The sequence below is a fragment of the Styela clava genome, chromosome 11 (genome assembly GCF_964204865.1).
Source record: "Styela clava chromosome 11, kaStyClav1.hap1.2, whole genome shotgun sequence".
Classification (NCBI taxonomy): Eukaryota; Metazoa; Chordata; class Ascidiacea; order Stolidobranchia; family Styelidae; genus Styela; species Styela clava.
The window spans coordinates 5,910,906-5,975,676 of record NC_135260.1 but is presented as its reverse complement, the minus strand read 5'-3'; the positions used below and the strand labels follow the sequence as shown (position 1 = coordinate 5,975,676).

Here is a 64,771-nt window from a genome sequence, read left to right as displayed (position 1 = left end):
GTACGTGCGAGCTACTTTGCATCGCAAAGCCTATACAAGTACGCCGGCACCACTGTCATATTAGCAAAACTAGCTAGCAAAAACATTTTTTGTACCTGAAACTACTATAAATTATATCTTGAACAAATGTGCGGCCCGCGGCTTCACCCAAATTACTTGTAATAAAGGTTGCACACCCCTGCTTCAAAGTATTCGATTCGGATTGCGTCTGATTTTTTTTTATTCTTGAGGATTGTCGCCATTTAACTTTGGATATGTAAAAGGATGCGAAATATTTTGCGGTTACTCAGTTTTCCACAACTCGCGTTTCCTATACTTTTCAACCGAAAAGATAGAGTCACTAAAATATAGTTAGGCGCAGTATGAAATACATTTTCTGGCCAGACCGGACCCCAGGAATTTTCAAGTTTTGTATACGGACCTTTAGCAAAGATAGTAGCCCTGCCCTGTATAATACGAAAATCCAGCATACGGAAAATTACTGTCAATTCTGAAAAATACGACGATAATCAAGAATAATTCCCTTAATTATCTCAGTTGTGGCAAAAGAGATATTAAATGTAATGAGCAAGTCGCGACCTCATTATTGTGAGGTTAATTGTCCGTAAATACCACCTAAGCCCTAAGGCAGGTCTAAGGTGTTTTGTTATGGCCATCGCCGTATTTAAATTCTACTTTCGTTTTCAGGTTGTGAGAAAGTGTTATATATTATGTTTCAGTAGCGTTTTAGAGTTTGTTGTAATTTTCATCCATAGTACGAGTGGTAACCTGATTTAGTGTACCGTAAAATTGATAATACAGTTACGTCCTAGGGTCCTCCCGTAGTGTATGTAGTCAGGGTTAGGCCATGATTTCATTCCGATTTTCCTTATTTTAGTTCTATTACGACTTCGGGCACTGTCTGTGTTAGGCACCCCTGCTCATAGGTTTCATTCCCTTTACAGTTTACACAACTTGATGTAAAGTAGGCGAACAAAATTAGTTACCACCATATTGGCAAACACACTTCTAGAGCGCCGAAAAAGGAATAGATTTGTGAACCGAATCGTCATTTGAAAAACCTAATTCAAAGGGGGCTATTGGGCTGCTATATAGACAAGAGGTCTAAGTTTTATGGCAATTACTACAACGATTATGTCAGTCGTAATCTTAATTGCATTCGATACACTCCTTCGGTGTTCAATGCGCGCAGTGACCTATTAGCAAAGGTATGATCACTCTCAACTATGCATTTGAGTTAATTTTATTACTCGAAGAGAAAGCAAATTGCTACAATCAAACATAACGATAGTGAATCTGTAATATTTTACTTATGGAATTTTTCAAATATATATCATAACGCAATGGATGAGCCTCCACTTGCTTGAGTATGGAACTTTTGTTGAATCAATTGCAACGAAAATTTTATTCTTAGTTCGTGCGAAATCGAGAAATTTGTTCAGAAGTACTATACATATATATATATTACCAAAAGGCATCGATTAGTTAATGAGGCTTAGCGAAGCGAATGAGTATACATGTCCCAATCGTAGTTTGAAAGGCGCTTTTATGTTAATAAGGGTTGACTTTTATGGTTTACTACAACGACGATGTTCAACTGCAATACCCATTCAAATCTGATGTTCTGGCGACATATTAGCAAAAGAGAATACGGTCACTCTTAATAAGTATGCATTTGAGTTACTTTTATTCCTCAAAGAGACAGCAAATTGCCACAAGCGAACATAACGATAATGGATCTATAATATTTTATTTATGAATCCTTTTAAAAATATTTCGACCATTGACCAATATATGACACAGTCTCATAATTATTTCGATGAGTCTCCACTTAAGTATGTAATATATATTGAATAAATTGCAACGATCTTCTTATGATCGCAATTAAAATTACCGTAATCAGCGCCAATTTCTTGAATATTAGGTAATTATATCAAATGGAAATGACTATTAAAAGCATGTGGTAAAACTTACAAGCATTTTATTGTAATTTATTCAGTCACTTCGAATAGTCGAATATGAATTCGCCGTATTTTGGAAAGTCTGACTAAGCTTATTTTGCCGGCTGGGACGTTCGGACGCTGGATGCTATAAAATGCGAGTGAATTTACCTTTTTTTTGTGATTATGCAATTAGGATCTTGATCGTCAATCAGTTGTTAAATTATGTAAATTGTTGTTCCTCAAAATTGCTCGCATGCGAGTAGTTCAATACGAAGTTATATTTGGCCTTTCGAAAGTTATTAATTAGATTTTTATGTAAAGCGTGTTCTGTTCATGTGGCTCACGTAAGGACGTGTATTAGTAAATATGACGTATGAGTATAGGGCTATACTTTGAGCGTTGTTTTCCGAAGGGAACTACTTGTTAGTGAGTTCGATACAAAAGTTAAATGTGGCACGTTCCAGCGGTGGTTACTATAAAATGCGATTAAATTTACCTTTTTTGTGATTATGCAATTAGGATCTTGAACGTCAATCAATTATTAAATAACGTAAATTGCTGTTCTTCAAAATCAATCTTGCTCGGGTGCTCCAGGTTCAATACGGATTTTTTTTAAATTTCGTTTCGCTTTTTGTGCTGGGCCAAATTGGGAATATGCTACTTTCCCCGAGTATCTATCTATGTTGGACGAATTAAAGCAGTAGATTCAGTGACCGAACGAACCATTTTAGTAAACGTGTGGTTATTGAAGCGACATTAATATTTTTGAAGACTAGCATTTCAGATATAGCATGGGTGCGCAGTCTGTGGTCCGCGGGCCAAATTGGCCCACAAGAAAAAGTTTGCGTCCCGCGAAGAAGTGCCAATTTTGAATGGTGTGCGGTCAGCGAGAACCAGTTTTCAATTTAGTTTAATGTCATAAGATCAATATCCAAATTTTTTGTTCCTGCAGCTATAAGCCTATTTTAAATAGAGGAGCGACCCGCGGTTTCACTCAGTTATTTGTGTCTGGCCCTCCTGTGTATTAAAGGTTGCACACGCCTGTTATACAGTATAGGTGGAATTGAAATTGAGTGATAGTCTATTTTGTCCCATGCTTTTCATATAATATTTACGTTGAACTATTGTGTTATAACCAGTATGGTATGGAACAAGTAACTAAACATGCTACCGCGTTTGATGTGTCGGCAGTACGTATATTGTGTAGCTAGTCTAATATTTAATCTAAGCTATAGTAATTGCTAGAAAGTATTATATTGAAATTGAAATACGCCCTAGTCATTTCAGTACACAAACGTTTTGCAAAATATGAAATTTTCAAATATGATGTAATGAATGAATATTCCATTTCTTAACGATACCGAATGGCCAAACGCACCACCTATCACGTTTAAGAGTCCGACTTTGCGATGTCTGTAATTGCAGTTAGTGGCTATACTAGATCCAAAATTATGTGTCGTTTGAGATTTCAAAACACTGATACTTTTTTTAAGTGAAATATGTTAGAACAAAACGGTCTCAGAAACAATAGCGCGCGGTTGACGAGTGAGAGTTCGACCTACAATATTGAGAGTCTGTTCATAGACCTGATGCCGACCTTTCGTTAGGTTTTCAACAGCTATAATTACACTAACTGTTCTTATCTCCATCCCGTCGTCCACCCCAAAAAAAGACACATAGGTAGGTCTGATTTCTATAGATAAAAGTTGATTTCAATAAATGAGGCGGTTAAATGCGTAATGCCTCCCACTCGTGTTAAAACGTTTTAACATTGTTTATTTCTAACAGCGTTATTTCTATTGATTCCAATTTATTTTGAGAAGCATCTCATGACATCACACACGAAAATAGAAATTCGTGTGTGACGTTTAATATAGAAAATTACCCTAGAAAATGTTGTAGCTTAAACACATTGCATTTGCAGAGTTTAGCTTCGTGTTTACTAGTCGGTAACCAACATTGCAATCACGGATCTATAAGTGAGCAAAACCAAGTTGGCAACCTGCAAATTATATATTTATCAATGGTATGATATAGAAATATTTGGCCGAAGATAAATCAATTGAATTATGAAGCTTTGAGTCGATCTTGTTATTGTTTTTATTGTAGATTTAGCTGTGGTTGCGGCTAACGCATTTTTGTTTTGCATCTATTTTCTAAGGCTCTAGCGAGCAAGTATGAATCAGTTCAAGTCGTAAAATGTCATATAACATTACAATTTTTAATAGTTTTTCTGAAGATTATATGTCATTTTATGATTATAGTTTCCAGTAACTATTAATTATAAAGATACACTATTTTTTTTTTAGTTTTCATTAATCCATTTGAGCAAATATATATATAAACATGCAATGATTGCTCTTCGGGGCTTAAGTCACTTCAAATATATTTTTTGTTTCAATTATTTTGTTTCAGATAAAACAAACTTAGGTATATTATATTTCGCGGCAATATGAGTTATGTAATTGTTATTTATATGATGACGTCAATATTATCTATGACGTCAACATCGTTAAACACTGTCAAAACAGCATGGACGAGTAAGCTTAAGTTTTTATTTTGAAAAGCGTGGTCAAAAATATTTAAAAAAGAAGAGAGCGTGAAGCACTTTTGGTCCATATCGTTTTTATTGTACTACTATATGCAGAAATGCGGCCGAGTTCAGAACAATGACCTTAAATCTTATCTTAACTTCAAAATCGCAATTGAAAAAAAATGCAAAAAAAGATTTCTATTTTTTTTCGAAATTTGGCCTTTTTATCGGAGGTTTTAAAATCAACTGTTCCGATTTAAAATATATACAAGATAGTAACCCGACTAATAAAATGGACAACTACTCTAATTTTATCGTTTCTATAAATAATGATAGTTTTATAAAATGCGTACAAATCTACCAAACTTGAAACTGGTATGAGTTCAATAGTTGAGAACTAACATTTCGAGTAAAAAATGCTTCATCAGTTCAGTATTATATTCTGAATTTATGTTTAACTTCTCAGGTGTGACGTCGCTGAATGAAACAACTGGATTCCAATGTTCTGATGGAAGGCGGATAAATATCGAAAAAGTTTGCAATGGAGTTGATGATTGTGTTGATGGCTTTATGACGGATGAATGCGACTGTGACGACATAGCAGATATTGTCAGGTACGTGCAGGGCTATTTTAACCATCGAGCAAAATATGCACCTGCTCAGGACATTAGGAGAAAACGGTGGCACCACAGAAATTTTCATAACTGAATTTTCTATGGTGCTTCAGTCATGTCTAATGAAATTATTCGACCCATACTTCATTATTAGACCGGTTTATAATTTGTTTCGTAGTTTATTGGGTTCATATTTTAAATAAATAACACATAGTTTGAGTAACCATGAAGAAATTGTAAAAGACGAGAACGTTGCGACAGGACGACATTGGCATGAATGCAAATTTATTTCTCACTCCAGATGCCACGAGTCAGTCCATCGCGTTTTGGGTATACTCGTTGTCGTATTTCGTCCTGATTTTATTATTTTTTATTACTGTTCCATGTCGACATGATACAATTGAAATCACGAGATGTTAGATCTTCCTATATTTGAAAAGTCAGCTTTTTTTTTACAAATTTCTTCAAAAGTAGAGCCACACTATTTTTAGTCCATTAAATGAGTTGATTGAAATTGTCATGAGTATCAATACTTTTTGCTGTACGCGACTGTAGTGTCAGTACGAAGTTTTAAACATTTCGGCGAACGTTAGCTAATCAATACTGGTGAAATTTAACAAGTTACTACTTGCCTGCGACAGGCGCGCAAACTTTCATATTACATGTTGAATTTTATCTTAGACCGTTCTGTGCAAAACTCCGAATTTTTCATCACGTCTTTCCTGGACGATTCACGGACACAATATCGGGTAGCGGTGACGACGATGACGTACTCGACTGTATCTTATTCGGGCAGCTGGTGAACTGCACAGAGAACCCTAGTTCGTTACGATGCACCAGCGGGGAGCTTTGCGTCACCCGTCCCTCGTTTTGTGACGATGATGGGTGTTGTCCGGGCGAATCTGACGAGCTTCATGCGGGGTTCGGACTCAAATGCCCTATCGAAGGTGCAGGGCATTCAAATCTTTGTGTTTTGCCTTCTTTCTATATTTACGATGAAGAGGACCAATGCGTAAATGGACGAGACAATTGTTACGAAAGACACGAAAACGGAAGTTTGACTGAGAATCTCAAGAAGAGCTGCTTCGAATGTTTAAACCGAGAACACGTAAGGAATTTAGATGAAATCAAGATATATCGGTAAATCGAAATTGATTAGTCAAATTGACAAAACCATATCATACGTTTGGACAAAATTATTTAATAAAATGTCATAATCTCTTGATAATAAAATGAGACCATTTGTTACGGCGTTCTTATAATATTGTCTCTGCTGTAAACAAGCAGCCACGCTACTATTAGCACTAAACTTGGTCCATCCATATATATGGAGACATAAAGGTGCGAAACCAAGATATATATTACGCAAAAAAAATAGATGCCTAAATACGGGCGTGAAAAATATATGAAAGAACTTTTATATTTCAGTTCTACTTTTTTATATACAGTATTGAATATTTTAACAATATTTGCAATAGCGTAACTCACTGCGGAAATTCTTATTTTCATAAATTGAATTTTTCAATCGTTTTGTCAACCACTATCTGCAGACATAATCGCCGTAGAAATACATACAGCTCTTACTATATGCACAGCTCTTGTAAAGTCAGTGGCTACTTGCTACTATCTATCGGTATTCAGTACTCTATTCATTTTTTGTTATGGTTTGGACCTTTAAATGACCAAACTTGCACAAAAATATCTGAATATTTTAAATGATAGCAAAACAATATTTCATTCAAACAGTTAATCTGGCAACCATGAAGTGCCGTGAGCTTAATCGGGATAATCACACTGATTTCTGTTATGATATAATTTCACTTTGCAGGTTATTTTATCGGATCAAGTATGTGATGGAGTGATAGATTGTTCTGATTTCTCAGACGAATGTTTATGTGAAAATATACAAGTTGGCGATTTATGTACGTTGATATATAATGCAACTGTTGATCGAGATAAAATATGCGAATATTCTTCAGGTAACTGACATTTTTACTGGCTTTTTTTGTAATATTTGCTTGATTCATATATATATATATTTAAGCTCTCACTATGACCTATGTACTGACCTGTTACAGGACTAGCTCCCATCATTGTTCCTTAAATTCCTTCCTTCCATATTTTGAAACTCTTCATTCCTCCTCCACTGTGCATAAAAACTACTTTATTTTTTCAATCTTTAATAGATCATTTGGCAGTGTTATGCCTCCTCCAGTTTTGTACAGTTTAAGCATTCATAGTCTGTACATGACTATGTATTATAGTGATAATAAACTGAAGAATATCAGCAAATAACGGTACAAAGCCAAATTCCTTTTCAAAAGAGACAAAAATTCTCCCTGCCCCATGTTTTTGTTTATCTTTTCCAGAAATCTCCATTTTTAATTTGTGTATAGACTACTATGGAGTATTCAAATAAACTATCTATCTATCTTAATGCCAATCTTCGTGTGGGTCAATGACTTAATCTATGCCAACCTGAATTTTTGTCAGTTGGTGGATCATTAACGGCGTAGAACCAATTACTCTATCTCAAGCCGGGAGTTTGAGACCATCAGGCATCGCCCTAGCCTAAAAATGAACATAATACTGCCTACAAACATTAACCCTTTCCGTGCGGTGGGCACGTATACGTACCCACGACAAAACTCGCTAGATTGCGGCGGGTACGTTGATGTACTCCACTGTTTTATTTAGCAATCGGTCGCAAACTGTTGGTCTAGTTTTTCCGGGTTTCAGTTTATTGATAAGAAGTCTTCTTCGAGATTAACATAAGCGACGATAAATCTGGCTTTCGTTTACCGTGGGAATTTTATTTGCGGTGGAATGAGGGAGTGTTTTTCAAATTTATGCAAATTTCGGTGTTTTTTGGGTGGTAATAGAAGACATATTATCCCTTCCATCTACCAAAGTATTTTGAGTTAGATAGCGAAATTGCTACAGCAATATTATGCTATTGTTTGCCAACCAAGAAGCGGTAACAGTAAAGGATTTAGCGAATATTTCTATTTTTTATTACGGTTTGAAGTTTCAACACCCAAGAAAAATAATGCCTTTTTTCTATCCGGTTTGTGACTCAGACCACCCCTTTTAAAAAAAATATTTTTTTTTAATTGCCAATTGCAAGCTCTTTAAATAGGCTTTTCAACGAGCCGTCAGTGGGCAGCAGAGGATCATTACTTTTTCGTTAGTCGATCGATTAGTTGTGGGGGTACAAATGCATAAAGTCGGCGTAGCAAATACGATTATTTAATAAAAAATAAAAATCGCATGGAAAGGGTTAAGCCTTAAGTCGGAGACTACACCCACTCACTTAAAATTGCTCACGGACAAAATGAAGTCGAACGACCGCTGTTGTATGTACCAGAAGATCATAAACGTGTCGAAATATTTTGTTGCCAGAAAATACCATGTTACGTATGACAACGTATAAAATAATACATGAATGCTCAAATATATGGACCCGTGGGTCCGATGACTAACCGTGGTACCAGTAGCCTATCTATGTGACTTACCCTGAAATTTTTTATTTGATCATCAGAAATCTTTAAATCTAAATTGTGAAACAAATTTCGCCACGGTAGCGTAGATGAGCAGTGAGCACCGCTTTGTCGATGGCGGACTGACCTATTTTCCTGTGGTGGTGCAATATTTGTAGGGACAGAAAAAATTTGAGTCAAATATCAGATCCGATGGGATCAAGAAAGAATTTTAAAAAAGAAGGAATAAAAGTAATAGCATCCCAGTTGCGTTGACCAACTTTGGGTGCTAAAACTGGATATAGGTTCGTCCAATAGGTGTGGAGAAAAGAGATTTGAGAACAAATACAACTAGAATTCATTGAAATATAGCAAAAATAGCTTATTGCCCAAAAAAGGGAGGTGCTTCTGTTGCCGCCGTGTATTGATGGCTTGGTATGAAATAAAATATTTCAGTCCCTTCGGCTTAAGTAACTTTCCTCTGAGCAGTCTGATACTGACCTCTTTATATAATACCCATTTCGTTCCCAGGAGATGTATCGTGTGGTGATGGAACTTGCATCAGTAGATCGAAAGTGTGTGATGGAGAAACGGACTGTGCGAACAGATTGGACGAGAATCATTGCTATACAATGAAGGTAAAGGCTAAAACAAATTTTATGGGAATATAGGGCACCACAGCGATCATACGAACGTGTCCAAATGTATGACACAGATCATCCTGGACGACTGTTGTATTTGCTAAATCCCATTTTCGTTAGTTGAGGAGGTACGGACATAAAAGCTAGAACTATTTCTCAAATTTTTCTAGGTCCAACGAGGATCTTTGTTTTAGTCAAATTTTGTCAATTTTTAAAAGGTACCGATTTTCGATCAATGTTTGTGTTTTTAAGCTTAGTAGCCCCTTACTGTTTGTATGATACGTTCCGCATGTTTAGTCGGGATTTTCTTCGTCAAGTATTTTGGCTTTGCAGCGTACAAGATATGAGGAATAATTTCCAATATCAGACACTTATCTTGGAATGAAAGTATTTTATATAAGATATTTGTATGCTTTGCATCTGAATCCCGACAGAGTCGAAATAAGAAAGCTATTTTTCACCCACGCCACAATGAATAACTTCTTCTTTATTTCCATCCAGTATCGAAAAAAGTTTAATGAAAAACTAGAAGAAAAAGATGAAATTGACTGTATCGTAACTGAACTAGAAGAAAACGAAGTAGAATTAGAGGAAGCAGTTGTATGTGATGGAATACCAGAATGCGATGATCTTCAAGACGAATGTCATTTCAGTTGTGGGAGCAAAGGTCAACCATTTCCGGCGTATTGCTCCGCAAATCTTGATTGTATACCCGGAAGTTTGGTCTGCAACGGCAAAAAGGAAAGTCAACTTCTGGAAACCTGTAACTTCACTTACATTCCTGCCGAGGAAGAGAATTGTCCCGGAAGATTTTATTGCGAATATGGAAACAGGATAAGCATTGATATTGCCTTGGTGAGTAGCCTATTGATTTTATATAAAATTCAGCTCAAATGTGGATTTCTCAAAAGGGAGGGATAGAATAGTTGAGAGGGCCATTTTTACGTTACGAAAAGTTATATTATACGAGTAGGTCCCAGGATAAGCCCTATCACTAGATATCGATTGGTACGTTAACTATCGGGACTGAGTGTCAAACTGGAGTTTTGCAGCATGTCATTTCGAGTTCAGAATATATTAGGTTCTGAATGTGTATTAACGTGGCAAATTTGTATTGTGCGAATTTGATTCGTTTTCCCGTCTCATTTTCGACAGTCGGGTTTATGGCTATTGTTCTCAGCGATAAAGTTCTTACTGTTTGCGTAAACTAGGAGTAAAACAAAGATTTTTTCATATGTTCCAAACAAATATTTGTTTTCTAGGTGTGCGACGGGGTTATTAATTGCGAAGATGGAACCGACGAAGCAAAAGAACGAAATTGCAATGATGGCAGGTTTTATTGTGAAACAAACGAAACAGCTTCGTTTTTCGGTAAAAACCGGCAACGACATAACCACGTCTTCGTCCGAAAAGATCAAGTTGGTAACGGACGTTACGATTGCGACGATGGGTCCGACGAATGTCCGACAACAAAAGACGAATCAAACGCTTTTAGTTCACGGACAGAAATGATATCTTGGTCTCCATTACGATGGATATTATGGATCAACGCAATACTTGCCCTTGCTGGAAATACAATTGTGATATTGTTCACCATCAACTTATTGCGTAAGAAATATCACAAATTAACAACAGTTGCCAGATGCCACCATATTATGGTTTTAAATCTTTCACTCGCTGATTTGCTTATGGGAATTTACCTTTTAGTTTTGGCGATCAAAAGTATTCAATTTTCTGGAAGATATTGTCCCGAAGACAAACCATGGAGAATGAGCAAAGCATGTACAACATTAGGCGCAATGTCTCTAATTTCAAGTGAAATGTCCGTTATGACGATGCTAATCATGGCGGTTTTCCGTTTTTTCACGATCATTGACCCTTTGAACACCATCAAATCAAGTAAGACGGAGAAGATAGTACGATTCTCAATAGCTTTGGGTTGGATCATTTCGATACTATTTGCAGTGCTTCCAGCCATAGAATTACTCGAACTTAATTTTATTACGCATGCCTGGACCGATAACCCTCTGTTTGGCAATGACGTCACAACATCTGACGTCATAATTCACACTACAGAACGGGTATTGACATCTTTATCAAGAGGTTACGGACCTTACACAACCACTTTGCTACCTAAAAACGTTCGCACAACTGGAGACATTCAAGAGATACTACGAAAAGGTTTTCCTCAGAAAAAAATCTTAGGTTGGTTCGGGTTTTACGGACAAAACAGCGTTTGTCTTCCTCGACTATTTGCGAACACCTCCGAGCAAGGATGGCAGTATTCTATTATTATATTAAGCTTTAATTTATCAGCTTTTTTCATCATGGTTCTTCTATATGGATTTATGGTGAAAACAAGTCGATCTGGAATAAGAAAACTAAAAGAAACAAACGCAGGAGAACTTCCTAAATGTCATCTCATGGAAAGAGTGACTAGACTACTGGTAACAGATTTCCTGTGCTGGTTTCCGATATGTGTTATAGCTTTTATCTACTTAGCCGGAGTAAAGTTGGATGTAGTGGTTTATGCAATAAGTGGAATCGTACTTTTACCCATCAATAGCGCCTTGAATCCAATTTTATACTCAGGAATTTTCGAACTACTCGGCAAAAAAGCTAATGTCGCTCTTAGCAGAATGCCTAACAGTAGAAAAACAGATACAACTCGCTTGAAAAGCACGCAACAGACCAAACAAGGGGAAACATCGAGGAATACCTTTAAAACGACGCCTTTAGACTCAAACTATAATTCGGTAAAGTAATTTACACCTGAAAACTCACGTCGTGATATCGTTTCTGAGGCATGACTGCTGGACATTTTGGCGGATAATCGTAAACTTTTGAATTGCTTCTTTTGCACGTTCGAAATGGGTTGACTCTTCATTATTACAAACATTTTATAGCACCAGAGCAAATATCTTCTTTTGTGGTTATGTTTCCAGTTCTTGCACTAACCTCAACAATCATCAAAAAAACATCAAGTCTCTGGAACGTGAACGCCTTCAGAACTTATAGTTCAGTCAGAATTTACAAGCTTTGATTCCATTATTCAACTTCGACGTATATACCTCAAAATAATGGTGTTATTTAGTGGATGGCACTTTGAGCTGTTTTCTCTCCATCACGCCTTAAAGTGATAATTTTATAATATTATTACGATTTTCGTATTATTGATTACTGTGTTTTATTTTATGTCGTCAAATTATCTCATTTTTTTTTAATTTTACTTCAACGATTTCGAAGCTTATATTCGTGTTTATATCTGACTTGTTCTACCGATTGACCTGAGCTGTGTCTTTCCATCTAATCAGCTCTCAATTCATATTCTGGGATTATTTTTTTGTTCAAAGCTTTTGCATCTTTTACTGTTACCAACTCTATAGACGTACTACTATAGGTAGTCTTTCTACAAGTCTTTCTTATTAAGTACTTTTTTGGAAATGATCTATCACATGACATACTTTTACAAATGAATGTAAACGTTATTTTCTAATTATTTTGTCCTCAAAAATAAATGTTCTTTTATAATTATTTTTTTTTTATTATTGGCACGAACTGGATCGTTTTATCGTCATGTTGTTCTTGTTGATATTTTTCTTCTTGCTGTTATGGGAAAAATCGCTTCCCTCTTTGATTACTGGACCAATTGCTTTAAAATTTACAATGTAAAGATTGTTGTTGTCGCTTGATGGCTATTACTTTGGTACTCCCGAAATATGTGAACAAAGATGGCGGACACCGGAACGTAGTATGTGTACCAGGTTAGGGTTAGGCAATAATTTTATTTCAATTTTTCTTATTTTAGTTCTATTACGAGTTCGGGGACTAGCCGAGTGACTCCCGTGTATTTGTACCTGAAATTATGGCCTAACCCTAACCTGGTACACATACTACGTTCTGGTGTCCGCCATCGTGTTAACATACTTTTATTACAAAAATTTCTGTGGGCTCTATGGGAATAAATTTTGGTGTGCGATGACGTCATCAAAAATAAAAAATTTCGCAATTTGTGGCGGTTCCGCTTTCGTTGCCACCATATGTACAGGCGAAGTCGGGGGACTGCGGTACCGGTAGTCTACTGTTATAGATTGGATACCAGTACAGTACTACTTCGCTTTGCCTTTCGTGACATATATTTGAGTATAGATCTCTTGCAGTAAATATTTGTTGTTTGTATGTTGCATCATACCGTAGTTACTCCACTCATTGTGAGGTAACTATGGTTGCATTGTCTCACTATCACGCATTGTGGGTATAAGAATTCGACTACTCAATAAGTTTGGGGAAAATATAGGCGAATTTTGAAGAAGATTTTTTTTTGTATAAATCCACTTTTATTTGACTTTTAAGTGACTTGAAACCAGATTGTGGCTGGGCGAACGCCGCGTGTGGTATCTGGCATTTTCGGTAATTCAATTTAAGCTTTAATTTTAAAAGAATCAGATCAACGGGGTAAATTTATGGCATTTTGGAGAGTATGCCTTCGCCCTTCTACTTAGCATTTCGCCGAATTTCTTTATACATAGCAAGAGTAATAGCAGAATTAACTAACTATGACAAGACATCGTTAAATGAATTGTTTGAACTTCGCTGGTTCCGATACCAACGATCAGATGTGTAGATATCACTGCAAGCCGAAAAACCTATAATTTCATGCATTTAAATGGGTAAAAGCAAAAAGGTAAACTTTAGAACGGCATTTTCATAGAGTTATTGTTTTTCCGAGACAACCTCGAAAGCGTTTTACTGGAAAAAGAACTTATACTGGTAAAATATTAACAGTGCATTAGTAGATATGCGTTGTAGAGCTGTCACAAACAAATATTGTTTTCAATAGCGTTCTGCCTTGTGTTGGGGTGAGGGGTATACGTTCATTTGGACTCCGTCCCACTGCGAACAATAAAAAAAATCGAGGTAAAACACTTGGAACGACAGGACAAACATAACAATATTGCTTTTAATAGCGTTCTGCTTTATGCTGCGAGTTGGGGTGGGCGGTATACGTTTATTTCCGTCCCACTGCAGCCTGTCACATTCATCGAGGAATAGTTCTCAATTTCCTATAACCATCTCGACGATTACGCCGGTGTTTAGCCTAAGTCAGTCTCATTCGATTCAATCCCAGAAGTAATGAAGTACAGTACCTTCATATTACATATTTCGACAAATCCGATAGGTTTTCTAGTCTATTCTCATTGGTCTAGTTTAAAGTCACAATAGCGACAAATTACAATGCTTAATTGCAGCCTTCCTTAACTCGTTGATTGGCCAGTTATTTACTCATGTTTCTTACTATTGAATAACATGCTCTTCTCCGTGCACTGGTGTATTTTCAGTTGTACAAAACTTGTAAACTGTTTTGCAACCGAACCACGACGCCATGTCACCGTTAAATTTACCAACGACTTTGTGAAAATCAAGTGTTTTCTATAATCAGACCTACGCTTCCCAGAACCGACCTACGACATGGCTATAAGTAGGAAAATAATTGAGCTAAGACCTTGTTTTAACATTGTTTCAAATCAAGATTTTCAATCCCATATCAAAATAAACCTATGAAATCAAATTTTCCTGACAAACAAGCGTTCAAACAAATGAGACAGTTTTTAAGGATAATTATGGAGGATTCGTACTGGTTTTCTCTATTGCCATGGTAAAAACTCCGTATATGATATACATTTGTGAACAATTCATGGAGATTATGGCCAGCCTGAATGGCATACAGGTCTTCTGGTGGGACTCCAGAAATATGTGTACCAATATGGAGGTAACTAATTTTGCTCGCCTACTTTACATCAAGTTGTGTGAAGGGACAGAAACCTATGGGCAGGGGGTATATTCACTTGGCTAACACAGACGGTCCGTGAACTCGTAATAGAACTAAAATAAGGAAAATCGGAATAAAATTATGGCCTAACCCCAACCTGGTGCACACACACTACGGGAGTTCGACTTCTGGCAAATCCATGCTAATTACCTATTTCAGAGAGTAACGACACAGTCTGATCGCTTAATTGTGTGTGATTGTTTCACACACGCATCGCTAATTCTCGCATCACCAATGAATAGGCGTTATAAAGACGTTATTGTAGCTCAGTGTTTATCAACCTTTTTTTCGTAGCTCATTTTTGTTCAACCAATATTCTGTGGCCTATAAACTTTTATTTACAATGAAAGAGAATATCAAAAATAATAAAAACGTAAATCACCTTTGTGATACTTTCATTAATTAGAATGAAAAATACAACTGGACACTGAGTAGCAGAAAACAGCATCGCCATTCTATGTTCCTACAATCAACATGAACTGTAGTGATACAAATAAATCTAGCAATTGTCAATCGGACGTGACTCACCCCCAAATGTTTCCTTGGCACAACACTGAATATTGCTAACGTTTTTATCGCATCCACCGGTATTTGTTTTTTCGATTTATTTGTAATGTTGGAGCTTACAGCGTCAAATTTCTCGTACTCTTCATGTTATTCCTTCTTTTTTGAAAATCCGCTCAACATCGAAATCTTAATTTTAGAGCACTCGAAAAATGGCTGAACTTATAATAAATTCCCAAGATAATAGAAATTTCATTATATTCGGGAATGATTCTGATGTTTCGGTCCGTTTTATTTTTGGAATTTCACTCAAAATTACAGAATATATTTTGGACCAAAATTTCTTTTACATCAAAATGTTGTGGAAACGAACAATAAGACAAAACACCATTAAGTAAACGCGCGATCTTATCACACCGTCGATTTTTCCTGAAAGCTTTTGTGCGATGTCGAACAAAAATTTTATCAAGATAATACGAATCTGAATATGCATTTTTTCATAATAAAAATTGCTCAACGCAAGTTCAAGCGCACTCACTTAGAAATTGATCTCCAAGCGAAGTTACGGACGGTCACTGAAGTGCCAAGAATTACTGAAACCAAGCCCGCGAAAAAAATTTTGTGGCTCTCGAAGGACCTCACTTTCAATGCATAAGCACAAAATTTGCTTTTAAATTCATTATTGAAGTTTAATGTGGTAATTGTTTATAGGCGAAATTTAATGTGGCCCGCACACGACCGTTAATGTGCATATTTGTCCTATAAGTATAGATAAAGTTTGTCGACTACTGTTATATATATATCATCCTAACGTAGAATTGCGCGTTAATAAATACCGATTTACGCTAAATATATATATTTTTATTGGCATATATACTACAAGGTTGTCGCTAGAAAAACAGAATATCGGTTGAAAAGCTACTTGTTTTGCAAAGTTTTTTGAAGGATTATGTTAATTTACACAGAATATTACAGATATCAAATAGAACTTGAAAGATATCAATCTAAAACAACCTAGAACCTGGGCGAGCACGCATGTTATTCGTGATCTCGTCTGACCTTCATATTTTCTGCTTTGTTAGCGACCACCCTGGTATTTTCAATTCGTAACCGATGGCCCAGATATTCTAACTTGGAAGAGTAATTATAACCATTTATGAGACAACATAGTTGATGTGCATTTCATTAAAAATGTAAATGAGCCCAGTTGGTAAAGACGCGATGTCGATTTCAAAATATAAAACGCGCATGTTCCTGTATATTCCTTCAATAAATGAAGCGCTAATTTCTCGAACAAATTATTTGTGAAGTGATGATAATTAGTCGTGTAAAATCCATTTCATATTAAACCCTAGTTGGTTATATTTTAATAATTGAACGTATCAAAACGCTTGTATTCCGTTGCGATCATTCGCGAATTTCATATCGACATTTAAGATTTCCAACTTAATTATTATTTTGCATTGAGCGATGAATACATCGTACAGGTCCTTCTTTTCCTTTATATTTCTTGCGATATTGATCTATTCCGTTTACGTAAAAATTGAAGTGGAACAACTTGAACAGAGACAACCAACAAATTGTCTACAAGCCAATATGACCACATAACTGATGGTGAGCTATACGGATAGTCGAGATGAGATGCGCCGCAACAATTAAAAGTTCCACAATTAAAAGTCGCGTTACTCATCAATTGAGTAATTGCACCACATTGGTATTTTCAAATGTCAATGCGAAATTTCATCAATTTATCTACGATTACTAAGAGTATTAAGAATATATTAAATTGTCGCGTTACTCATCAATTGAGTAATTACACCACATTGGTATTTCCAAATGTCAATAGGGAATTTAACAAAGCTAAAAGTATTAAGAATATGCGTGATATGAATAATAATCCGTCTAATATTTTGATTTAATAAAATTCAAAAGATTCATGAAATATTAAAAAGGTTCGCGCCATTTCGATTTTATATCTTTTCCTTAACTATGCAGTTCACTTTCGTTAAACAAACGCTTGTAACGGCCTTTACCATGGACTTTCATGAGTCGCAGAAACATGATCAGACTCGTCCTATGACAGTAATATACTTGGTAAGGCGTGTCCAAATTATATGTGATTTCATCCAGTACTGCATGGGGTATAATGTTAAATCAATCTCATAAAATATTGAAGACAGCCTCATATCTTGCCTTATGCATATTTTACACTATCTTGAAGGAAGTTATTTTTGTTATTCTCTACAAAGGTCTGGGCTTTGATGAATCCAAAATTAAATATACCCACACCATAGACAGATATAGAACACAGATTACACTTCCTGTTAAAATTGACTCCGCCAACAATTACATTTTGAACTTATGTCATAAAACCACGGAAATTTTATTTTCAAGGAAACATTGCTCCATACTTAATTTTCATCATGCTTTTCTTGAATGAGGTTTGAACTCTGCTTAACCACAGAAACCGTATAATTTTATTTTCTGCGCTTGTTGTAGATCAGTGCCTCCCAATCAGTGGTTCGCAACCGACTCGGAAAGTTGGAGTGAGGAAATATGACCTCGATTACGTCAATTGTGGTTTTATTGAGGCAGGAAATAACTTGAGTCAAAAGCACAATGTGGTGAGTGTCAATGCTACGTTGCGCATGAGCTTGTCCCTTATCAATCCTCAACTTGATTTGATAATATCCAATATGCAAGTTCAAGTTTTGCAATAATAGTAAATTGCATGAGGATACATTGTCTATATTCTCATATATATATAAACACATCATTGTGAAAACAAAAAAAGCAATCAAAGTGGTTCGCGAACTGAAAAAACTTGGGAAGCACTGATATATTTAACCGGTAAATTTTATCCATATGAAAACTGAAGCCGGTCCTTACTGAGAAATTACAATCCCAAACCCTAAAAAGTAGTTATTTGACGTATAGACATAGTGCGGAATATTCCGTTCGAATTAATACAAATCACGTTCTCTGGGAGCAGTGGCGTATCTAAGTGTATGGCTCGTACCATGGGCGCTCTTTGGATAGGGGCGCAAAATAAGATGAAAATTTTTATTTGTAAATCGTTTCATTAAAATAATTTTAAATCATAAATAATTGAAACCTGTATTTTTATTTAAATTATAACGTAGAAGTATCTCATTTTAACAATGCTGTTAATAAAAGTGTAAACAACGATCAAGGGGGCGCATTTTCAAACTTTGCCATGTGCGCCATTTTACGTAGATACGCTATTGTCTGGAGATGTTAGATATGTTCCGATTATCAGTAAACTACAAATTTCTCTTGTTATATTAATTATTATATTGTTTATATAACATATTTAATTTCAAACTCAATCCCGGTTCAAAAATCATTCATCGGAGTAGCCTATCTCGACTTAACGACTCCAAGCTAAACTTTGCTACATATTTAAGAGATGAAGATCTAATTGTCTTCGGCAGTGGCGTATCTACGTACTGCGTAAATGGTACCCGTGGCGAAGTATATGTGCCTACTTGATCGTTGAGGCACAATTTATAACAACTGTTGTTGATTTGAGATACTTGTGCGTTATTATTACGTTGTTATTCAAGTAAAAATACGAGTTTAAATTATTTCCAATTAGAGTTTATTTTATTTAAGCATTTTACGATTAAAACTTTTCGCCTCTTTTCCCAAACGGCGCATATGGTACGAGTCATGGCCGCCATATAAATATTCGAGCGATATTCATTTTTCATGCATTTTTTTAAGAAAGATCGTTGCATATTCAACTACTGCGATTTTAAGCAATTTTTAATAAATGGAGGGCAAAACAAAAATATAATGGCATAATATAATGAATAATAGCAAAATCTAAAAATGTCGGTCTAAGATTCTCGACTTGACCTCATTGAAAACTGAAGGTACTCTTTGATCACTATATATACCAGTGAAAATATGGATCTTTTCCATACGTAATTTTCCAAAGAATGATATCCAGGGGTGGACAACACGTCGATCGCCACGTTTCGCGCAGTCGATCGCGTCTGATGTTGAGTGAATTTAATAAAACACCCAAAAAAATTAGCTTGAACCAGTTGTGTGTTTTAAAACAGGAAGAATACAGTACTGTACATGCGCAAAATACTGATGAGCAGTATCTGATTCTGAGCAAACCCGAAAGAGCATATTACACATTAGTACGTAACAAATGCCAGTTTTGCCGCTACCAAGGTTTAAAAATGAACTCGCCGAATATCGCGTGTCTTGACTGACAAACGATTCTACAATAACTTCTGCAGTATACGAAAGTTATTGTTTCACTCCAAGAGTAGTGTGATAAATTTCAGTCGCAATGGTAGCAGTTACATCAAAATGCGCATTTTTGTAAATTAGATACTGAAGTTTGAGCAGTCATGTAACATTCATGGTTTTAGAAAATTTATTTTTTGCTGTTTAGATAATACATGAATACTTGGCAAGAGTTTTGAAAACTTTTCAACACTTACGACCTAAAATTAGGCACGCCCTTATCTGAATTGTATGATTCGAAAAGTTCTTAAATAAATGATAGAACATTTACTCTGAGCTTAATCAAATATTCAAATCAACAACCTAAATGAAACATAAAATATACAAGTTTTGTGTCGATTTTGTTGAGAATACGCCCACAAAGCCTTCTTATTGGCAGCGGTAGAATTTTTTGCATGCGTCTGTGCAGTTATTTGCATATTCAGTAGAGATGGGCGGGGATTCGGACTTGGATTCGAGTCGAACCCAGGCATTTTTGGACTCGGATTCGTTTCGAGTCCACGTCATTTTTACCGAGTCCATAATCAATTCTGTTTTTACTAATTTACGCATATGTTTGTACTTTTACCTCCTTAAATCCCACTACATACCTTAACTAGTTAAAATTCAAAGTCATATCTGTAACAATATCCCTCGTGTGTACTATAAACACTCCTAATAAACTGACGACAGATATCCAGATAAAATAACGCAAGTTAAAAACTATTGATCGCTTATAACAATGATGTTGCGCCAGTCGCCTTCAAAGTATCTATCCATTTCGGTATACATGGCGCAATATTTCTGAGTTTTTGATTCGCACAAAAATGAAACATGCCCGGGATCAACCCAAGGAGGAATCTCATGAATTCCTCTTTTAAATCGAGTTTATTACGTGCAATCCTTTCGCTAAAAAGGCAATGGAAAGCATGGAGAGTTTTAGAACGTTTACATGAACTACTAAATTGCAAGCAGATGTACCACAATGCATTGACGACGAGTGTCACTTCTCTCCCATATGCGCACGTGACAGGGTGAATATACGGCTAGAAATATCTGGACTTATGGGAAAGCATTGTAGTCAAAAGCTTTTTATTTTTCATATTAACATGTAAGAATATCTGAATAGCCGACCAGAATTGGCCTTACTAAAAATCGATTGAGCACTGCTACTAGAAGAGTGGCAAGCGGTCATTTACTCGCGGTCCTACATGTGCTTATTCGGTAATAATTTATTACTTTGACAGACACGCCACAAATATTGTTAATGAAATGTTCCTACCATTAAATGTATTCGATATGATTTATTTATTCAGTGAGTGCATCTCCCACGAGTCTTGTAAATCTTGAAATTAGCGAAAACCGAATATATATTATACTTGAAGAAGAGTGGTACTTGACCAATGGCTCGTTTTCCTTATGTGCCATAAAATAATTTATTTCAGAAACAAACACGCCAATAATGTTGCTAATGCAATGTCGCTACCATTAAATGTATCCAATATGATTTAATTATTCATTACATTTCTCACAAGGCTATACAAATCTTGAAATTAGCAAAAACCGAATATATATTATATATATTTATTTGTACGAGAGTTGCAGGAGACCAATGGCTTGCTGTCTCTAGGTGCCATATAATAATTTATTTCTGTGAAAAAACGCCTATAATGCTGCTAATACAATGTCGTTATCATCAAAGGTATTGAATAGTATTCAATTATTTGTTACACCATAGGCTATGAAATCCTTGAAATTGAAAATATCGAATAATGTATGAATAATACTGGTAGGGGAGTTGCATGAGGACAAAGACTTGCTGTCCTGGGTGTTATATAGAATAATTAATTTCTGTGAAAAAACGCCAATTATTTTGCTAAAGCAATGTTGCTATCATTGTGTTGCTACATCATAAACCATAGGCTATGAAAATCTCAAAATTAGAAAAAATCAAATACTGTATAATAAACAATACTGCTCAGGGTGCTATATAACAATTTATTTTGTGACAAAAACGCCAAGAATGTCCTAAAGGTGTCATTTCACAATTTCTTTCTGTGACAAACACGCCGATAATGTTAATGCAATGTCGCTAATATTACTCAAATATTCAATACATCTTTTACACATAGTAAACAGGCAAAGCCTGAAATTAACAAAAATTAACAATATATGGCAAAGATGTAACTAAATCAACGTGTAATAATAGGATTGGGAAATAAATAAATACTCGGACACGAAACTTAGGACCGGTTGGCACTACACCAAGATTATATATATAATTGCTTGGGGTATGTTTTGCTTCAATTTTGGTGTAAATTTGCGCGATGTTATTTTGGTTTAACTCATAATGGATTGAGCTCTGGTAAAAGAATCGAACTCGCTGTCCTATAGGTGCCATATAACAATAAAATTGAATATATATAAATAAGACTGGTAGAAGAATCACAAGCGACCAAAGTCGTACCATATATAATAATTTATTTCTGTGACAAAAACACCAATAATGCTCGCTGTCCTAAAGGTGCCATTTCATAGGATTACCATATTTTTTTGACTCAAAATACACGACCCCTTAGCTGTGATCCTGTAACTTTACAGTTTCCGATATTACCTACATTTAAAGTCATCCCGACTGTCTTCATTGACCATATTGTAATCGAGAGTTCATGCGCATATTCTCTGTCTAAATATCGGGTTCATTTCGAAAAATAGAACGGAATAGACGCTAACGATACAAATGATCCGAATTTAGATTTTTTTATGTACAGCAAAGGGAATAAAGAATCATGAAATAGTCAGCCGTTTTCAAGCATTGGGAATTTACTTATTCGCTCAAGCATGCTTTTCTGTAGATAACACCTTCAAAAAGACGTTGTTCAATATTAGATTCACGTGAACGTCCAAACAGGACCAATTAGAATTGATTTTACATGTGATACGTTCGCTAACAATGTTAGCGGGAAACAACGAAACAAACAGTATAACGCATTCACCTTCAGTAAGTAGGCTAGCGTTGCGCTACACAGCAACAACAGTAACGAAAATATGTTCGTGTATTATGCTGGATGGCTGAACGCAGAGGCGGGACTTTTGGATGATTTGTCGGGACGGCGGGACAAGACGCTAAAAAGCGGGACGCCAAGAATGTCCTAAATGTGTCATTTCACAATTTATTTCTGTGACAGACACGCCAATGATGTTAATGCAGTGTCGCTCAAATTTTAAGCATCAAATATTACCTAAATATTCAATACATCTTATACACGAGCTATGTAAAACTAGAAATTAACAAGCAAAAATTGAACACAGTATAGCATATTTATAATTTTGAATCGATCTACCGATATTTCAAAATAATACTATCACACAACCAACCATCAGGAATAATGAGAAAAATCGAAAAGGGGAAAAATTACATCGGTGTCGGTCAGGAGTAATATTTATATATATATATATACTCCGTATATAGGTCGCTATATATAAATTTTGTAATTTTCTAATCTGCATTATCATAAGTAATTAGATGTGTGTATACGAATATAGTACAACGCCTGATTTTTTTGAATACTAATAAAGGTATTCCACCACTTCAAGAAAGGAGCCTCATATCATCTTCAGCAAACAATATTTTAAAACATGCAATTACACTTGGAATATTAGAATTTATCGACTTTGAAAGACAATCGCGTTTTATCGTGGGGATGAACGTTTTCCGCTATTGGCTATACTTCATTGTTTGACTAAATGGTTTATTGCTGTGAGCGAAGGTTTATTTTCCAGTCCTGGCTACATTCAGTTTAAATAAAAGCATCCATTCAATTATATATATATATACTTTCGGCGGCTCTTGGCATTTCGATGTTCGTCCGTAACTTTGCTCACAGACGAATTTCACTTACCTCTGAAATATCTTGCGTAATGTTGATTTGAGCAACGTATTGTGTTAAAAATGTAAGCCTACTGAAAATTCTGATTTCAAACCACAATTCTGTAGAATTTTTGTTAATGTTCACATTAGCATTGAGTTCCTTTCTTACAGAAAGAGAGAAATGTCAACAATGGCTACATTTTTCTATTCTCGTCAGTGAGAAATTAATTAAATTACGGAATTCATTCAATATCGAATCTTACAGTCGGCCGAACGTTTGTTGAGTCTGCAGGGTTTAATAAATTGGAATCGATATAAATCTGATTATCGTCAACGGGAATTACATTATAGCATTAGGCAAAGTTTAATTCAAGGGAGAGGTTTTACGTGGGTAGAGGTCAAATCGCATGGGTTGACTATTGTTCACCGACGAACATGGGGTTCAAGCCACTCGGTGATCAAAGCATACTTTAGGACAGTGCTTTTCAAACTTTGTATCGCCGAAACACCAGTGTGATTTTCTGACGTACCGTAAACCTTTCTGGATCAACAAAAACCAATTGTATTTAGTATGATAAAATATAGCAATAATTATCGATATATATTGCGTAAATTTTCATTTTTTGTCCCTTGATATTCTGCATTTCTCAAGTTGACTTCAGTTTGATAAATATTGAATGAAGCCGCAAAAATGTTGAGGTAATGCTCACACAAACGCAATTTTTACCACCGAAAATTGTCTTGAAAGTCTTGTCAATTCATTTTCTTTTAATAAATGTAGCCAACCCACTAGCAAACGCCATCTGCAAACACCCAATGTGCGAAATTAAAGAAACTGTATAGTGAAGTGACTCAATTATTTTAACTCAATTTTTGGAGAGAGAGATTGTTAATTAAACCGTTTTTTATCTTTCTTTTCTACCGGGATTTTATGAAATTTTTATCCGAAATGTTTTGATATTCGGTATGGAAAGCTTTAAAATGAAAAAGTTTTTGCCATTTGCTCACATAACCTATTTCCTGAACAGTTATCTAGCCAACAAATGCGAATTATTGGATTTAAAAATGAATGATTTGTAGTGTACCGCGACTATTATTTCATGTTCACCCCTATATTTGTCACTGACTGGGGATGGTCGTCGCTCATAATTCCATCCTGCGGTCCAGACAGCACACTCAAGCCAAGCCATATCAAGCATGCGTTGTTTATGTACTCATAACTCAAGTTCAGGGCACAAAACGGGCATTTATGGCGAGAATCAGTACATCTTTTATTAATAATATAATCACAATTTAGTATCTGTGTATTATTTGTTTGTCAGAATATCACACGTGAACAATCTCAATTCGACTCGCCGAGATTAGTATAGTCTCACGTCTACCAAGTATCTGATAAATAAGGTATAAGCAATGCCAAACCAGAAAGCTTCTGATCCGCCCAGATAACTGTGGTGCTTGTAAGAGAGCCATTTCGAAGCGAATAAGCGTAGTATAAACAATGTATACTGTTAGCTATTTTCCGCTGAAAATATTGACATTGTGAACAACTATGTTTCAACTGATCGCAGATGACAATGTTTTGCAACAATGCGGCCATGATTGGGATCTGTATGATATGCAAGTGTTATATTTAGACATAAACATAGGACCAATTCCAACTTATTTTAATTGTCACTCTCTTTTCGATTTCAACGTGGAATTTTACAATATTAGACATCCACGCTATCAAAGGAAAACTATTTTCTTCCCCTTTCGAATAACATTTACATTACCTGACACAACGAAGGTTAAGAAAATCAATTTTCGTTACAAAATTGAGTGGGAATAACGTTAAATTCAGTTCGCTAAAATAGGTTGAAAGCTAGCTTTGTTGAAAACAGCTTCACACTTTTAATGGAAAGACCTTTTTACATTGTGCCCCTTCTTGGATAAAGTAGCTTTAAAATGGCATTTTTTCGTCAAAATCGACATAAAACGGTGCTCCCGAAGTATTCGTACCAAGATGGCGCACAACCTATATAGTATGTGTATCAGGTTAGGGTTGTTCGTCGTCTTGGTACATATACTTCCGGAGCGCCCATAAAACTCCCTTGCGAGCTGATTTCAACCCGGGTGATTTATTTTTGCGACATTGACCTCCCATGATAGCGCGCCTGGGATTTGAAGGTAACAATGGGGGGCTGGAAAAAATGATTCCCATCGACTTCATGGGATGGTCCCATCTTCATTGCAAGCAATGGCTAATTTCTAGGGAAATGTCATCAAATACATCGTGGTAGCACCTTCCGTGCGTCAAACATCAAAATATAGGGTGTCCATAAGGTCGTAATTTTTTTTTTAAATTGAAGAAGGAATTTATCGACACCCATACATTGTCTTGGCCCTCACAGATGTATCAAATGAGGTAAAAATACTTCAAACATATTACTGATTGAAAACAACAAACCTGGTTAAGATATATTCAGAACTGACAACATAACAAAGTTGATATTGTGAAGGAACTTTATGGACACCCTATATGTTGCAAACATGTTGTCTATCAGCGGTTTCGCTAAGGGCTGTTCCAGACTAATGGGCAAACAGACCAGGGTTCGCGGAAACACTGTTTAAATAACACATTTCCCAAGCGATGTAATCCGCCCTTTGTAAGCATAAGACTGTGTATTGAATAAATCTCTCAGTTGTGTATTTATTGGAAATTGTAAGCACTGAACATGAAATAAAGTAAAGAAATACTATATAATGAAAAGCTCTTTGTAGTGCCAAGCAAATGAAAGCTGAAGTAAATACATGTTTGCAAAGACTTCTGCAAAGCTGAATTAAACATACAGTATAGTCATCAATCAGCGAGATAGAACGTTCTATACATCTGGTTTGGACCATGAAAAATATATGTGCACTTTCCACATTTAAATAATTCATAATATTTAAAATTACTATTTAGTAGCAAAAAACAGCATTATCATCATTTCCAATATGATAAAATTTAACAAATTTATCAACAAACCCAACAATTATTTTTGGATTTGCTCATCTGAAACTGTTTCTATGGCCCAACCATGGCCCCACTGGTTGAGAACGGATGTACTATTATCACCAATCATAATATTCTGAAAGGTTTTTTTCAATTCTATCTACGTTAAGTATCCTGTTTGCGTTAGGAGATGTCATTGCCCCAGGAGACAAACCCAAAATAGCAGTGGGAAATAACAGGATGGTGTCAGCATATTTGACATTCATTATTTATTACTCAGCATATTTGAAAAAACAATTCTATGAAAAAAATGAGAAATAATTTTGAAAAAATAATTAAATAGTCTACAAGCAGCATAAAAAGTAAACATCACAGCTTATGCTAAACCTAAAATGTGTTCAAGAATTTCAAATAAAAGTTTATAGTTCTGAGTACAATGACATAAATAATAGAATTAGGGACGGATCAAGTCTTCCTAAAAGTTTAACCAGGACTGAGGAGCCCCAGCTGTGACATTTTGATGTAGCTGACGTCAAGGTTACCATAACTGGTGGAGTTGGAGCTAGCCGAAATTTTAACAGTCTAATTATTTTTGACGTGCATAATTTTTAATAAAAAGTTTTTCCAAGGTAATCTGTGTATTTAAAAGTTTAATTTCAAAATTTGAAACCCTCATATCATAGTTCTAGGTTAAACTTACGCGAAATTGCATTTGAGCTGATGTTTCGTGCCAATGGCCATACTAAAAACATCAATAGCTATGGAACCACTGTTTCCAGACTGGGAAGATATAAAGGAACGTTTTGCCTATTTGAAAAAATTATATTTCTGTTGAAATTCGGTTTAGTACGGTTGCAATTCTGTACATATACTGCATTTTTTGATTTCATACCAACAATAAAAGCATACTGCAAAATTTCTCAAAAAGCGGTGAAAACACAGTGCAAATTGGCAAGATTAGTTTCATATACATGAGGGATATAAACTACTGAATAAAATAAAGATATAATCTCTACATCACTTCACATGGAAACTTTATACAAGAGTTACAAGTGATTCCTTATTCTACATATTTGTGCTTGAGATGATAATAATACAACTATGAAGCATCCCAATTCATTTCCAAAATCCTTAATTTTCAATTCAACCCATTAAATTAAAAAAAAGCGTGAGGTGAAACGTTCTTCTCAATTTAGAATGACATATAAATGAATAGTGTGAAAATATGGGACAGGAACCGCTTTACGTCAAGTCTCAGTCCTACTTGGATTAATGAAACCTGATACAATTTACAACTCTTGTGTTGTGGTTATTGATCAGCTAAACACAAAATAAACATTGGGTGAGCATGGCCTACAGCCTGGATTAAAATCTTGACTACACTATTCTTATGCACGCGAGGCCAAAATTTCACAACTATTAAAATTGTGAGGCTGACTGTTCAGGATAAAAGGAACAAAATGTTTGAATACACAACTTTTTATATCAAGGATAATATTTAGTATAGCCTACATATAAAACATATCCAATTCTTCTATATTTAAACATGAATTTCCAAAATGTATTCGGATATTAAACTATTCGGTCTTGGCCATCATTGTTTCATCACAAATATGCCTATTATAAAAGTTTCATTCACAAATGTCAATGGCATTATCACAATGTTCAATGATAGCGAATTTAATTCTAAAACTCAAGCGAAAATTTACAACTCGAAAAATACAAATGGAACAAAAATACAGCATCACACAAGAGCACACATACTTTCAAATTAAGTTCACTTCAAAGTTAGCGAATTCTATTTAAAAAAAATCTGTAATGAGGTAAGAACCTACTGCTGATAAAAACAATGTACCATTTGACAATTTATAACATTTAATGATAAATGGAATTTTTGACAAAATTAATATTACCATATTCAAACCATCATCTAAATTTCCTTAAATGGTTTGGATATTTGCTTGCTACTTCAGCTAGACAATGACTGTGATATGAACCGGATAGCTCGATTAGTTGACATGCAAGTTGCAATTAGACCATATTAGGAGACTTTTAGCTCACAAGTGTCATTTTCAGTAGTTCGGGTAATTGTCACTTTGGATACTGGTGAAAAACCGTCAGAAATTACTAGAAACCTTGCCAAAATGTGAAAAAAACGTGCATGTTGTTAGATTTGAAGCGAAAAAATGTGTTTGATATTATACTGTTAAAAAAAATTCCTATGTCGCAATAAAACTGCATTTTAGATTGAGTGTAATTCACATACTACGATCAATTATAAGTAGGCTAAATATAAATAAACCCAATAAATGAAATGTTTTTCATGTCGTAAATACCAACAAATACATACAAAGGTCTAAATGATGACAAAAATTCACTAATTGTTTTAAATTGTGCTAAAGAAAATGTGTCTCATTATAGATTTAACGAGGTAAAAAATCAATCCCTAAGGCAAAATTCGTAATGATGTTAATTACAAGGCATACATCCTTTTAAGTGACGCTAAAGTATGTGGGATGAAAACCTTTTCTAAATTGTTTCAGAAATTGCAATCTGTTTATCAGAAAATATATATTAAATTCCAAAAATTTTACACAAACGATTGTAAATTTATAAAGATTAAATTCGCAAAAACAGAATGTTTGAGATGAACATTGTTCTGATTGAGAATGTATTATGTTCTTTCTAAATTTAAATTTATCGACTGCTTAAAACGACAAATAAATCAAATGAAAATATTTTAAATTCCGCCAAATATCGAGAATTTACTATGTCGCCTATGCGAGTAAAACCAATTTCAAATGAATATTAGATACAATTTGGAGTTGCCTGATCACCCAACATATTCCATGACCTATTTAATATTCAATTAGTTCAAAATCAAATATTATGCAACTATGGATTATTTATAATTGAAAGCGAGGATTAAATCAGGTTCGATTTTGGTATAAACCTTTGAGACCGCAGAATAATTAGGGTAATGTGAAATTCGAAATTTATAAATCAATTTATTTAAGTTAGAAGAATAAATTAAATAGACCAACTATAGGCATTTATCCATATATCAAATTATTTTCAAGTAATTGATTTACAAAAAAATGGGTATTCGATTCAATTTGGAATTTACATAACAATATTTTTATTTACGGTATGAATATTTTAATTTATATCTGGCATAGAGGACAAAGACATAGCTATACTTTTTGAAACATTAGAAAATTTCTTTCATACCTAAGACATATTTCCAATGCTCATTTGATGATAAGTGTGGCTGAAGTAAGTTAGTGAATTTCATCACAATTAATGGCTAAAAGGGGAGGGAAATTACCATACCAGGCTCATTTGATGAATAAAGTGAGGATGCCCATTTAAGTCCTAATGTGGCTAAATTTGGAATATATTCCATATTCAAATATGCTTCAATAGTTCAGAAGTGCAAAATATTCAATTTTGTTCATCGCTATCATTGATCCATTTATTAAAAATAGTAACCGGAATGGGAGATAAGCTTCCGTTTTTACATCCGCTTATACAGCGACTAAAAGGGAGGCAGCCGAATATATTTTCATTTAGACCAGTGATTCCCAACCTTTTCCAACAAATTCCCCCCTTGGACCAAGTTTAAGCTCCTAAATCCTCCCCACTACAAATGAAAAAATTTTTATTCATAAAAAATTTCCTTGTGATGCGTACAACTTGTACACTGGCTTTCATATATATATATATAGTGAATAGCCGATTGATAATGCATAAATATGTATCACAATAACACTAAATGAATTTCTTCCTGGTTGGGAAACCTTGATTCAGACAAAATGATCTTAATTCAGTTGTCAACAAGGATGGCATGATCATGAACGCAAACACTCCAAACCTAACTTCATTATTTCGCAACATCAATCTTAATTAGTAACATTATCCCAAAATGACTTTAGTTCAAAGGTTAATCATCCTTAGTCGAGTAATAAACCACCAATCTTGAATTAACAAAGGCACAAAATTTGCTATTTTCTTTGGTAACTTAATTTAAGACTATTATTTTTCTAAGAAAGTTCTCAAAAGCAAACATCTGTACTAAAGTGGAAAACACAATGAAAATTTGAGTTTTTAGAAACCGCAAAAGGTTATTGAAAATTAAATGGGATAGAATCACCTTGTATTAGTGAACGAATTTCTCAATTGTAACAAATTCAAGTACAGATACTCAGACAACTTATTGTGACAATATTTTTAGAAAACTTTGGAGCTCATAAAAGCTATGACAATGCGGCCTAGTTGTTAATATGGTTGGATTATAACTATTTTGACATGGCAGGTTAAATATCCTTCTAAAAATAATAGTAAATCCTTATCATATACTCCTACAGAGAATTGTTCAAAGTGGAAGGTGTGAAATTGTCTTCTAAAATAGTTATGTGTGTATCCTTTTAACATAATTTTCACCACAATGAGAAATGTGGATAATCATGTTTTCAAATTTTGAAATATTTCCAAACCTGACAGATTTCTGTCATAATTATACTTGCAAAAGTTAACCTTTAATAAAACTCCTTAGTCATTTCCATCACTTTTAAAAAAGTTCAGTCAAATATTCCCAGAGCTAGTGAAAGCAATATGAAGATTTGTTTAAAGCAAGGAAGTCCCTGCGCTTAAAAATGAATTATTCCATGTGAAGACTGATGGTGTTACTAACACTGACATGCTAAGAGCTATACAATGGTAGAATAGAAAGTATTACCTAAGCATAAAAAATCCATTTTAAACTGCTATTCTTGGTCAAGTCAGTTCTAATCAATACTGAGCAATTTCCTATTGAAAGCGTGACTTGAATAAAAACCATCGAAAACAGGAAAAGAGTGGAATTATCTAGCTCGATTGATAACATGGATTATGAAAGCACGAGAAACAAAATTATCTGCTTATTCAGGGTGTTTCAAAATAATTGAAACCCACAAAATTGAAAATTGAATTAATGGGTTTTATTTATTTTGGAACACCCTGTATATCATCAGATATTAGTGGATGCTTGGGTACTCCCGTAGTATGTGTACCAGGTTAGGGTTAAGCCATAATTTTATTTCGATTTTCCTTATTTGCCTATAGGTTTCGGTCCATTTACACAACTTGATGTAAAATAGACGAACAAAATTAGTTACCTCCATATTGGTACACGTACTTCTGGAGCACCAATGCTTGTACAAAGAATTGTTCGAATTAAAAGGTGTGAATAAATGCCAAAATAAAAACAGTGGGAACAATCAGATTTTATAAGGACGGTAGAAAATGATAGAGAATTTTAAATTTATCAAGAATCACAATTTTACCAAACAAAATCGAATTTTCAAAAACTTTCTTGATGTAATCATTTTAAACTAAACGTTGTGTCGTTGTTTGATAACAAACTTTGGTTTCCTTCCCTTCCCAGTAAAATTATGTGTTCGGCTTAGTTTAATTTTGAAGGATATTTTTTACTGGATGAAAAAAATGAACTCAACTATGTCTATTTTGTTATGTCTTGACTGGTTTATTAAGATACGCTAATTAAGTAGAATTGAAATTTATTTACTACATTCCATTCCATACAGGTCGTTATTTGCAGCTCAAGCCCAGCAAGACATTTTATAATCATTTTGTATCAAGACTGAAAGCCTTCCCATGAATAATATATGCAGATGTTTATGGCTTTTTGAGATTTTGTTTTGAATTTGAGCACGAACGGAAAAAGCGAGCCCAAAATATTATCATTTTCCAACCATGGGAAGACCAATTAAAAATTCAGGCATGTAACCAAAATTTTCATGTTTCAATAACCTTGCAACCAAGGGAGGCGAGTGCCAAATAACATAATATTTAAAAAAGATATTCTTTGAACTGGAATTTGAGAAATGTTCAAAATTGAGTCATATTAAGAGGCAGAGCACCACAAATTTAATTTTAGTTTCATCAGCAATTTAGTGGAATCTATGTTATGATCTCAGCTCAACCAATGCAGGATTTATTTTTAAAAACACTCTATTTTCATTTCAAAACATCCTAATTTATTCCCAAATTTTAGAAATAATATTTTGAAAATCACTCAAATATTCGATGCATTTTGTACATTGACCTCAATAACAATATATTCAGAATAAACCTTGATACATTGTTTTAAATTTAAAAGTATCTTATTTTTGTTCATTATAAATTATTAAGAAGGAAAACATGATAGCAACCTCTGTGCAAACAAATCTTAACCCTTACCAGCGAATACCACAATGACAAATTCCTCATATTTTAAACCATTCTACAAACAATCCATGGTATTATGCCTAATGCATCAATCCAATCAATTACTAACTAAGCCTAAGATTAGCGTATGGATTATTCAGCATACCATAATAAATCACTCTTAACATAACACAATTTTTAATTAGCTTAAATGTGTTCTGAAGGACTTCTCATAAATAATAGATGTAGGTTGGTAGAGATCACACTTAGAGATGACTGGGAAACTCATATTTCAAATATATCATTGATTTTTTAAAACTAAGCACATGAATTTGTAGTTGTTCCATTTACAAATGTCTATAGAATTATGTTTTGAAGCAAAATTAATAACCAATGTTATTTGGAGAGAATTAATTCAACAAACTTAAATGATCTAACTCATTATATCAGTAAAAATTTGACATTTTGGTGTAAATAAATTTAATTGAGTAATATTTGGAATATCTTAATTTTGTTGCAAAAAAAAAATTTGTTCAAAAAATTTTCCAATCAATATTAAATTCATCAAGAATTATAGAATAGGCCTATACTCTAATCCAATTACCAAGTTTAGATATCACATAAACGAAATTCCTCACAAAATACTGTTGCGAATAATTTGCATTTGGAAAAGTATATACGGTAACATATATTGAATATTTACTAATGAAAAAACTTTTTCTGTTTTATCAGATATCAAAGATTACATAAAATATATTTTGACCAAAATTTATGTTTCACTCAACCAATGTCCAAGTTCAGAAATGAAACTGTAAATATTTCTATTCTAGAATAAGATTTACCGGTAACCAAATATTTTGATTTCAAAATGTTTGATTTTTTTTATACTATATGAAATTATTTATCATATATACCATGTTCCCAACCTTTGTGGTTAGTGGCGACCTTCAGAAGGCTTTTAGCACTCATTGCTCTCGTTTATCATTCCAGTGGTATTTATAGTGTTATTTCGAATGGTAGATTCCACATTATGTTCAAACAATTCATGTTAAACAAAGTGAAAACCCCCCATGAAATAACTTATGTAGCAATGAAACTGGGATGAGCGACTATTATATATTTTCCATATATTAGATCGATAGAACCTTTTAGGGCAAAATGAAAAATTACATCTGATAAAGTAAGAAAGCTCTTAATGCTTTACTTTTAAATTGTTTTTAGAAACTATACTTGAGAATTTGCTACAAATCAGATATTAATAATGCAATATTAAAAGCAAGGAATTTGTCGTAACCATCAAGCGTTCAAGTGACACATGAATGCAAATGTTACATAAACAATTTTAAAAAACCCGAAATTGGAGAAATGATGGGGAACATTTTATTTTACCGTGACCGTTTCTGAATACCATGAAATGAAAGAAAGGTTACGCATTATATAGGGTGTCCATAAAGTCTTTATATTTTCTAAAATTGCAAAGGGAATTTATCGATACCATATATTGTTTTGGTGCTCACCGATGTATTAAATGAAGTAGAAATACTTAAACAATTACTGATTAAAAAACCTGGTAAACATACCTGGTTGAGATATATTGAGAACTGACTTCATAACAAACAAAACTGAAATTGTAAATGGACTTTATGGAAACCCTGTGCAATAAATGTTGGAAATATGATGACGGCTCAATAATAACATCAATAATAAATTCAATTTACCGGTAAGTCAAATTAATGCGAATTAGAATAATAAAAATTTCTATTTTTTAAATGTTCCGATTTTGAATTGCAATCATGGCCCAAAATTTAATGAATTTTACTACAATAATTTTCTAACTTTATAGATTTATTTTAAAGTGAAATTGCAAAATACAGCAACCTCCTAAATTGTGTGAAAACTAACTCGATTTACACTAACTGAATAGAAAGCTAAAATGTAAAATTCACATTTGCATATGTTTCTACTCTTAAGCATTTTAGACAGTAAGATTTCGCAGCAATGGCCAAATACAATTCACAAAAATTATACCAAATAACTTTTTTTATAACTTTTATTTACTATAGCTGAATCTATATTTATTTCCCACTATATGATTCACATACAGTTTTAGAATAGTAAGTACTCAACCATAATTATATCATAGGTCACATATTATTATATTCTACACAAAGGGTATATAACCGCTATTCACAAGTGATAAGCTTTATTCGTAATTCATTTTTGATTTCAAAAAATAGTTCAACTAAGTTTAATGATGAATAATTCCATCCAGTTCACTAGGACTTTTAATTTATATAGAAATTAAGTGACTGAAGTTTATTAAGAGATTTCAGGTGTCAAATTATACAGTAAGTGGCGATTGAATGAATGTAACAGCTGTTACTGTCAAGTGTTGCTAACTACTCACAAGATCTTCCAGATAATATTGTTATGAGAGTCACAAAATATTGCTGCAGTACAGGGTGTCCATAAAGTCTGGATATTTTTTCAAATTGCAGAGGGAATTTATCGATACCATATATTGTTTTGGCCCTCACAGATGTATTAAATGAAGTAAAAATACTTGAACAATTACTGGATTAAAAATAACAAACCTGGTTAAGATATATTGAGAACTGACTTCATAACGAAATTGAAATTGTAAAGAGACTTTATGGACACCCTGTATATTATTAAATGAATGGTGAAGTGGAACAAAAACACCTCAAATACAAGAGAAAACTATTCCATTGATTGCTACCAAACAATTACCCACATAGTCAACAACAAAGGTATATTTTTCCATTGCTTCTCATACCTATTTGCAAAATTGCACTGATAAATAACATTGTATGAGAGGAAAGTGAGACAAAATTTTAAACAAATTTGAAATGCTCAATATATAATATGGGTAAATTCTTTTCAAGAAGCTATTTATTTATTCATTTCTTTATAATAGATTAATCAGTAATAAATCAATTTGTTTGAATTAGTCTAGTCAGGGCAAGTAAAAGAAAACCCCCAAGTTCAAATAAACCCCAAACCCTCTTTTTGTAGCCAATTAGATGATACGCTATCATAACATTAGTAATCAGAAAAAGAATCATGAATTTTGTTCAGTGTACACTTATTTTTTCACCTTATACACGATTCCATATGGATAGCAGCACAACACATGGAAAAAGAGTTCAAGAAAAAGTTCATTATAGAATCAAAAAGGTTTTAACTATAGTTTGTTGGAACATAAAAATATACTGCAATATTGTAGACTGAATTATAATATATTACTATTATTATGCTGCATAAGCCCATTCAGTGTTCACTGTCAAAAATTTCAATCAAAGTCAAAAAACAAATGAAAACATTGAAAAATGAACATGAAATTCAGTGTTATTCTAGCTGCATCACCCACTGTAATATAATACTGATCTTACATTCAACATTACAGATTTTCATGCATAATTAAAAGACACAATAGAGGCATAGTAGAGTACTTGAACAATAAAAAGCTTTATTGTTACCCCATGTCAACATGAAGACCTTCTGGAGAAGAACTACTGTTGTCTTCTGGTATAAGTTTAATGGTTTTAATAGAAAATATTGATTCGTTATCGGCAAGTCCATGAATCTCGTGTGGCAAACGACTAAACATTGGATGCTTCATAGCTTCCATTGCACTCAATCTTTGTGTCGGTTCGAATTTTAATAAACTGCTAGCAAATTCTTCTCCAAATTCAATCACTGATAATACAGACACTAAAACACAAAGTTGAATTTCATGTCTTGGGATCAGAAAACACGAATAATAGTAGTCATGATAATGTGGTAGGTCTGTTAAACGAGACCAGGTGGATGGATTCGGAGTTCCAAGGAGATCAAATATCTTTCCAAGTTGATCACAGGCATCAGTTTGTCCAGGACAGACTGGTGTACCCGTCAACATTTCAAGAAAAATGCATCCAACTCCCCACATGTCAAGAGAAGTTGTATAGTCAGTAGATCCCAAAAGTACGTCGGGAGGTCTGTACCACAGTGTAACCACCTCATTAGAATAAGTATTGGTGGGAATAGATTTTGCTCTAGCGAGTCCAAAATCAGCCAATTTCAATTCCCCAATCTCACTTATTAACAAATTTTGAGGTTTTAAATCTCGGTGTAAAATTTTCCGCTTATGGCAAAAATGTAAACCACGCAATAATTGGAACGTAAAAAGACAAGCGTTGCGAGGGTTTATTCCTTTTGTACACCCCATATTCTCCATATATAAACTCAAGTCAGTGTGCATGAACTCAAATACTAAGGTTAGATTCGAATTTGTATGAATTATGTCGAATAAAGTTACAATATTCGCATGTTTTAATGTCTTCAAAAGCGACACTTCTCGTATCGCTGTAAAAGGAGTCCCTTCCTCAGAATTTAACGCTACTTTTTTCAGCGCAACAGTTTGATCAGAATCTTTAAATTTTCCTTTGTACACAGTTGCATACGATCCTTCTCCAAGGAGTTCTAAAAATTCGTAACTGTCAATTTTTCCAAACGGAGAATTCGGATCAGTATATGCAGGTGTAGAATATCGTCGACCAGAACCTTTTCTTAAATGCAAGCTCTCAGATTTCGATCTCAGCTTCGGAACATAATTGTCTGTAGTTTGATCTTCAGATAATAATGACAATGCACCTCTGTTACCATGGAAACTGTTGGCATGGTACATATTCACCTCAATCTTGGAACATTTTTCACATATGTTCGATGGTTGACCCCAACTGTTGCTTCTTTGGTTCTTTTCTTCTACATCAAGCAGAGCTTTATTAAGAATCATGCTGTTCTCATTTTTATCCCATTGCACTGGTTGACACTCGCAAATGTCTTGAAGAACAGAATCTGATGCTGACGAAGCAAAATCACTCGCAAACTCGATAGAGTCCGGACTGTCATTCTTTGACTTGGTTTTATCCTTGTCCTCGCCCGATGAAGCGAGACGACCAAGTTTTTCAGAAAATGTCCGTTTAAGACGTTTCATCATTCACAGAATACTATGAAATATTTTTAAATGCATAGAATGTATCTACTTTTATAATGCTGTCGAAAGAAAATATAACGTTATTAAACTTGGTTCTGCAAATGATATTATGAGTGAATAGCAAAAATAAGGTTAAAACGCTACGCTGTGATAATTCCCACATATACAATTACTATTGAGCAACACGTCAATGCAAAATACAAAAAGTAATAGAATTGACCACAAAATAAAATCACTAACTTTCAGATTTTTCTATCCAATTAAAGAGTCCAGCTACACACTAACACAAATCTATTTCTGTAACGTTTTGTCTGAAACGTTACAGCCTTTCGAAGTCTGACTCCGGTCGGACGAAACGTTACAGAAATACATTTGTGTTAGTGTGCAGCTGGACTCTTTAATCGGATAGAATAGTCATGTTTATTCCAGCTACAGTATCCTTGCAGTATTCGCATATGGATCCACTAGCATAAAGGCATAGAGAAAGGATAGGAAGTTAGTCTCGCGCAACTCAACTCAAATTTTTTTTTTTCAGATTTTTGTTGTAAAAACAAATGACCCAAAAGAAATTTTAGGCGACCCAGATTTGGGTTCTACCCATAGGTTGGGAAACACTGCCATAGTGGGTTAAGACACCCATTACAGGCCTAGACTAGGTATATCATATCTACCTGTATCAGATGTATTTGATAACTTAATTTATTATGTCCCACCTTGATTTTCCAACCTGCTAACCGACTAGAGATGATAGAAAACTTTCGGCAAAATAGCCTTTTAATAAATCAACTTTTAATACCTCATACCGGTATACGGCTGTAAGGTCATATAATCTAATGATATTTCACATGCACACGTTCCCAAATCAGAAGACAACACACCAAATCGCATATCACACTATACAAAAAAATTTCCACCTGCAAATTGGTATGAATAGATCAACTGAATAAAATATACAGTAACTATGATCGGTAATCGCACACAGCAACCTGCAATGAAAATGACGGATAGCCTTACGCCTTGTAGCAACAGATAGCATGCAAACACCGTAAAATGTCCAATTAAATATTGTTCTTTTACGCCAGCTACCGGGATGTGGCAAAAATTGACAGCTTCGCGCAAAGTAAAGATTAATATCTCATTCCCCAAAACGGAACAAATGACAATTTTATTGATAATTTTATCATCCAAAGTGTTGCCCTGTTCTTCTTCTGATGAGTGTTGCATACCTTAAATTGATTTAAAAGTTATCAATCAATCAATCAATTTTATTTTGGTCACTCCGAAATAAAAAAAACAACAACAAACGAACAAACAAAATACAGAGGACCTGGAGGACGGGCATAACTCAATAAAAAAGTTACAAACGTACAAGTACGTGCCTGTCCACCAAAAACAGTCGAAAGAACACAATAAAATAAAGACACGATATAAAATCGGGCATCACCTTTTAAATCAATTTAGGATGTGAGACACTGATCAAAAGAAGATCATGACAATACTTTATGCAAACTAGAGTTCATAAAGAAAAAAATTTCGTTGCGGTTCTTATATGGTGGAATATTTTTTTTCAATGGAGAAATCTAATGTTACATTTGTTGTGGCTATTCACACAGAAAGATTTATGTCCGATTTTGTAATGTGTGTGTTCTTTGACTGTTTTTGGTGGACGTACTTGTACGTTTTTAACTTTGTCCTTGAGTTATGCTCGTCCTCCAGGTCCTCTGCATTTTGTGTGTCGTTGTTTTGTTTTATGCCAGAGCGACATAAATAAAAAGGATTGATTGATATAGGACAGGGCTCGGCAACTTACGGCCAGTGGGTCAGTCAGATGCGAACCGCCAAGGCAAATCATCCGCCCGCGGCATATTTGGAACTTGCAAGTTTGAAGTTGCTTAAATCTGCTCGTCGTAATAGCCGTATGGGCTGTTTTGTGAATGTGTGCCATTGTTCTTGTTCCATGTAATCAATGGGTTTTATATGTGTATCATGTACACCTGCTATATATATAATGATGTATGTGAAAATAACCGTGAATGTCCACGGGGCAAATTTCCATCAACATGGTACAATTATTTACCTTTTCGATGAGAATCGAACGCATTCAAGACTTATTAAGTTTTGCCCACTTTCTCTAGTCTAGATGTTTCACTCTTTTCATAGCTTTGGTCGGATCAACCTCCGCTGCGTGATTGAGACCTTGACATGCTTGTCTAAGCGCAAATCGTCAGAAACTGCATACCCCTTTCCATCTCCATCTAAAAGAGCGTTCAATCATACAATTCTAGGACCTCCAGGAGTATGCGCACCAAGATGGCGCACAACCTGAACATAGTATGTGTACCAGGTTAAGGTTGTGCGCCGTCTTGGTGCACATACTTCGGGACGCCCATTCTGTACGAGATTCGGGAAACAAAACATGTGCTCGAGTCATAGGCGTGGGGCCAATATTTTCAACTTTGTTTCGTGTTTTTTTAAAGCGATTTTTGTGGCATTCGCGGTGAGACACAAACATAAACGACTTTTTGACTTATTACCAATCCTTCCTCTGAACCAGCCAACAAAGATATATTAGATTGCGCGCTACGCGGTTGCATAATTAAATCGACAGCATGTGCCTGTGGACAGCTTCGAGATATCAATGGCCTGACATTTTCGGAGCAAAGGAGCGCGAAAGCGTGTTATTAAAATATAAAAGTTCGCCCACAAAAAGTCCTGCTGTATAAAAATTACAACACAAAGTGAATATAAGCTCCGAAACATGCATTTATTACAATAATTTATCTATTGCACAGGCAAGTCCCAAATTACTACAACTGGTTTAAGACAAAAAAAATTAAACCCATTTGTTCTTCAATTTCACCAATTATTATATTCCGAGAATCTCAAACAAGGGCATAAAGTTTTACATATAACACACCAACCAATTAACAAGAAACAAAATAAATGAATATTAACCAATCTCCAAGTTAAGGCCAGATTTCGGTGCAGTGGCCACCAGCAGTAATTTTTAGAAAGACTATTAGATTTCAGGAAAACTCATACAGAAAACAGACATTTATTCATAGGATTATGTGCAGTAGGCTTCCTTGAATTTTTCAAATTTTAGGGGCCATGACAGAAATCTGTTTCCCAAATTTGTTGAATGATGAAGTTAGGTATTTGAGCTAATTGATCATTTCAAAATTACGGTAAGTTTTAAACACAGAAACGGTAATAACATAACATTTTGAAATATTGAAAAATTAATTTAATAGTCAAATATTTTTTCAAATCATTGAATTCAAAATTCTATCAATGAAATTAAAACTTATATTCTATGAAACAATAATATCCATTAGCATATAGCATTATTTTTCATGATCTTTAAATGTTCTGAATTTTGAAATGGCATATGAGTGGCCTAGCTTGCAGGTACTTTCGAAGGTAGAATTACATACTGCTAAATCATGAATTGTCACCTACTTGCTTATAGCTACAGTGTTTCTCCAAAAATAAGACCTACCGGTACCCTGAATTTCAAAAATGATTTTAATATAGAACCTCCCTTTAAAATAAGATCTAGTCAATAACACGAAATTTTTTTTTTGACCTATCCGATAGCAAGAAATCTCTTACACTTTTTTATTAATTGATAATTTGTTTTGCAGTTACTTTGATTAAAAACGTGTTATTATTAAGTAAATGGATATAGATTTTCATAATTTGTATACCTATTTGGAAATCTCATAATTCTCTACTTTGGAATTTTGTTTATGATAAATGAAAATAAAAGACATCTCCTGAAAATAAGCCCTAGTGTTATTCTTCGAAAGAAATTCAAAATAGGACCCAGTTTTATTTTCGGGGAAACTGTCTTTTCATTTGGACTAGGCATTGAATATATTATGACTTATGTTTTAAGGAAGCAATACAACAAAAATGATTTCAACAAATAGTAAGGTTTTATAAGATATCTGACAGAAATACATACAATAAATTATTTCTGATGCAGCCAATGTGGATTCAGGTGATTAAAATATTTGCGAAGATCAATAATATTCAACAATTTATATTATAAATTATTCAAACTGAACACCAAGGAATCGTTCGTTACACCACAAATATATAATATAGATAAGAAAAATTGCAAAATCCGAGTGACATGCTGATAATTTCACAATAAAATTTTCTGAATGCAACAATAAAAATCAGGAATCGGGAATGAATATCACAGAAACTGGATGACAGATCCCATTAGTAAGGATACATCAACCAGAGCTGACACCATGAAAAAACTAAGGGGAGAAAGACTATTTCATCAATTTCAGTTTTATAAATAATTTTAATCATGCAGCTTAGCCAACACTACAGAGTGGAATGAACTGGACGAGCTGTTTAAACTTAATTGAATTATATTCTAATTAGTCAAATGTGGTTAGACTGATTCAAAGACATATCAAATTTAGCATCTAATCGAAAAGAGTCATTTTCAGAAATTCAAATAATTTCAAGTACTGAGTACCAAAAACATGAAATATGCTACTAACAGAATAAATCACAATTTGTTTCAGTAGAGATTCATCAACAAGTAAGTTGTTTTGGTGACACTCAAATGTAGATATTTCTGGTGATACACAACCTTAGTCTGCATATAAACAGATTCTGGCACCCCCCGAACAAGACATTGTGAACGTGATCCATCCCCAAATTCCTATTTAGATTTTGCATAATAACGTTAACACCCCACGCGATCTCGTGGTATGAGTCTTAACTCCGAACCATGTTTCAGAAAAACATTTCCAGCATTCTGAGCAGGATTTATCCCTATTCCATCATTAGTAATAATTGCAGTTGTAGCAGGTGGCACTTGAAATTGTTCCGCTGCAAATTTGAGTACTGCTGTGAACGGTGTTGATTCTGGTACGCTCATAACTTTATATGGAAGTTTTGGGTCCGATGTCAGAGTTATTTTGAAAGTCACTTTTGACATTTTGGTTCCTTGACTGTGATTACGTTTTTTGAAGAAAAACTGTTTAGCCTTGTTAAATCTTTATTCCAAGTTACTGGTATCTCTATTAAACTATGTTGTACTACATTTACTGGAATAGTTCAATGTTACACAGATATATTTCCTATATTTAAAATGAATAATGGAAATAAAATACATACTATCAAATATATGAATATAAAGGTAATATATGGAAAAGTGGTATATCCATACCTCAAAGTGAAATTGATATAACAAAGAAATTTTTTACTAGCCTAAATTGATTACCGGTAATGGCTGAATGGACTGCAAAGATTTAGATTTCAGGATTTTATAGCATGCTTAGTTTTAAATTAATGGCATCTTTTTGGCAGACTTGCATAAAGTAGCACAGCAACATAGAGTAGTTTTTATTTCAACATTAAAAAATGTTAACAATCTTGTTCAACAAAACAATAGCTGAATACCGTAGCCCAATTACGTTAGGTACGAAACTACACGAGACCCCTTTAGTTTCTACAACTTCTGCCTACCTACCGGCGGTACCCTTTTTTAATTCGGAAGTATACCGTAACAAAGCCTACCCAGATACGGTACGGTAGCAGCCGACTATAACGTCTGAACGTTGGTAGCCTACAGAATCGAAAACAAACGCCATCCACGCCATATATCACAGAAAACGAACACGCGAAAGCAAATTAGACAAGAAACTGCACGGAGTCGATATGGGATCGTGCCCGGCAGCTGTTCCAGAACAGGATATGACTTATTTATGGACGAAAGTATATAAAAATTCACGATTACATTGCGATTACAACTTAATAAATATAAAAAAACTGGCGGCCTTGACCAGACAATCAGATGAGCGCAAGTTAACGTACATACTACATAACGTACATACCACAACTGACTCGATAATGCCAAGCACTGACTGTCCGACAAACCTCCGTAAACGCTGGTCTTTCTTTCATAGCTTACTCTGCTATTCACCATTTCCGAACCCGGTACCTTTGTAACCAGTCGAACGGAAGTGCTTTGCTATATGATGAATATGATGCTTTCCGGATAAATATGAAAATCGTATTCCTGTTTTCGCTTTGTTGTTGTTGAAGAATTCACATAACCGGTGGCCGGTTACCCTTCTCCCACCGCCAAGGTTATGCATTTGAATCAAATAATTGGCTAGCTAATCCCATACCTAACATGAACTTATAACCGGACCTGAAACGGACGAGAGGCCGTGGCACGTCAAGGGATTAAGCTTTTTATGAAAATCTTATCCTGTCCAAGGAAAAAGAGGATTGTTAGGCTTTCAGATGCTAAAAAGAAGTCAACTCCAACTGTTAGTGTTACTGTATCCTTCAGCAATTTTGTTCAAGAAGCGGAGATGCGGATCAGACCCATGAGGAATGAAGTCGAAAATTTACTTACGATTAACTCCTTTGTATCATCGATCCAATGGTTAATTTCGTTACTGTAATCACTTTGTGAGGTACTGACGTTCAGGCTACCGCCTACAAACTTTTTTGTGCATATTTCTATAGCGCGACTTCCATGACGGCACTCCATTACCCAAGAAAGTAAATAGAAAACGATTTGAAGTTTTATTGCATTCTAAATAAATTCTGCTCGTGGTTTCTTTTTGACGTATACACTTTGCACGCGTCACAAATTACCTTCATATGAATGGCCGCTAACGTCAGTCGAAATGTAATTAAATTCGATTTTTCAGCAAACTGTGTTATATTTTTGGAGCAGTGGATTGAAAATCATTTATATACATGTAATTAAAGTCTGAATTCGCCGAAAGAAACGTAAATACTTAATTTATCAAAGATAGAAAAATACTATATTCGGTGTTTGTTGTAGCCTATATATAAGATATTCCTAACCAAACAGGCATTTAATGGATCTGCATTTTACTCGATTACTCAATTAAAGATTTAATTTTGAATATTCTCAACGAAATGATATTCTTGGGATCATGTATGAGGTAGATGGAATTGTGATTGACTTTCACCAGTTCATGAAAATAATATCGTTTCTATCGTCGATTAGAACGTGACTATTTTATAAAAATTTCTATGAAAAAGGAGTATTGAAATGGGACCTAAACGACGTGAATAAATAACTTCAATGAAATAAATGATTTCTATAAGCTTCTTGCGTAGTCAGTGACTGCTTAAAGCAGATCTTTGTTCAGAGTGAGTTTGGTCTCGACGCAAATGACGCCCAATAAAATTCCAAGTATCTCTCCATTGCTTTTTGCGGGTCATCAGTTTAATGCACTGCTTAACATCAGCATGAAGCCTAAATCAATTCTGTGACAAAAACACATTAATGCATGACAGAAAGACAGGGGTGGTTGCATGGGCATGTCATGCCACTGTCCGAATTTAACACCAAATGGAAGCCCTACAAACTTGCTTTCTGTTCCTGCCATTTTCTCATTCAGTCAGCTGTTAAACTTTTTGACATAAAAATACACACGGTAGCCGTTTATAATTTATATGAGATTCTTTGCTTCATGATACCGTGTTTTATATGTGGACGAGATTCGTGCACTTTTATTTTTTTCTGTATATTGTAATAGAAAGAAGTTCTTGATTACTCTACTTTCATGTCGTTGTGCACATTTGTTTAATTACATATTGGTGATAGAGAAATAGTGCATGATAGTGCATGATTCTTTTTACTTCTCATATTAAACCGACGAACACTGGATTTTACGAACGTGCTTCAAATTAGCAAACTTGAGTTATTGTAATCGATGCTATTTACATGACAATTTCAATGGTCGACGAGCTACAATTACTAAAAGTACTAAAAGTACTTCCATCACCACCTGACTTATTCTGCAAAACATCCTTTTGCGGTATTTACTGCATTCCAGTCAGTCCGAATTTAAAAACGATCCCCAAAGTGCAAATGCGATTTTGAAACGACGTTGAAAGAAGCCTTCCTATCCCGATAGCGCTAAGCACGCGCACCGCCCGCCTCAACTCACTTCTCAGTCACCAACTATAGATTTTGCTCGATGCTCATAGAAGTATGTGTATACCAATACGAAGGTAAGTTCTATAACGGGACTGAAACCGATGGGCAAGGGGTATATTCACTTCCCTAACACAAAACAGCACAAACCCGAACCTGTAATTGTACGGAAATAAAGAAAATTGGATTAAAATTATGGCCTACCATAACGTGGTACACACACTACTGGAGTACCCAACATACTGTAACAACATATACGACTCATTCTGGTAATTTATAAATTTCAGCTTATCATGTAAATTTCCTGCTCGTCATATATATAGTCTATTTTAATTAAAAATAACACACATGCAAAAAATTTTACCGGAACTAACGTACGCGTTCGACTCAAACGTATCACTACTTTGATATGCTTACTTAATTATATAATTAGAACCTCTAATGCTCATTTTCTCATGGAAACTTCCTGCTCATGATACAGCCTATTTCAATAACAATGGATAGGCTTACACAATTCTATAATTAGGAATACACACTATATGAAATTTAATCGGAATTTTCTCAGATCTAGTTCACAAGTCTTACAGAACAGAAATAACGTTATTATTAAAAGTGACGATATTTGCAATTCTTACATGTTACAGTTCACGACAAAAATGTATGCGGCTCATAGATGTCTACATAGTCTCTCGAGTATATTCTGCAAATTTAGACATGACGAAATTATCAGATTATATTCAGACTATTATCTAAATTTACTTAGATATTATATAGTGTAGCATCATATTGTACAACTTCATTTTACAGATTATAATTACAAACTTCCCGTGAAAAATTACCTCGACTAATAACATTATCAAAAATTTGACTGTTTCGTCTATTTGTCTGACAAGTCGAATGATCAAATTCTTGTCGATGCATTAGGTGAGATAAATACACCTCCCAAGAGACGTTAATACGAATCTGTCTGCTCAACACGCCATACTAAAGTATGGAGAAACTTTGTCGCAGGTAAATATACTTCAGAGAAAGGTCCTCGATGGTTCCATTACATTTGAACCCACGTACATTTGAACCCATGACAATTGCACCTGTATGCTATTGCACCTATGGAATTTTTTTTGTTTCACGGATAGTTAAACCCATACTAACCCTAACCCATGGGTTTTAGCACCCGCATATAGATTGAACCCGTGGATATACGCATGGGTTCAAATGTACATGGGTTCAAATGTACGGTCACCGTCCTCGATATTAAATCATTGCTAAACGACTTCACTTTAAAGCGCTAAACGAACGAACATATTTCCTAGAAACGATCGTAATATATTAACTGTATTTTTGCAAATTACCTCATTTCATTCAAAACAAGCACACTTGCGAGGAACTATTGCGCACTAACTTGCAATGAATTTTAGGTCAGATAGATAAATATTTGAAATAGACATAGAAAAAAAATGTAAAGTAAATTTTTATCACAATAATCACGCATTGTCTATTTTTATTGGTACTGTATTACGAAAATTTTGCAATATTTCATTTATAGAACTTACCACGAGCACAATTTCATTCCCTCTGTAATATGGACCAATAATAACGAGTCCGCTTTGTCAATCTATCTCTATTCAAATACCATAACTCGATAATGATCATTGCCTTTCCCGGTGCACAAAACTACTTTCAGTATCGTAATAGGCACCATAATTATGAAACAACAAAAACCTTTTGTACGACATACTGCTAGTTTAACCTACAACTGCACCCTTTTTTGTTTTATGTACTTTTATTAAATTACCCATGATTTATTCACCAGTATCCCTGCCCTCCCCCGCGCACGGGGGCAAAAACGATATATCCATAAAATAAATGCAATTGGGATTTTTACCCTGAATAAATGATTGAAATGAACATGTAAAAGTATACCAAGTCAATTTAAATAAAAAATACGGCTTATTTACTGAGCCAACCCTTCAAAGAAATATCACCACACCCTTACTGGTACTAAAATTTATAATCATTCTGTGCACGAACATTGATAGCAAATCTTCCTGCCAATTACGCTATTGATGATTCTGTCACCAGAATGTAATAACATAATCACGCACACTACTTCGTTCGTAACTTTCAACTGCCTCGAACAACTTGCAATCTTATTAGTACAATTTTAGTTGTCGCTCAAGTCAAGCTATGGAACAATATTCAGTATGTTTACTAAGATTTTCATGTTATTTCATTTTGCTGTTTTGTTACCCACGTAACTTTTCAATTGTAACTTTATCAGTATCCAACATGCCTCCTTTTCAGACAAACTTGCAACACAAATAAACAACCCGATAAAAACTATATATATATAAGATGCCTGAATACCCATAATTTCTAGTACATTTTATGTTATTTTTCTGTGTAAATTGACAAAATATCAAGCTCATTTTTACGTCCACAGTAATATTATCAAATGGGCGAAGGCTAATTTATTACCCTATTATAAGCGTCAGTGCGTACTAATGGTTTTATTAGCCCGTAATATTGGGATAAATTAATTATCTGTTATTGTCTTCAGAGAGCGGTCAGAATATAAAACAGTTATTATTGTTCGGCCCGTGCATCTTCCAATATTCTGTCAAGCGTGGTTGATTTACATCAGAAGAAGTCGCGCTAATTACTTGTCGTCACCTGTCAAATGATTGGATTAACAACAAGTCAATTATCGTGAACTCATTTCACGCACATTAAATTATCTAGGCCCTTAAACTGTGCCAACTTTGTTGTAAAGGATAAAATGCGTAAACAAAATTAAAGAGTTTTTTTATATGCTGCAAAGGCTTATTTGAATATACCAGCAGAACTTCGCTTTGCCCAATTTTTCACGAGCGTTTATAAATATTTCTACTCAGAACAAAGCTCTAATTGAGTAACGATGGGACGTTTGGAACTACTAATTTTGAAAAGTTCGTCATTGGCTTCACAATTTATCATGGCACCATAGTAATTCGGGGCTTAGAAGTCAGAGATAGAGATAGGGATGCTCCAGAAGTATGCGAACCAAGATGGCGGACATCGGAACGTAACAGGTTAGGGTTAGGCGATAATTTTTTTTCAATTTTCCTTATTTTAGTCCTATTATCAGTTCGAAGACTAGCCAAGAGCCTCCCGTAGTATTTATACCTAAAATTATGGCATAAACCTAACCTAGTACACATATTACATTCCGATGTCCGCCATCTTGGTTCGCATACTTCGGGAGCCCCGAGATAGGATTTGCATATTTATTCCGGGGGTTGGGACAGTCGGCTTTATCATATGTCACCAGCACGGCCTCTCGTCCGGTTATCAGTTCATGTCGAGTATGGGATTATTCAGCCAGGTATTTGATTGGAATACATGAACTTGATGATGGAGGAAGCTGTACCCGACCAGCGGGTATGTGAACCACCCTACGGCGGCGAGGAGTCCAGCAATCATGTCGCGTTCTCGGGGTAATTAGAGGTGTCGTGGGCTGGTGGCGAGAGTATTTCTAACTAACGCTTAGTTCGATGCGCTACAACGCCGTATTCTTTTGCCTATACCCTACATTGTCTTATGCCATAACCACTTGAACATAGCGCTGGAGGGAATATTCGAGTAAATCGCAGTCTGGAGTCGGAGCGGAGCAGAATTGTTTACTGAATTCATTGACCTGAAAGAGCTACTAATAACTCAGAGTATGGTACTTTTCAGCGGGCCAGAGACGTTGCTCAAATTTTAATATATATATAAAGGAGCGAGTTGTACTTTGCTCGCGACCGGTTTTGGAAGAACTAACACTGCATCTGCTTCTATTATGAACGTTTTAACCATTACCAGCTGTGTTTTGATAATGTCATTGTTATCTTTTTAACGAATTTTGTTGTTTGGCAATTTCACAATTCATATTTATACTAAATAAGATATTCGGCGTCATGCACGAATGTTCATTTGCGAGCAAATTTCTCCTGTAGCTATCCACGGTTTTGTGATGAAATTTTTCTATTATAAATGGCATTGGAATAATTGTTTACTCGGGAAGTGGAAAAAGGTGCGTGCTGTCTTATAGTGTGCGTATAGTTGCTGATAGTTGCGTCCGTCTGCGTTATTTTGTATGCGCAAAGCGTTGAGTTGTTTTCTTGAGGTGTTGTCACAGTCGAATATTGTAAACTTCTGGAATAGGAAGATTTGCGACAACACGCAGTGTGTATATTTCAATTTTCATTATTCACATTTTTATAATTTATTTAAACCTGTTAGAAAGTGAATTAAAGTATTCTCGAACTGAACTACTATTTTGAATTGGCAATCTATTTTCAAAATACAGCGACTAATTTTTCAACTCTTCCATAAACCCTCCGATAATAGGTTGTGATAACATGACTTATAAACCTCGCTCTTTGTCGACTCCAAGCCCATAACAATTACACTATTACGATTCGACGCGCCTAACCAAATGCTTTTGACCATGCGTTGCAGAATGCACAAGGATTACAAAATCGACAGTCACCATTCTCACACGTACATCATTCGTAACCTCAACTCATTTTACAATTTATTTTCTGGCAACTTGAGCATAAAAACGAAAAGTGCAAAAAATAAACTCAACATATATATAGCAACAAAATGAAAAAGCATTGATCTAGTGATGGCTTAATTATCATCCGTGATTGAATGTCACCTGATGGGGCTGCTCTAACAATACTAGGGTATTTTTTATTCAATTATTCGTGTTATGACGACTTACCAATTGATATTGCCACATGACGAGCATGGTGAACAAGGTGGGTGGCTTCAAATCAAACGATCATTCATGAAAAATGTGTGTAAAACTGTAAAGAAACCGCATCGTGGCAGCATAATAAGATACTGACTTGTGTTATTTTATACTTGGATAGAAAAGTATTTGCCGCAACAAACACGTTCCACTCGAATTCATTTTTACAAAATTTCCAAATGAGCACTATAAATTATAAACTATTGTTTCGTCAAAGCATTTTTATTACAGCATTTTAAAATATGGCTTTAGAAACAATTTTTCAAGAAACAAAAAACGTAAAATGAAATCTGACTTCACACAATACGTATCGTTCAGATATGATTGTTCAAAAAAGAAGTGAATGGTAAAAAAAATACGAACACTTGTTATAACATATACGAAAGAGCAAAAGAAATAAAAAAGTACTTTGCACTTTTAAATGCTATTCAGACTTCGGATCGAACTAATAGGAAGACATCCAAATATATATTCACCCCCATTCCTTATTAAGCAATCGAGTTCATCTGTAGTCTGTCCTTTATAAGCTTATAACTTTTTATTGCAAATATAACAAGTATTTTTCTACTCTTTTGATCGAAATTTATAGCTGTCACCAAGAGCAGTTGTATGTTCGATTGGACTCCATGGGGGTCTGGTCATTATGTTTGAAAACTCTTGTAGATGAGCAAATCGAATGAACGACTCTCAATTTGTAAACAATCTAAGCAGCATAATAACAATACTAACTGATAGAATATGGTACAATGGCGAAAAATAAAATACAAATATTGATATACAAAAAATAATGAGACAGAATAAAAATAGCACCATTTAAATTAACTAAAGTAAATAGAAACGAAGAAGCAAGATTCACAATTTCCGTGGAAACTCCGCATCAGTATTGTGAGATACCGGAATCTGACATTGACAGACTTGTCATTTTTAGCTTCGGGGATGACTAAAATTTTCTTCTACAACATGATTAAAAGCGTTGCCACAGAGTAAACAAATTTTACGAGAAATTCTATGCTCTAACGAGCGACTTAATGCCTTTCTACGATTTTATATATAGGTCCTGCGATGCATTACGGAGGGCAGTGGATAGCGATTCCGAGAATCACGCCTCAAGCGCATTACCATTTTCATTGAGGATATACGTGATTTATTCGATGTTCACGGTCCATTCAATTGAAAAGTATTCAAAATCACGTAATCCATGAACTTGTGAACATGAACTTGAATCCATGAACTTGCTTATGAACACCAATGGAAGACAAAGTCAGATTTATCAGCCGTCGGATTTTGATGTATCGAAACCTATTTGTGGCAACATAAAAAATTAAACGACCGGCGTCTGAACATCATCTAAATAGCACGGAATTTGTAAAATGAGCTTCAATTCAAGGAAGTTCATAAACTTAGCATAGTGCAAAGATTAGGTCTTTTGAAAAATATGCGTAAGGGAATATTTTTCTGACGGTATGGTACAAATAAGCTTAACCATACATACAATTCTTGAAATTAAATACTTTAATTGAAATCTTCATTGACATGCCTCTTGGCATTTGGTTTATTGGATGCACAAGATAATTTGATGCTTTTGATGATTTTAATTCAAATTTATTTCTTGAGATACACAAGCCGGATAAGACGCCTAAATGATATGGCGGTGTCCGGATATTAGTTTCGGAGGTAACTAATTTTGTTCGCTTACTTCACATCAAGTTGTATTAAAGGGACGGAAGCCTATGGGCAGGGGGTATATTAACTTGGCTAACACGGACAGTACCCGAACTCGTAATATAACTAAAATAAGGAAAGTTGGAATCAAATTATGCCCCAACCCCAACCTCGTACACACACTACGGGAGTACTAACGCAGCAAAGTTGAACTTAAATGGTTTGGCCAAATATCAGCAATAGATGTTTATGATCCGAGTCTTTAATATTCCGCAATATGCCAGTTTCTAATACATTGAGTGCTTATAGTCAATTATAATCTATTGCATCCGGACTTGTTGAAAACTGCAAATTCTCGACGCCGAGCAAGCACCTCGTCCAATATTAGCTGATATGGGAGTCTACCGTCTGAATTATCATATTCAATACAACTGTATCGGTTTCTTCGATGAAGTAATTACAAACGGCCTTGGTTTTGATTTAGGTTTTTCAATTGGTTTCAATCCTTTGCCGAACGACGAATACGGTTGCACTGCAATTCCGTTATGCTTCTGTTCTGCGAGGGTTACCAGATTTCCACTTTCATCAAGGTTCAAGGACATCGGTCTTCCACGGTTGTTGTAGGTGGTGGGTAAAGGTTGTTTCGTGCTCTGGCTAACAACATGACGTGGTTTTACGTCATCACTTGTAGGCTTTTTCGGTCGTAACTTTGGCGGCTCGACGTGTGATATGGGAGGTGTATTATATGACATTGGAACTTTTGTTTCTTGTATTAAATGTTTTGCGGGCTCGACGTGCAATACTTTACCTTTTGTTGAATTAACCTCTACGTGTTTAAGTCCCTTGGACGAATCATCAAGAATTGATTGAGAGATATGCGGTTTATCTGGAGTACGATTCAAATACTTCGACATGTACGGCTGAACTCGCACGTAATAATCAGAAGCGTCGGAAACAGGACGTCGGAGCCCGGATCCTGTTGATTTTTTTGTGATATTGGAGTTATTTTGTAGCGGCGAATAACTTGATGAATTAGGTGATGCAATAGGTGTTGACGTGCAGGTGAAATTGGTGTATTTTTCAGGTGTCGACGGGAAAGCTTGTTTTTCTTCCATTTGCCCCCAAGATTTCCTATTTGATTGATACTGGGAACCTGTATTCATCTCGGCGTTGGTTTTAATAACGGCGGGTTCGAACGAATTTGGTGTGTTTACTTCAGATGCGATAGGGCCATCTGAATGAATGAAACTTTCGAAATCGTGTTGTTTTGTTGAGAAATCCGTAACTCTCTCAGTATTATGTTCATCCTTGCTAGTATCCAGACGATTACTAAACGGTGAAGGCGGATCAATTAATTCGCTGGAAGCTGCGTTATTATTTTGCGTTTTTGTTTCTTGATTTTGTATCACTTTGGAATCGTATTTTTTTCTCGATTTATCAACCTGAGCATATACTGGCTCCTCTTGCAGCTGCTCTTGTTGAGCTGTTTTAATCATATCCTGAGTGAGAGCGCTAATTTCGTCGACATGTTTGGAAATTCTCTCCTCTCTACGCCTCAGTGATTCTTCTCTCGAATCTTTCCCTTCTCTTGTTTTCTTCTCTTCCTTTTTCTTTTTTCTTCTCTCCTTTCTTTCTTTATCTCTATCGGAATCTTTCGTTTTCCTTCTCTCTCGTTTCTTTTTTTCTTTTTCGCCATCCGTGTTAGAATCTCTCGAATTTAGTCTCTTGCTTCGTTTCTCTTTCTTTTTTTCTTCTCGAGAATACGACTCCTCGACCGGATCGGCTTCGTCATCAGTGGTATGGATGCTGAATGATTGAATGACCTCATCAAGCTGCATAATGACGTCATGAGCGAAGGTACCGTAATCATCAGCGTTTTCATTCGATGGTCGTTGGACGTCGCTATGATGAATATTATCGCGAACTTCGGTTGTAATGTCGTCACCGTTACGTAAGCGAAAGTCGTCATCAGTTTTGTTGACGTCCTGATTCTTCTTGGACATGTCGGTAATAGTGTATGCAGGGGATGTTGGCGACGAGGATAAGTTTCCAACTAAATCTATAATACTTCCAACACTTTCCAAACTTTCGAGACTATATTTTCTTGACATGTCGTTAACAGAAGCGTATCCATAATCTACCGCCTCTTCATTTTCGTCCATCGTTGTTTGTTTGGTTGACTGATCGAACTCTTCTTCCAACTGATCGTTGTCAGAGAACTCGCTGTCGATTACTTCCACGACACTAAATAAAAAGAGAAAGTTTAAAAAGTTAAAACCATTCGTCATATCATACATTATATACACTTCTTTGTATTCAGAGAAAATCATCCTCATATTTCATCCTCATATTTTATCTCAAATTCAGGGACAGCAGAACAATACCGCCACCCGTCCCGACGCACACCAGTAAAATGTGATCTTTGGGCCAACGTTTATTTTTCCCCTTTCGATCCAAAAAAGTTTACGAATCTTTTGTCGCGAAAACTTACTTTTCTCCTTCAAGTGGATGATCCTTCAATACTTCTTCTAAACATTGGATGCTTTCTCGCTCCCTGGGAGTCAACGCTCGCATGCTCGGGCTTCCGCTTTCTCTGCTGGCCTGAAGTTTGAATGTTCAGTATATGAGATTGATTGATGAGAGTTAATTTTAAAAAACCAGCTTTTCGTTTGTCGACAAAACTTATAACAACGGTTTTTATAATTATAAGTTGGCGAGGTGAGTCTTCTCTAGATCATTGAATGAAACTCGTTGAGTTCAAATTAATAATAAATAATCCCAAATTGTTGAAAATGTAAGATTTTTACAATCAGTCAATGGGAAGTTCGTTATGTTACTTGTGTATATGGCTCACAACTAGGTTTTATTAGAGCAATTCTACGGGAGAATCATGATCAGATTCTTACCGGCTTTACACATTTTACCTGATTTGTCAATTAATCATATGGGGTTCCATAATGCCTTTCATATTGTCCATAAGGGAATTTATTGATACCTTATATTGTTTCGGCCCTCACAGATGTATCAAATAAAGTAAAAATACGTAAATAATTGTTGATAAAAAAACTGGTTAAGATATATTGAGAACTCGCTTCATAACAAAATTGGGAGCTCCTGGAGAATGTGCACCAAGATGATGCACAACCTGAACGTGGTATGTGAACCAGGTTAGGATTCAGGTTGTGCGCCATCTTGATGCACATACTTCGGGAGCGCCCAAGATTGAAGTTGTAAAGGGACTTTATGGACACTTTGTACTGCCTTGCTGATTTATCATACGTTACCTTTCGTTGTTGTTTAATAGTATAAAGTCCACTGGCTCTTGACTGTTCCTGTTCGCTACTTTTCTTTCTAGGTTTCTTTGACTTTCTCTTATTGTTATTATTTGTTTCTTTCAATTCTTCGTCTTTCGATTTATATCCGGAGTCACCTTTCGACATACGCCATGATGTGTTGATGCTGGGTTGTTCTAACGAAAAATGAAAATAAAATTGATGAACTTGTGGATGTACTATATTTATAGTTGACTATATATCACTAAAATTTGCTCGGAGTGGTTCTCACTCAATACTAGTTACCCCTGCTTTTTAGAGAGTAAAAAAGGTGATAAAATTTTGTGCGTCTTGCTATACAGAGTCGTAGCCAGGAATTTTCAGAGAATGAGAAATTTCTAATTGCCAAATTAGAACGTATCAGCTAGCGGCTCCGGTCGGATACTGGAAAACATGGGCCTTGGGGGTCTAAAAAGCGTTACAAGCTACGAAACAATTGCTATATATGATACAGAAAAATGCCTCTTTCAACATTTCAAAAAGAGAGGGGAAGACCCCCCTGGCTGCTATAACATAGAATTCTGGTTATTATGTGAGCCGGACTCAATGAATACCGGTAATTCTATCAAAATTATTATTTCAGTTTATTTTTGAGATTTTCTGCTCGTATAACAGCTTTATAAATTTAATTTATTAGTTCAATGTTAACGATAAATATCGTGAGTGCGTTAGGTTATTTTCTTGCTATTCTAAAAGAGAAGAAAGAGGTGAAAGAGGTTCAAATTTTGTCGCCAATCCAGCAATCTAAATTTATTAGTTCCCAATATGATTGTATTTTGTTCATAGTTACATAAGGTGTATTCAATCATCTCAAAAAAATCTTCATCAAAGAAATTTTCATAGCGGTTCATTGCTTATATAATTAGTTATAAAATGCCACGTGACAGACTGGAGAGAGAGGAAGAGGGAAGGAGGGAGCGAGAAAGGGAGAGGGTAGAGAGAGAGAGAGAGAAAGAGAGAATGCACAAATGTTTGTGCCACTGTTTACCTTCGTCGTCATGTTCAACAAAAACATTTTCATCAGCCCCATTAACTTTTTCATCATCAAATACAAAATGCGATCCTCTTCCGTTAACTACCCTATCAACGTAGTTTGACTGTCTTGCGTCACGATTCTCAATACTTCCGGGTGACAAAGGTCGTTTGTAATTTCTTGGAATATTCTAAACAGAAGTGAAAATGTGTTTTATATATTCAAATTACTTCAAGGTAAGAGTAAGAGTTTTAAATTTCAAATATGCGATTAGTATTATGTTTATTACCATCAATTATATTAAGTGCAGCGCGGTGGTTCGATTACAGCACCGATTACATTTCACATTGCTTATTAAGAATGTCCATGATGCATAGGTTGCAACATAGTTGCTTGCCTAGTGCTATTTAGGATAGAATATTTGTTTGATATTTGTTTATTTGTGGTGAAACAATGGTTAGACAATGTTGAGCACATTCCCGGTCCTTCCCACCAAGCAATAGTAGCTTATTACCCGGCAATGGCTTTTTGCCTTGAGCCTTGTTTAAAGCGATAGACTTACACTTACGTCGTATCAAATCTACCTAGAACCTATCTAATAACTATCACATCAAAGGTGCTTCATTCGAATTAGAAGATTCATCAGGGCATGGATAATACTTTCCGGTCAGAAATAACCTGATGATAATTTGTTTGTTTTTTTCAATAAAAAATTATGAAAGACGGCGAGACCATCTTTACGGATCAAAAATTTAAAATTGTATTTGTATGAATTTCAAATCATGACGCGAATAGTAAGGTAAAAAGAGGTAGAATGTATGGAGTTGTGTGTTTCTGATTTGCGTCGAACGCATAATCAGTTTTATGGCGATGTTCAGCTGAAAACATGCTTGTGAACTTATATCTACCGGTTTAAAAATGAAGCTGAGGTTAAATAAAAATGTTGGTACTCCTGTAGTATGCGAACCAAGATGGCGGACACCGTAACGTAGTATGCGTACCAGGTTAGAGTTATGCCATAATTTTATTCCGATTGTCCTTATTTTAGTTCTATTAAGTGTTCGGCACTAGTCAAGTGACTTCCGTAGTATTTGTACCTGAAATTATGGTCTGACCCTAACCTGGTTCACATACTACGTTCCGGTGTCCGCTATCTTAGTTACATACTACGTGAGTACCAAAATTTCAAATGTAATATAGATGAATATGCAACAAATTTATATTTTAAATTCTTACATAAAACTATTCTACACGAAAGACAGATGTTATGCATTATTTCACATGCTTTCCCAATTGTTTGTTGATATTAAATCTTGCTCAAAAATTTCAAAAAGCATTTTTTGCGCATTTTCAAATTATTCAATAACCACATACACTGAAGTTGACTGATTTTCGATTGGATTAATTTATGATTAAACAACCAATGAATAATATAATAAAAAATAAACATACAATTTCTCCAAAAATTGGTTCCTCTTCGACAGCATGGATTTGCGAGCCATTGTTGTTGCGTGTATTGTCAGTTTCTGTTAGAGAAAAAACAAGTGTAAAATACATGCCAGAACGACCCTTAAAAATTATTTATAATCAATCCATACTATTTTAGTCAAGTTTTTCCAGCTTTTCTCCAAATCGAGGTTTGAGTACGAGGCAGTTATAGTAGGAGCTTTTGAGTTAATACAAGCGTAATCACAACAGCACACCCGAGATGATAAACAGAGAGAGAGAGAGAGAGAGAGTTTATTCCATTCGTCAAGCCACAAAACACACAATATATGCAAACACATATAAACAATAAATGACAGATGGGACAGGACAGATGGGACAGGACAGATGCTTTGTTACATGACTGGGAGGCAACGATAGGAGTTCATCAGAGTCTGTTGCCTCCCATACAATCATATTACTAACAACAAAATGATCCAACAGGCTCGTGATCCAACAAGCCGTGAGTGAAATGTTGAGTTTTGGTTGAACAGCGAATTGACCAGCGCCTTCAACTGTGATAGCAGCACAGTATGTTATCACTGTTTATTTATGGAAATTTTACTCGTGATAAAGGAAAAAAACTTTTTACCAGATGCAACGGTAGGTTTTAATTATATATAACAGCCAGAATTTGGTGACGGAAAATGAAAAGTACATTATTATACACCATGGAAGCCACAAAAGCTGATATTGGAATATAGAATTGCCAAAAACGAGTAGTTAATGTGGTTTCAGAGTAAAAATATCACGAATTTAAGTATAAACTCCAATCCTTGCCTACTGATCAATGATTGATAGTTCGACACATTTTTGGAGAGTATCAGTCACAAATGATGAATTTCTGAAATTGTATATTTTTGAGAATCCCATAATGCGAACAAATTTGACACCAAGCGATACTTTAAGTAGTTTATGTTTGGTTGATCGAGGTGGTTTTACGTGTTACGTTACACCAGGAATCCAATTTAATGTCATTCACCAGACATATACTTCTCCTTCTAGATATGAACGAGGAAATCATTACCAAGTTCATACGACGTACAGACGAAATGCTTCGCTTATTCTCACAATATATACTGTTACCGGCGCTCCATAAGTGAGTGTACCAATATTGAGGGAACGAATTTTTTTCGCCTACTCCATATCAAGTTGTTTAAAGGGACTGAAACCTATGGACATTGAGTATATTCAGTGGTGGGATTCAGCCGGTTCGCACCGGTTCTATAAAACCGTCTCAAAGAATTTTATGAGATCAGAGAACCGGTTAGCATTACTGGTTACTGCTAATATTCTATTTGTTCAGAACCGGCTGAAAAACATGGACTATTATGAAGGAACCGATTGACAAAAAATTTGAATCTCACCACTGGGTATGTTTATTCAATTGGCTAACACAGACAGTTCCCGAACTCGTAATAGAACTAAAATAAGGAAAATCAGAATATAACTATGGCCAAACCCCAACCTGGTACACATAGAACGAGACTACCGACTGATTGTGTACGTAAAGTCAAGCCAAAGATAAATGACCGTCAAACCCAACAAAATCAGTATGCCAGAGATCAGTGATAACTTTTTTAATTTGCGAAGTTTAGAATTTGATTTTGTAAGCAGACACCGCCAATAACCCGTTAAACAGCATTTACGTCGAAAATCTAAAATTATTTCTCAGTAAATATGTTTACAATAAGTGTTGAGTAACATTAAATACAGGAACTCAAAACAAAGTATTAACATTCCAGACAGACCTCCATTAGTCTGGTTTAACAAAGTCATTTAATTATGTATTCACGCAAAACTTTTGGTATTAGAGGATTTAGGAAGACACATTGAATTTTTCTAATGGCGCGGTTGATCTCACTCGAGAATACCCCTAACTTTACATACATTTAACAAAGCATGTACATTGTATTATATACAATGGTAATGTATTTATACATTTTTTCAGTATTGGGTCGCTATTTATACATCAAGAATGTACATCAAGAGTGATTTCTGAAAAAATGAATGCCTGTATAGAGAATTTTGGGGGAAGAATATTATTCGAACGCCTTCACAATAGTGTACCAAACTGATACATTTATAGAAGAGAACCTATCTGGCAATATTATCAATATTACATTCAGAACTATATCAAATACAAGTCATATAATGGAGCGCTATTTCTGCATGTATCTGGACCGTGCATCCGCCATTGTGAATCAAAGTAGTTGCTTGCCTAGAGACTATTCGAGAGTGAATATTTGTTTGATATTTGTTGTATGATCAACTATAGGAAAGGAGAATCTATCTAGCATTCAACATCGAACAGTTGTCGGTAATTTTTGCGAGAAAGAATGTAGTTTAATTAAAACACACTTGAGTAAACACTCGGAAGTATCAAAAAGTTTTATGGTTGAATGTTGTTTCATATTAATCATAAACTTCCGGCATCTCTGCGATATGTGCGACATTATCCGAGTTCTGTGTTAATCGGGTCACCCTATACGCAGCAAGGCTTATCTGGCCGTACGTGAAAAGGGGTAATTTGACACAGTCTTCCTGAAAGATTCAAAATCGAAGTATTGTGCAATTTGCAACCGTTCAAAAATCGATGCGCAGACAGTGACGTCGAAAAGTCGATACACCATGTCTAAATAGATTTTGTACGATCTTGCCGCAGCACGAACGTCATTACCAATATATGTGCTTACATAACATGGCATTTCAGGTATGCAGGTATATTTAGTATTCGTGATAAATGCGTAAGAATGATTGAATGAGTTTATTTGACGATAAAGCCTTAAATATACAAATAACTGGGAAACATTGGCACTCCCTGTTTTTCTCCGTCACTAATTTTTTGATCCTTTTGTTTGGGTAAGGTTAGAAAATCTTGAGTTAGGTTCAGTACTTGTCCCGCATTCTAACTCTCGTAATATAAGTAAGATGAACAGAATCAAAAACTGAAAATAAGTGTTGCGGTAAAACAATAGAGAAGTACCCATAAATTTATTGCAACCCTTCGCGAAGACTTTTTTTCGTAGGAGATAAATTGTTGCAATTGCAAACAACGCCATTTTAATTTTTGCTGGATTGTACGTTTTAGCTGCAAAATAAGCAGGAAGCCAGTGAAATTCGAATATTCTCCATCATTACAAATCCTACTCAATTTTTATTTCCCTTGAGAGGCGGTGGGGCCTGACTGTCCGCTGGAAAAAACTTGACGCTGAAAAATGACCTTCGATGAATGTTAGGCCAGCACAGTGGACTATCAAATATTCGCATCGACTTGCAAAATATTCGAACCGGTTTAATGTCAGCGCACTGTCAGTGTCTGAGCGATGGATTTATGTGTCTGCGTTGACAGTTATGTGTAGAATCCACCACATAAAAAGTCACATACAATAGCATATCTTCCAAGTATTCGAGACTCCCGCCAAAGATGGAGGCGAATCCCCTTTTTTGAAAGGCACTCTTAGAGAACTGTTTGAGTGATGAATCCTATGTTTTCAGTAATATATGTGTATGGAGGACCCATCAAATAAAAATTTACATACAATTACATATCTTCCAAGTATTCGAGATTCCCGGCAAAGGTCGAGGTGAATCCCTCAATTTTTTAATAAAGCCATATTTTCGAAACGCAAACTCATCGAACTGTCTGAGTGATGAATCCTATGTTTCAGTAATTTAAGATGACTGGAAGACTCATTACAATAAAAAGGTCACATATACTGTACAATTACATGGCTTTTAAGTTTTCGAGATTCAATTCGAATAAAATATTTGATTCGACTGTGAAATTATCAAGTATTCTAAAACGCCCAGCCCTAATTATGGATGTTACCACGAGCATCGATTTCCTTGTTTATTACCGTAACTATGACCAATCAGCAAAAAGTCAATCATGACGAATTGAAATATTTGAAGCACTTCGTTCTCTTAGAGTTAGACATGTAATCAAGCATGGTTGTAAATATTGCCTTTTTTTTGCGGTTTTGCATGTTATTTGTCAGTTTTCAGTTTTGTTTTCAAAAAATAGTTCTACATGAAGTATTTTAATTTTCATTATGTCTTCCTATGAGCTTTAGTTTAGTTGCAAAAATCAAAAATCCTTTCCCGGAAACGTGCGATAGACTAGGCTAGGGCTACTCAACCGGCGGACCGCGGCCAGAATCCGGACCTTTCCAGTATTCGATTCGGACCGCGTGTGATTTTTTTTTTGGAGGATTGTCTCCATTTAATTTTGGATAGGTAAAAAAAATGTGGAATATTTTGCGGTTACTCAGTTTTCCACAATTTTCTCAACTTTTTAAAATGAGAAGATAAAATTACAAAAATATAGTTAGGGCAGTTTGAAATACATTTTCTGGCCAGGCTGGACGCCAGAAATTTTCGAGTTTTGTATATGGACCTTTAGCAAAAATAGTTGAGTAGCCCTGGACTAGGCTAAAATGTACATTCTAACAGTACGTGTAAGCGGCACGTGGTTGCATATTTTAATAAAAATAATGGTTTTGAGCATGTAAATCAGTTTTTAAGTGTCGACTGTCCAAAACACTCGCAAAATAGGCATCCAAACTTTTGCAATGGTATAGTATTGGGAGAATTTTTCTGGGGTTAAGTGTCAGGTAAACATTCATTAGCGAACAGCACGCAAGGAACATTAAAACATAAGCTCTCAGTCATTCACCTGATAAACTTGACATCATCGAATGTAACGATTCCTCTCTTCTTTCTGATCTTCTCTGCTTCAAAGCAGGCATCCCACGTAGATCTGACGTTACATCCTCCGGTACGACCGGTTTTTCAGATTTGGAGCGTCGGAACCGTGAAAACATGACGTCATTTATTGGTGACGTCACAGACGCCTGACAATTGAACTATATATAATATCTAAGTTTAATAAATGAACTGTTAAAAAGAAAAATTGTGAATAATTTGAGTTTAATCTTCATTGCCCTGGACTGTATTCAGAACACTCATTCTAGGAGTCTTAGATTGATTGGCAAAAAATCGATGTATCTTTTTATTTTTATCAATAGAGGTTACGCGAGACTAACTCCCAATTCTTCCTCAATGCCTCTGCTCTAGTGGATTCGTATGGGCATAGAGAAAGGATACTGTAGCAGGAATAATCATTGACTACACTATGCAATTCAAGAATCCTGCTGCACAGAAACACAACTGTAACACGATGACGATGTTGCGAACCGCTTGTCTGACGAAGTCTGATTTTGATTGATTAAGACGAAACGTTACAGAAATACCTTTGTGTTAGTGTGCAGCAGCACTCTTAAAATTGCATAGTATGGTCTTTTTATTTCATTGTTATTCCGGCTAAATAAGTTTTAAAGTTTTATGTGCAAAATATCACGCAGGCTTATGTTGTCGTTCGGTTGCTGTCAGTTTTATTTGAGGTTGATGCAGTAAAATACTGTGTATTAATAGCGTGTAAACAAGAACACACCATGAAAATGCCTGATATTGATTACAATACATTTAGACCTACCGCTGTTGTACGGTATAAAAATGAATATGTCAGAATATAAAAAAAAATATTTTTTGTGAAAGAAATATACTAGGGGAACGGCCTCCTCTGCCAGAGAAAGTCATGTCGCCATGTCCCCAAGTAGCAGTTTTTCTCATGCCACAAAATCCCAATGACGTCATTTGGTAATTTGGAGAACGTAATATACACGATAGAATTGATTGAACTCAATTGACACGAACTCTTGCGTATACATTCAAAATGCAACTATGTGGAAAGCTATATATCATTGAAAAACTTGGCTTAGAAAACGTATAAAACAATTAAAGATTAAAATAACGGATTCAATCCGTGACAAAATTCAAGTCTCCATTTCAGACAGCCATTGTACATACATTGAATATATCTGTTGGTTTCACTGTATTTCCAACTTAGGCACGAAATACAGGCACGATTTGATGAACGGAGTCAATAATAGGTCAGAAAATTTATACGCGTGAACATGGACGTGAACAAAGTCAGACATATTTGCTTGTGTGATTGAAGATGTCGTAACTTCAAAATATTTGAGTCTGAAATATGGAAGCAACCGGTTTGAATAAATTGACTCCACACCACATCATGAGTATGTTGCTGCTCTTGTGTTAAAATCAAGGAATATTCGAGACCAAAAATCTGGCATGTCAAACTTGGGTACACCTGTAGTATGTGAACCAAGATGGCGGACCAGGTTAGGGTTAGGCCACAATTTCAGGTACAAATACTACGAGAGTCACTTGGCTAGTCCCCGAACTCGTAATATAACTAAAATAAGGAAAACTGGAATAAAATTATGGCCTAACCCTAACCTGGTACACATATTATGTTCGGGTGTCCGCCATCTTGGTTCACATACTACTGGAGCGCCCAAACGTGTGATAACAACGTATTCATATCGAAGCACTCACTAATACCTGACTTGAGGGGCTGAGAGTTGAACGTCAACCTATATTTAAAGGCGTCTCAAATGAAATAATTAATGTATTAAGATTTAATGCAGAAAGATACTGTTTATTTGCAATTTTTTAATGCCAAAATGAACGCAGAAAACCTATATCAAATCATAACTATTCGCATATATATACATCCGTATATAAATCATATAGCAGTTTCACAGAGGATCCATAGCCATAGATCTGCACAATGCCAATAAAGCATCTGCGATTTTCAGTAATGATCTATTACAAAATACGGAAACCACAT

At 35.1% G+C, this 64,771-nt stretch overlaps 2 protein-coding genes and 1 pseudogene across 2 annotated transcripts; 1 reads left to right on the top strand and 2 right to left on the bottom strand.

Moving 5' to 3' along the window:
• The first annotated feature begins 4,345 nt into the window (after positions 1 to 4,345).
• Positions 4,346 to 13,880, top strand: LOC120347384 (uncharacterized). The gene is made up of 7 exons (XM_039417311.2): positions 4,346 to 4,483; positions 4,943 to 5,090; positions 5,772 to 6,198; positions 6,919 to 7,069; positions 9,101 to 9,207; positions 9,712 to 10,065; positions 10,473 to 13,880. The coding sequence occupies exons 1-7, from the start codon at positions 4,396 to 4,398 to the stop codon at positions 11,973 to 11,975; spliced, it is 2,778 nt and encodes a 925-aa protein (XP_039273245.2). The 5' UTR covers positions 4,346 to 4,395; the 3' UTR covers positions 11,976 to 13,880.
• A 12,470-nt stretch (positions 13,881 to 26,350) lies between these two features.
• LOC120348208 (uncharacterized) lies at positions 26,351 to 37,934 on the bottom strand (annotated as a pseudogene).
• A 12,428-nt stretch (positions 37,935 to 50,362) lies between these two features.
• LOC120347483 (uncharacterized) lies at positions 50,363 to 62,948 on the bottom strand. The gene is made up of 6 exons (XM_078117816.1): positions 62,732 to 62,948; positions 58,021 to 58,094; positions 56,584 to 56,758; positions 55,548 to 55,732; positions 54,755 to 54,864; positions 50,363 to 54,507 (listed from the first exon to the last, which is right to left on the bottom strand). Exons 1-6 carry the CDS (start codon positions 62,877 to 62,879, stop codon positions 52,686 to 52,688), a joined length of 2,514 nt encoding a protein of 837 aa, XP_077973942.1. The 5' UTR covers positions 62,880 to 62,948; the 3' UTR covers positions 50,363 to 52,685.
• Positions 62,949 to 64,771: the final 1,823 nt, after the last annotated feature.

What these genes read in the sequence shown, in the direction of transcription:
- LOC120347483 (XM_078117816.1), bottom strand. Translation starts at nt 62,879, where the DNA reads ATGTTTTCACGGTTCCGACGCTCCAAATCTGAAAAACCGGTCGTACCG. An exon ending in GATGATGTCAAGTTTATCAG is followed by an intron (nt 58,095 to 62,731) that starts GTGAATGACTGA and finishes TTTCTCTAACAG; the next exon opens with AAACTGACAATACACGCAAC. An exon ending in AACCAATTTTTGGAGAAATT is followed by an intron (nt 56,759 to 58,020) that starts GTATGTTTATTT and finishes ACTTCTGTTTAG; the next exon opens with AATATTCCAAGAAATTACAA.
- LOC120347384 (XM_039417311.2), top strand. Translation starts at nt 4,396, where the DNA reads ATGAGTTATGTAATTGTTATTTATATGATGACGTCAATATTATCTATG. An exon ending in GACATAGCAGATATTGTCAG is followed by an intron (nt 5,091 to 5,771) that starts GTACGTGCAGGG and finishes ATTTTATCTTAG; the next exon opens with ACCGTTCTGTGCAAAACTCC. An exon ending in TAAGCATTGATATTGCCTTG is followed by an intron (nt 10,066 to 10,472) that starts GTGAGTAGCCTA and finishes TTTGTTTTCTAG; the next exon opens with GTGTGCGACGGGGTTATTAA.